The sequence below is a fragment of the Henckelia pumila genome, chromosome 4 (genome assembly GCF_033568475.1).
Source record: "Henckelia pumila isolate YLH828 chromosome 4, ASM3356847v2, whole genome shotgun sequence".
Lineage (NCBI taxonomy): Eukaryota > Viridiplantae > Streptophyta > Magnoliopsida > Lamiales > Gesneriaceae > Henckelia > Henckelia pumila.
In genome coordinates, this window is record NC_133123.1 from 40,193,825 (window position 1) to 40,265,913 (window position 72,089).

Here is a 72,089-nt window from a genome sequence, read left to right on the forward strand (position 1 = left end):
TTCCCTTTTACATTATCAAAAATTATTTTTTAAAAAAGTTTATATAACCAATATTATAGTATAGTACTTTTTAAAATACAAATAGAAAAGTTCTTTTTGCCAAACAAATATATATAGATATGTTATGGAGTAACATATGTACACTTTTACTAATGAGTAATTTCTTGTGAGACGGTTTCATAGATCTTTATTCGTGAGATGGGTCAACGTATCTATATTTACAATAACAAGTAATATTTTGACATAAAAACTAATATTTTTTTTATAGAGCAGATCTCTGGTGAGACAAATTAATTTTATCCATATTTATAATAAAAATAATATTTTTGGTATAAAAAATAATATTTTTTAACGGATGATCCAAATAGGAGACTCGTCTCATAAAATTGACTCATAAGATCGTCTCATATGAATTTTTGCCTTTTTCATAAGTGACTCAAATAGAAGAGCCGTCTCAATGTGTGTGACTGAAAGTTTATTAACAAAAGCAATTTCTCTAATAATATTGCAATTTTTTACCGTAAAAAAATAAATTTACTCTAATACCCATTTTTTTAAACTGAAAGACATTTGATACTAATTTGTAATTTCTTGTTCTTATCCATAATTTAAAATATATTTTTCTATTTTTATAAAATATCATTCTTTTTTTAATCATCAATATTATCTCTATCTATGTTATCTATGTTTTTTTAAAAAATTCAATCGTTTGTTTATTTATATTTTAAACATTTTAAATTAGATTCTGAAATATTATGAAAATTAATTAATAAAAAAAATTATGCATTCAAAAAAATTTATATATGTACACACATTGCGTGCCAGGAAAATTAGTAATATTAATGCCGTTTAAATTTAGTAAGTACAAGTCACTGAGCACACGCATTGCGCGTATAAATCATAATATATAAATATAATATATTGTATATTTAATGTTTTTTTTAATTTTAAAGTACTTGCTTTATCCTTATTTTTTGTGTTGTGGATTTTTTTTCCCAAATTTATTAAAAATTTAGTTGTTGTAGAAATTTAGTTTCAAAAGAAATTGATGAGAAGCGAGATGATAAAATAAGTTAAAAGAGAAAAATATGGGAGAAGTGGGTAAGAGATGGAGTTGAAAAAAGAGTATAAGAGCATAAAAGGAACAAATAGGGAGAAAATCACCTTGACACCAAAAAACAGTTTATACTTTGTATAACCGTCTCACACTTAATAAAATAGTAAAGATATATCGTATTCTTTATTTATATTTGTTTTGAATCAATATATGGTACATTAAGTATTACTCAAATGAAGTATCTACAATTCTTGTTCTTGTTAGAAATCAAATATATAACGACCACAAATTATTCCCATTTTTAAAACATTTTAGATCGATGATGATTGATATAAACCTCCTCTTGCAAATAAGGTGGGAAGAAAGCCTCTGAATTTCTTTGAAGTTCGAGGAAAAGGCCTCTGAATTTCTTTGAAGTTCGAGGAAAAGGCTCAAAATTTAATGAACTTAAAAAATTCCAGCAAGATAAATTTAGAATCAGTAAAAATTTGGCAAACAAAATCATCAATTTCCACCAAATCAAAACCCCGGAGCAGCACAATATATCCACCATATTCACCAGGAAAAAGAAAAACAGGCACAATGACTCTTCTTACATGCAAAACTTCTTCCATGGTATCCAGAGCATTGACAATCTTGTACTTAGATTGACGCCTTTGCTCTAAATCTGAGATAACTCAGAAGCTTCATAGAGAATCGGACTAGAGTAAAAAACGTTTGAACTGCTGCACGACCTTTAACAATCCCCTCCCTTGCGCCACGTGCACTCCTAGCTAAACTCGGTTCATGTATCCTGATTTCTTTTGGGGGCACCACCTGCACCGGTGCTATTGAAGCCAAGTTTAAGCGAATTTCATTACGCAGGAGTCATTTTGGATGAACACTGAAATTAACAGAGGTTACTAACTTGTTGGAGTCATGTCGTTCAGCTGCCGTAATCTTTCTTCTGCCACACGAACGGCTCGAGTCGAGTTCCTAATGCCTTGTGTAATTTCTTGGCTACAATAGGAAATTAATGAATGTTAAATTTATTAATTATGAGATATTCAGAAGAGAGAGAAGCTAGAGGTTAAAACATCTAACCCCAGATCATTGAGCTCTGTTGTCAAGTCGCTGATCTCCATCCCAGACAATCGAACGGCAGCCATCGTATCAGGGAGCTCCTCTCTCGTGGCGTCCATCAACTTCTCTAGTGACTCAGCTGCTCTTCTAAACGCCTTCAATCGAACATACGAAAATCGAGCACAATAAACGAGGGGAACCAAACAAAGTACACTACCGATGACATATTTCATCAACATTTTCTGATCCCCGTGGATGTATTATATAACAATATGCATTATTGCCTTTTCCATGCTTATTTTCAGCTAATGATCAGCAACTTCTATTGCAGGTGGCACATTTACATTTAACAGAATATTTTATCAGTAAAGACTAAAGAGAAAACATGTAGCAAAAAGGATTATAAAAACAAACCAGAAGAGTCGGGATTGCAGAACAAAAGAGCCATGTTGCAGATATCGCCACCTGATAATATGAAAATGAGTATCATCATTAAAACCATCCAGACAAAACAACTTGATGGAAGCAAATAGTACATAAGATGTATCCAAGATAGGAATGCCACGCCAAAAAATCAAATATCAAATAAACTGTATATGTTCAACCATTCAGCTCAACTGTAAGTCTTATGGTGTATAAGTAGATTTTCACAATTATGTTACATCCCAAATCCAAATCGTGCCATCGTTGACATTCTATAAAACCAAAAAGTAACTTTAAGAGATATCAATCCTCAAAAGCACATAAAATGGCTGAAAACCAGTCCATTTCATAATTGAATGCTGAATTTCCTACTTCATAAATAAAATACAATGAAATTTGCGTCTATTGATCATTGGAAGGCAGCAGCAAAGAAGCTAATAGCTAGCTAACAACAGAGGGAATAACAAACAGCAGTGAGCGGCAACAAAACTTTTTGCCCGGAAAATAATAAACCCCAAAACTTGTATTGCTCTTTACACTCAGTTTCAGTTTCATCCAGAGAGACTGTAGGGGTGAGACATAAATCACTCAACGAGTTGGGTACGAACAAGTTCTAAACAATAACATTATACATTTATACCAAAGGTAATATTCTAAACAGAAAATAGAAAGCAGCAGAGACAAACATCTGATAAAGACAAATGCAAATTAAGCTCTTCAACACTAAATGCAGGCTGCCAACTCATTTAATATTGTGAAAGAGATTAGGCCTTGTACACAATACACACTACAAAATACAAATGTGCATGCCTATAAATACAAGTACTTAATTATCATTTGTATAGAGCAAAATATGAAAAATAAAATACAGAAACCTAAGTGCTTTAAAGATTTAAATTGATTTTGGTACCAAATATATAGAGTTGTAATGCCAGAACACTATTAAACATAATTAAATATTTTATTTTAAATTATATTAGACTCCATTTTGTCAATCACTATTCCAACTATTTACGTTACACCAATGTAAAATGGAAACTATATATATAATTTTCGTCCCCGAACCCTAGGGTGCATGGTTTCTGTGGGCGACTACAAAACCGGTACCTGTTTTAGACCAGGTGTTAAAAAATGAACACATGGCCTAAACAACGGTACCGGGTTTCTGTAGTCGCCCACAGGGGGTGCGGCGATCGAGACTATGAATATATATATCCACGCGTCCTAGTGTGCAAGATTTTTGTGAACGATCACCATAACATACCGTTTTAGTGGTTTAAAAAAACACACTAAAACATCACTCACGAAAATCCTGTACACTCGGGTGCATGGGCAACCACCATGGGTAAGTACGTGAGCAACAGCTGACGCGACAATCACTCATTGGATGTACAAGGTGTCACATCAGCTGTTGCTCACGTAGCACAGTTCACTTTCTTGTAAGTTAGAAGAAAGTAAAATAAAAATGTAGTATCTTATCTCAGCCAAGGCGTAGTAGGACACAAAAGCATGTTCTCTTGCAGTAACCATGATACCTTGTAATGCAGCAAATGTTTCTTTTCTAATCCGGCTTACAGAATTAAGATAGTTCACTACTATTTCCCCTAACTATTATCCAACAGACAAGATTTCATCAATTAACAATGGGTTCTTGATGCAGTGGAAGATTGATCTTTATCTTATTTGTTCTATCTTCATCTTTATAAGTTTTTCAAATTTTTCGTGATAGCTTTCGCGTGAATTGCAGTTGGTTAGGATTCGATCATTCTTTAGTCCTTTTTATACTTGAACTACTAGCCTAGGTGAATTTTTTGCTATTTATAGGCCTCTTTATTTCTTCCATTTTGTTTTTCAATAACTAATAAAAACAGTATTTAGCTCTAGCAAGTATTATTTTCTAAATTCGCTTCTTGCTCTGTGCCTGCATCAATTCTTCGCGGATATCAATAAGCACCAGCAGCTGATTTATCAATTACATGAGGATGGATAGCCAAGCAAGGAGCAACCTTTTTTCTTATCTATCTCCGGGAAATGATCGTTGAATCCAATGCTGTTTGCCGATGCACTGAAGCCCGAATATTTTCTAAATTGATACTGAACACTTTAAAATCGTTCTAGCTCCATAAGTTGTACAACATTTCATAGAAACATGTGACACTGTACGTGGCAAAATGACTAATTTTGTCGGGATTTCATGTAATTTAGGCTCAATTTTGAATAATTTCTCATTTGAGACCAAAAAGTATAATGATGATTTTACATTAAATCTAGGCCTGCACAAATAAATTCAGCAGAAACACATCTGAATAGAAAAAGAAGAGCGCTTTAAAACAAAATCAAGTTGAATTTAGCAAAGAGTGAGTAAGGGAGTACCCCGCAGGCGATGAAACTGAGAACGTGGATGTGGCGGTGAGTGAAAGTGTACTGATATGACCGAAGCTCAGGGGAGGATCCAACGGCGGAGGAGAGGCCCACAGATTGAACAGTGGAAGAAGCGAATCGAGGCCGATTGTGTAGCTTGAGACTCAGACGCCAGCGAGAATTAGAGACGGCACCACTTCCACCACGGAAACTACAAGGGATCCCTGGGTTCGGGACCGGCAAGGCTAACGCCGCCGCCTTCAACATCTTCAGAAACTCCGATGCATCATATATCGATACATGCTTGAATGTGCATAAGCGGGGAGCAGGCGGAGGGGAGTTGGGTTCGCTGAATCTCGGAATCTCCGAAACAGCGTCAGCGTTTCGAGGGCTAATCGCATAACAGCCCTGTAAAAAGTCTTAAAAAAACATAAAACACCCTAAAATTAATAGCATGTTAAAAACCCTATATTTTAAAAAAATTAGCATAAAAACCCCTATAAAATGACATAAATGTGCCCGAATTTGTATAATATAAGGATGAAATGCGCTACATTTTAGAAAACTGAGGAATGCATTAGCCAATTAATATTTCTTAAGGAATTTTATGAATTTTAGACTTTTTACAGGAGATATTAATGCAATTAACCCACACACCAGAAGAAGCCCATATTTTGATTTTTAATAATAAATTTTGCAAAAATGTTATCTCCAAAACAAAACCAAACCAACCCAAACCAAACCAAACCAAACCAAAACCTTTCGTAAAAAAAAACACGCATTGCATCATGCGGATAAAGTCAGATAAAAGGTTTAGTTTCTTTGCCTTAAAAAAAAATTACTAGTGAAATGACCAAAATATAATTTTCTCCAATTAATTCAACATTGTATCATGCGGATATTTGTTTATGATGTTACTCAAAGCTTCGAAAACTTCCAAGTTATCGTGTGTTTTGGATGGAGAAATTTTAGATTGATATTGTCAAACATCAACATAAATTGAAAACTATCATGTGTTTTGGACGATAAGTTTAAGACAAAATTATTTTCAATCATTGACATAATTTATTTTAACTTATGAAGATAATATTCAAATTCGTGGATATCATTTAGAAATTACTTTTTCCCAAAAAAATTATTGAATAATTTGAAATTATTTCTTCAAGTTCATTACTCAATTCAAGTCATGGAATAAACATAATAACCAAACTCTTCAGGAAATTATTCTCGTGAACTAGAAATTGGTTGTACCGTCAAACAAGTCTAAATTCACTTATCGTTGAGACACATAAGTTGCATTTTCATCTATCCCCCGTCAAAATCTCGGTTCAGTCTTAAATGTTTGGACACATTTTCGGTTCACTTTTAAATGTTTTTACGTTCCCGGTTTCATCCCAAATGTTTTTCAAAAGTTTTCGGTTCAGTCCTAAATGTTTTTACGTTTCCGGTTTCATCCCAAATATTTTTCAAAAGTTTTTGGTTTTGTCATTTCGTCTACTAGTGGATTGAAACTAACAAAATACATCACGTGTCATTCACACGTTGTAAAAGTCTTAAAATCCCTGATTGAAATCCCTGAATTTCGTATCACTTGTTGTATAGTTTCGTTTCTTTCTCAAAGAAGTCGAAAAATCCATGATTACAGATGACCTCTGGTCTTTCGTCAAACGCCATGTTGGTTATTGGTGGTCTCTCAAAGACAACATACTGCGAGATTAAATCCGTTATTTAGAGAGGAAAAGCACGATATGGATCAAAGGCTTGAAGAGGCTTGATTTCATGCGGAGAGAGTTACGAATATTGTCGTGGATCGGTCAAATGAATGAACAATAAAGCTCGAGGAGGCCACGGGGATCCTGCGAGGGTACGATGATCTTAAGATTTAGAGTATAATCGTGCGATACTCGGTGGGCAAGAATGCAAAAAGGACTACACAAGGCATTAAAAAACTTCGAAAAAATGGAAATTCCATCGTTTATTCTTGTCCCGCCCCTCCACCATCCATGGTGTGAGACCTCGATTCTAATCGGCTAATATCAAATAATCCATAATTAAACATCATTATCTAGGGATAAACAATAATTGAGCATAAAAGAACCAAGATTAAAAGCAAAGGAATTTTTTTTTTTGGGTGAATAGTATCGCGCTCGATCGCACGGACTCGTGCGATCGAGCGCACCCAAAAAATCCACTTCTCTGTGAATAGTGCCGCGCTCGATCGCACACGCACCCAAAAACGCAAGGTTTCTGCCCAAAAAACAACAGAACATAAATTAAGGCTAACCAACTCCATTCAATCCCTTCAATACTTCAAAATATAAATATTCACTACAAATCCATATGCATATACAATACAATACAAGTCGAATACAATCTAAGTTCGTTGATAGGGTCATTCGACAATTCAAATAAATTCGAGTTTCCTAAACATGATTCAAGACATAAAATTTCATCAACCCTATAAAGCAAAATTGCTAAAAGAACAAACTTCTAGACGGTGTCTCACTCTATCACTTCCAACTTGATTTAGTCATGCAGCTTCTGACTCGATTCCTGCCCCACCTGCCGTCAAGTACACATATAAACAAAACGACAGCCGGATAATCCGGTGAGAATATAATTCCCAGTAAAAGAGACAATTCAAGCAATTCCAAATAATAAATCAATTCCTGTTATTTAAAACAACGAGTCAATCAATTCATAAGTCATATCAGCACTCAACTCGAAATGTATTAAAATGCAATGCATGTCTTTAAAACCAGGATTATCAAGTTTGGATAATCACAAAGTAAAGGTTCTCTTCTTTCATTTGGGATCCCGAGGATAAAATATCACCAACTCACCGACTCTCCCGATCGAGGTGGACGGTGCATATTTTACTCCTCTAGACTCTAGGCACCTATAGAGAGTATTTCTTGACAATTGGTAAAAATCTGCTAACCAATGTCACTCAACTATGGTCCACAGAACATCTAACTCTTCTGCGTCTCTCTTGCCCGCAGAACAAAGATAATTGGCTCAATATGAATGCGATGCAAATCAAAATAAATCAATCAAGTTCACACCAACAAATAAACATGCAGTATATGATTTTTGGGACTCGAGAATAAGTCGAACTCGAGTATTCAACCCCATTCAATTCAATGTCGTCTTTTACCTTTCAAGTTCGTCGAGGATTCCAATCTGAAAATAACAACGAACTCAAATAAATAATCAATCGAATCACAACAAATCGAAACAAAGAAACTAAATCAATATACCGTCTTCAACTCTCGAATCGATTCAACTTCAAAGTTTATTCCAAACCTGAATCGTCAAACCAAGTCTAAAAATGAAGAATATACGGATTCGATATCAATCTACCAAATCAATCAAACTCGGAAATCAAACCGAAACAAAACAACCGATAGTCCAAACTCGATTTTGCCGGCATAACGGCTATAAACGGTCAAACCAAAAATCAACAACATCATCAAAACATTCCAAACAACTCATATCATCTTCCAAACCATCAAAACACAATAAATCCAACCAAAATCATAAGACCCATTTTTGAAATTAACCTCCAAAAATCATATAAAATCCAAACTTTGCTCTTTTTACGAACCGACTTCGAATACACGATCTATGCTAGCTCAAGAACAACATACTCCAAGATTATCAAATTCTGACAACCCAACAAAAATCAAAGTTCGTGGATCGTAGCAAAACTTACGTTAAAACGATGCCCTCGTTGCGGTGATCGCAAATCTCAACTCGAATCTGAAATCTAACGGTCGGATCGAGCGAATCAAACGAAGCAAAAGCTTGAGATATCGTTCATGGCTTTCTCTCAGTTTGTGCGTGAGGGAGAGGGGAGGAAAAAGTGATGGGTGATGGAGGGAGGTAGGGTAGAATAAAAGAGATAAGTCAAGGCTTTGACTTGGTCCAAACCTATCAATTGCAACTCGGTCCCTGAAACTCCAAATTAAATTGATTCAATCCCGGCTCAAATAATTCCTTTCAATTCAATTCTAGTAATCTAATAAATTCCACTAATCCCAAAATAATTAATTTCAGGGTCTTACAATTCTCTCCCTCTAAGAAACGATTTCGTCCTCGAAATCAAAGCAGTTCCATCTCAGACAACAAGATAAAGTTCGAAGACTGCTATAATAATTCTTCTCTCAAACAACTCTGAAATCGCGGTTCTAATCAAACTCCGCTTCTTGCACCGTTTCTTCAAATCCATATCGGCTTAATTGCCCAAACTCATCTGAAACGGTTCCGCTAAGAAGCTGCAACTATATTCGGTCAACTCTGAATCGGTTGTCTCAACCAAAACTGGTGACACATCAATTTCCGTCTCAAAGTCAAGAATACCCGAAGAATATGGAAAAACAATGTAGTGGAAAACAAGGAGAACTGAAGGAGTAAAAGTCGGCAGGCGAAATCGCCTATCTCCTTTAGAATCTCAAAGGAACTCGTGAGTTCAATGAAGCAGCTCTCTCTCTTATCAAAACTACCACAACCTCTAAAAGGAGGAATCTTCTGAATTACTCAGCCTCACTGAACAAAAGTACAGAGATCTGTGTCGGAATCCAACTACTTCGTTCATCCTTCTTCTCAATCTTCTTTATCCTAAACAGGAGTTCTCCATCCGTCTATCGAACTTCGAATCAAAACTGATCCCAAGTCAGGGAACTTAGAAAATCATCCCAATTCGATTGGGATTCTCATTTCTTCTCGTACAACTCATTTACAAAAGATGATATCAAATACTCTTCTGATAGCTGTTGTACAGAAACCTCGCAAAGATGAGAAATCCATCCAGCTAGTGCCAAAATCAAGCACTACTGCCCAGCAAATCATCTTAAAGTCTATATCTCTTATTCTTGGCTGCCCGTCGTTCTGAGGGTAATAAACTAAACCCAATTATAATCCAATAACAAAAGTCTCTCAAAGACTGAGTTCAAGGTGAGAGTTAACTCAAAATCTCATTCTGAAAGGACACACTTTGACAATTCAACTATCTGAAAATTCTCATGACAATAATCCCAATCATAATGTCGCGACTGAAATTCATTCTGTATGGAAACAGAAGCAGACTACAGCAATATCTCTATTATAATCAGATAGCATCTCCAAATCAGACAGTTCTATACCTCCGTGACCACGTGCCTAACACTCCCAATTCGATTCTGCACGGATAAAACTGCGACAGAGCAAAACAATCTGAAACTCTTTCTGACCAACTTATCAACATTGGGTCGAGTCTGGATTTCATTCCATACGGAAAACAGTAGCAGATTTTGCAATCGGTCTAACAGTTCAGATGACTACTAATTTCCAGACTGATCAATAGCTTCGAAAAGGTATTCGTCGAAAAGTAATCTTCTTTACAATCTGACAATTAACTGTACCACAGACAGTCGGTTCTTTAATCCTCTGAAAATCTTTCGGTCGTCTGAAAGAATAATGAATAAGTGCAAAGTATCAATCTCAAGGTACTTTGTCTCAATCAAAATCTCTGGCACGACAAAACAATTACTCAAAATTGAGGTATCATCACTGTCCTGAAACTCAGATTGTGCCCAGTTCTGACTCTTCTTCAATAAATTCTCCAATTCGAATCTGTTTTCTGCGCTATCTCCATCTTCTAAATCAATTCTGGTTCAGTTCGGATAAAAGAATTCTGATAGACTTCCTATCTGTTCCAGACTCTAAATCAGGAGTGCAACATGCATCGGTCGGCGAAGTCAAGGATAGTAGATAAAATAAGAATAGATCCATCGGCTCAAAGAATAACGGTAGTAGATAAAATAATAATAGATCGTTTTGTTCAAACCTCAGTTGCTGCACTGTACTACTTCGGATCATACTGGAATTCACCATCAGATTCTTCATCATATCCAATCTTCTCCTCAATCTCAAAATCAGTTTGGTTGCGAAACTCATACTCTGACTTCTCAGTTCAGAAAAGACTTCGAAAATTTCACTGGAGATAATGATGCCCGATCTATCAAGCAATAAGATCACTGTCAATTCAATATCACGAATCGAATTTTGAGTCTCGAACTGCTCCAGCTGCTACTATGACTGAGCTATCACAGATTTCTTCTGAATAAGAATACCTCCAGAATCTGAATAAGAAGATGCAATGCACTGAAGATTATCAGTACAGAGGAAATAAGAATTACTGGAGCTCGGGTCGATCTCTTATTCATGCCAAAAAAACTGATCTCATAAGATTCGGTTTAGATACAAGTGCATTCTCTAGAGTTAAATGACAAATCTGCACCACGATGATAAGAATCTCTCGAAAATCTGATATAGAACTCAAAATCTTCAACTCTCAGGTACAGATATCGGTTCGGCTTCAATCAAACAGCTTCTGTCTTGCAATGATCACAGAAATTCCAGCTCTAGAATTAATGTGATCGAGGAAAGGACATTCTCCAATACTCTGTATGATCAGTACTATTCTTCGAACAGAACCGAAAAAATCGATAAGAATTTCTAATTTCATCTAAAATACTTCTGATAGATTCAGTTCAAAAGATCTACAATACTGTAGACGAGTTTCTCTTCAAACGGTACAACTATACTCCAAAAAAGTCATACCTCGATCCAAGTCCAGTCTTCAATATTACTTTCCATCAAACTCTCAGATGATGATGTCTGATCTCAAGTCATTGCTGAATCTAACCTCATGACTCAGAGGTAATCCAGAAATCTCATCTGGATGATAACAACAACTCTCTAACCACTGGTTTATCAACCAATTCAGGCTAGATTCTAGGACATCAGCGGAGGATTTCCGTTCGTCTATTGACTCGGATCTAAATCTGTCAACTTTTTGAAACAATCCACAGTAGTCCTGTACTGGATAAAGCAGCTAACAGACAATCAAATCAAAATCTGATAACTGAAGTACAATACTGTTCGGTTCCAACTTATCCCATCAATTCAAAGAATTGCAACTACTGCTAATCAAAATTCAACAAACCGAGATGCATCAATAAATATCAATAAGAAGAAAGATAAGGTGCGTAACCGATCATATCAGAATAAGAATAGAAACCATACTCTACTGTTTCCTGCAGTCATCATCGGTGAAATCTAAGTATGATCCTCGATAAGAGTACGGCTAGAATCTGGTCGAAGTTAAAGACACAAGGCAATTCCCTTCGGAGATCTTCGATAATATCATGATGACAAACTCTGGCATAGTGTTCGGGCTGATGACAGATCTGACAGCATCTTCTGATCTCAAGGCACTGCTCACTGATTTCATAAATTGCTTTCTCTTCGATTAAAGATGATCTCTAAGTCCCTCTAACTCTGATCAAACGGTGAAAAGGAATCTGTCGAAGAAATTCGGATGAAAGCGGGTTCTAAAAAAAGTGATCGAACCTTGATTCCCTAATGCTCTCTTCTTCAAATTCTACCAACTTTTATCAATTCTCTAAGTTGGTACCACACTAACCGAATTATTTGGTCATCTGTGTAGTTCAGAGAGTCACCCAACTGATCGATCTCTTTTATTCAACTTCTGCATCCAACAGCATTCTCGGTACTCTTCAAAATTGATAATCTAAACGATTAAAACCTCCTCGGTATTACTCCCATCAGTGTCAGAGTGACATCTATCAGTGCAGTAGTGGTACAATCAAGATCAGTAGAAGGAGTTACTGCTGGTTGTCGTCTGCTAAAATTCTTCATGAGACAATTCTGATATTCGATGTGAAAGGATATCAAATCTCCATCTCAAAATTCAGTGTTCCACATCTCTGTCCTAAAAGTTCGTTCTATTACAAATCACTGAATTTCGGATCTCAATTCGAATTCTAATTCTCATCGCAAACAATCTCTGATCTGCTAGCTCAAGCAGATGGTGGAACTCGGATCCGAAATTAAAATACAGTTCATATTTCAAGTAATTCATGCTTTAAAATTTTAAATCACATAGCCATATAATTCAAATAATTCTCAATCAATAAAGCATGCTCGCATGTATTTTAAATAAATCAATCACATGCGAGAATTCAATTCACGCGGACTCGATCTACCCCTCTCACTCTAGTTCAAATCCAAGAATCTTATCTCTCTGATACCACTTAATGTGAGACCTCGATTCTAATTGGCTAATATCAAATAATCCATAATTAAACATCATTATCTAGGGATAAACAATAATTGAGCATAAAAGAACCAAGATTAAAAGCAAAGGAATTTTTTTTTCGGGTGAATAGTGCCACGCTCGATCGCACGAACTCGTGCGATCGAGCGCACCCAAAAAATCCACTTCTCTGTGAATAGTGCCCCGCTCGATCGCACGAACTCGTGCGATCGAGCGCACCCAAAAACGCAAGGTTTCTGCCCAGAAAACAACAGAACATAAATTAAGGCTAACCAACTTCATTCAATCCCTTCAATACTTCAAAATATAAATATGCACTACAACTCCACATGCATATACAATACAATACAAGTCGAATACAATCTAAGTTCGTTGATAGGGTCATTCGACAAGTCAAATAAATTCGAGTTTCCTAAACATGATTCAAGACATGAAATTTCATCAACCCTATAAAGCAAAATTGCTAAAAGAACAAACTTCTAGACGGTGTCTCACTCTATCACTTCCAACTCGATCTAGTCATGCAGCTTCTGACTCGATTCCTACCCCACCTGCCGTCAAGTACACATACAAACAAAACGACAGCCGGATAATCCGGTGAGAATATAATTCCCAGTAAAAGAGACAATTCAAGCAATTCCAAATAATAAATCAATTCCTGTTATTTAAAACAATAAGTCAATCAATTCATAAGTCATATCAGCACTCAACTCGAAATGTATTAAAATGCAATGCATGTCTTTAAAACCAGGATTATCAAGTCTGGATAATCACAAAGTAAAGATTCTCTTCTTTCATTTGGGATCCCGAGGATAAAATATCACCAACTCACCGACTCTCCCGATCGAGGTGGATGGTGCATATTTTACTCCTCTAGACTCTAGGCACCTATAGAGAGTATTTCTTGACAATTGATAAAAATCTGCTAACCAATGTCACTCAACTATGGTCCACAAAACATCTAACTCTTTTGGTCCTCTCTTGCCCGCAAAACAAAGATAATTGGCTCAATATGAATGCGATGCAAATCAAAATAAATCAATCAAGTTCACACCAATAAATAAACATGCAGTATGTGATTTTTGGGACTCGAGAATAAGTCGAACTCGAGTATTCAACCCCATTCAATTCAATGTCGTCTTTTACCTTTCAAGTTCGTCGAGGATTCCAATCTGAAAATAATAACGAACTCAAATAAATAATCAATCGAATCACAACAAATCAAAACAAAGAAAATCAATCAATATATCATCTTCAACTCTCGAATCGATTCAACTTCAAAGTTTATTCCAAACCCGAATCGTCAAACCAAGTCTGAAAATGAAGAATATACGGATTCGATATCAATCTACCAAATCAATCAAACTCGGAAATCAAACCGAAACAAAACAACCGATAATCCAAACTCGATTTCGCCGGCATAACGGCTATAAACGGTCAAACCAAAAATCATCAACATCATCAAACCATTCCAAACAACTCATATCATCTTCCAAACCATCAAAACACAATAAATCCAACCAAAATCATAAGACCCATTTTCGAAATTAACCTCCAAAAATAATATAAAATCCAAACTTCGCTCTTTTTCCGAACCGACTTCGAATAGACGATCTATGCTAGCTCAAGAACAACATACTCCAAGATTATCAAATTCTGACAACCCAACAAAAATCAAAGTTCGTGGATCGTAGCAAAACTTACGTTAAAACGATTCCCTCGTTGCGGTGATCGTGAATCTCAACTCGAATCTGAAATCTGACGGTCGGATCGAGCGAATCGAACGAAGCAAAAGCTTGAGAAATCGTCCATGGCTTTCTCTCGGTTTGTGCATGGGGGAGAGGGGAGGAAGAAGTGATGGGTGATGGAGGGAGGTAGGGTAGAATAAAAGAGATAAGTCAAGGCTTTGACTTGGTCCAAACCCATCAATTGCAACTCGGTCCCTGAAACTCCAAATTAAATCGATTCAATCCCGGCTCAAATAATTCCTTTCAATTCAATTCTAGTAATCTAATAAATTCCACTAATCCCAAAATAATTAATTTCAGGGCCTTACACATCGTGTCCATCTATGACAAACCATCTATGGAGTTTGAATCCAGAAGACAGGTAGAGGAAGAAATCATGAAGTATTTGAATGATGACCATGTTTATGTGATAGCCATTTGCGGTGTAGGAGGAGCCAAAAGACAATCATGACACGGAAAATTGTGAACAGAGTGAGAAACAAAACTATGGAATAAATGAAACGAAAGTCAGGGATTTTGAGTTTTTACAATGTGTGAATGACAAGTGATGTATTCTGTTAGTTTTAACTCATGATTAGACGGATGACCAAACCGAGAACTTTTATGAAACATTTGGGACGAAACCTAGAACGTAAAAATATTTAGTACTGAACCGGGAATTTTTGGGAAACATTTGGGACGAAATCGGGAACGTAAAAACATATAGGACTGAACCGAGAACGTGTCCTAACATTTAGAACTAAACCAAAAATATGTCTAAACATTTAGGACTGAACCGGGATTTTTCCAGACATGTTATATCGATACACAAATCTATATCTATCTATATATAAAAGCAAACAAGTTTTCCAAAAAAGAATCTTCAATTTTCTCGCTCAAAATAATTTAATTTAAATAATATTATCAATAAAGAAAAGATATATATATATATATATATATATACATCATTATTTTTTTTCTATAACATTCTTTGGATAATTTAAAAATATCTCATGATTGTCTCTTCGATTTTTGTGCAACTACCCTAATAAAATCTTATAAATTATGAGATGTCTATTGGAAAAAATTATCAATAAACATTAAAAATAACTCAATAATAAATAACTTAATCATTTTTATTATATATATTAAATATTATTAATAACAAAACTTTATAATATCAATGGTTAATTGGAAATAATTTATCAAATGCTTGCGTCTTCGATTTTTGTGGAGTCTACTAAAAAACGTAATTTCAATATAATATTTATTAGTGCACATTTAAAAAAACTTCAAAACATAACTCTATTTTTTTTTACATTATTTATTTATATATATATACATATGCAGAAAGTTAAAAAAGAAAGCTGGATTTTTTTCCGCCTAAAACTCATTACTAAAAGTGAAAAACCGTAATTATATAAAAAACGAATAATCTATGTGTGAAAAATATATTTAGTCATTAATAAAAAAAATATTATGAGATAACAATAAATTCAAATGTTGGCTTTTAAAAAGATGAAAAGCAATTCCGAGATAACAATAAATTCAAATTTTGGCTTTAAAAATATGAAAATAATAAATTCATTTATTAAATTTTAATTTGTACGATGATACACAATGGCACAAAAAATATTCAATAACAGATTTAAAAAATTGTTACACAAAAAAAAGCCAAAAATATATAAAATCGTATTTTAAAAACACAGAATCCCTTTTACGAGATAATAATAAATTTAAATTTTATACTCATTTTTTAGATTATATATTCAACGACATATTTAATAATATTACGTAAAGATAATGTTAAATTTAAATTTTATAAACGATATAATTTCTTTTGGGATGATATATCTAACAATATATTTTAAAAAAATTTATACAAATAAGACCGAAAAATATTTATCATAATTAAAAAAACAGCAGAATTCAATCTCTTTTTAGATGTACATATAATTTTTTTTTACGTAATACGACCCAAAAAATATAACAAAATACTTAAAAAGCAGCAAAATCCTTTTACGAAATAATGTTGAATTAATTTTTTTTTTAACAATATAAGTCATTTTTAGATTATATATTCAACATCAGATTTAAAACAATGTCACGCAATAAGACAAAAAAATATTAGCATATTTAAAAAATAGCATAATTCTTTTACGAGATAGTATTAAGTTCACATTTTTCAAACATCATAATTTATTTTTAGATAATATTATGAGATTTTTTTATTGTAAAAATTACCAAAAAATATATAATACTATTAAGTTAATATATGTAATTGTATATATCTTTGGTTTTGCCCTCCTCTCTTGTACTTTCTTTTTATTCTAATAAACAGGTAGGGGTCTGCCAAACCCCCCGTCATAACAGACGGTTTTTTGGAAAAAAAAAACAAATAAAAATATGTAATTGTATATATACAAAATAGTTTTAAAAATTTATAATAAATTTTTATATAAAAAATAATTTTTTTTGTAATCTTAGGTTAATGAAAAAAACAAATGGCTATTAATTTTTTAGTTTAATGTGAAAATTGGGCGAAAGGCATAATAAAATATACAAATATAACATTAGAAAATAAAATATTAAAATAAGACAAATCTAAAATAAATTGGTGTGTAACGGCTTTTTTAAAAAAAATATTATAAAATGTCAAATAACTTATTTCGACATCCTAAAACTGTTTTAAAAAAAATTTGTCAAAAAAATTTAAAGAGCATATAATTTCCGCCAAACACTCTTTAGTCCCAATGAATTTCAATTGATTCCAATATTTTAAAATTTTGAAATCTATTGTGATTAGTTTAATTGTAGTGTATGAATTTGATTTTTAAAAAAAATTTATGTACAATGAAGATACATTTAAATTCATAGATTTCAAGTCATTTAATCAAAACTCAACCTTAATTTATTTGTATTTTAATTATTTATTCAAGCATTCATATTTACTAATTTTTATCAATTTATTTGTATTTTAATTATTTATTCAAACATTCATATTTACTATTTTTTATCAATAATTACGTAAAAATAACAATCTATGTATCGCATATTTGAAATACTAGTATTATACTATTATATCATAATATATATTGGCTTGTGGAAGAAAATTATAATACTAGCCTAACTTTATTTAGCATAGTTGAGATATTTATGCATCCCGGGAGACTTGAAGTTGCACAAGTTCGGCCAAGATCTTGTTACAAATGCAAGCAGGAAACATTAATTAATTTCAAAAACATCAAATCCCACAAATCTCCACTGGAATGAACATCTGTGCTCTTGGATCATTCATCATTGTTCCATCAAACTTTCAACCGAAACGTAGGAACCGCCATCAAGTGCTCGGCTCTAGCCACGACAAGTCCGAATTCCTCGGTCATGTCTAGTTCTTCGGGCAGCATACCATTAGGCAGCTTCAGATCAAAGCAGTGAACTAGTTGTGCAACGATTAGTCGAACTTGGATGAGTCCGAGTTGCAATCCAGGGCATCCCCTCCTGCCTGCCCCGAAGGGAATAAGCTCAAAATGTTGCCCCCTAACATCTACATCCTTCCCCACAAATCTCTCCGGAATGAACTTCTCTGGATCACTCCAGGAACTCGGATCACGTCCGATTGCACGTACGTTGATGATTATCCGCGAGTCTTTCGGTATATGGTACCCGCCAACCTCACAATCTTCCATAGAGTAGTGAGGTAACAACAAAGGCGCGACCGGGTGTAGGCGAAAGGTTTCTTTTACAACCATATCTAGGTACTTCAGTTTCTCCAAGTCCGATTCCTCTACCATCCTTTCCAATCCCACCACTTCTTCCAACTCTTGCTGAACTTTTTTCATTGCTTGGGGATTTTGTAGGAGCCTCGAAAGTAGCCACTCGATTGTTGAGGCCGCGGTGTCCATTGAAGCTGCAAGCATGTCCTGCATAGGAAATTTAGTACTGACAATGATTATTTCCCTCAATATGCATGGAACACCACTTGTGCCAAAAGTTCGAGCTGCCTTTTAAGGCCATCTCACATTAGTTTTTTTTTTCTAGAAATTTTAATTCTAAACCAGAGGAAATGGGGTAATAAAGTATAGTACCAGCATCATGGCCTTAACATGGCCGCGATCGAACTGAAACTCTGTGTCTCCAGATTCCATAATGGACATCATGGTATCAACAATGTCTTTAACCTGCCCGCGATCGCCGGCCTTCACATGATCATCGATTACCCTCTCGAAAAAATCGTCGAACACTTTCGCCACCGCCCTCATTCTTTTCGTCAATCCTTGAAGATCAAGAATCCCAAGCAGAGGGAAGTAATCCCCAAGATTTGGAAGTGCTGCCAATTTCATCCCTTCTTGTATCACAACTTTGAACCCTCTCTCGTCGATGTCTTTATCCTCGTACTTCTTGCCGAACACCATCCGACAACTCATCTCCGCGGTGAGGGACGAAACCATAGCACTGAGATCAACAGCAACAGCTCCTGATCTCCGAGATTCTTCTTTCACTGCCTCGATAAAAAGGCCAAGCTCTTCCCTCCTCATGGGTTGGAATGAGTTGATTTTAAGATTACTGAGGAGCTCTAGAGTGCAGAGCTTACGCATGTTTCGCCAGTATGCGCCGTATTTCCCGAAAGACAAGTTCTTTTGATCCCAAGACATGTATTTAGCAGCCTCGTGTGGAGGTCTGCTGGCGAACACGAGATCATATGTCTTGAGGAAAAGCTCGGCGGCTTTCGCGGACGAAACCACGATGTTCGACACGAATCCGAACTGCAAGTACATGATCGGACCATGTTGTTTGGCTATTGTTTCCAAATCTTGATGCGGGTTCTTGCCTATCATATGAAGATGTCCCAAGATAGGAAGTCCTTTGGGACCCGGAGGCAGCTTCTTCTTTTTCTTTGTGTACATATGAAGCAAAGGTGCAGATATGCATGCTACAATTGTCATGATCCATATCCAAGAAACACCCATTGCAAAGTTTAGCAAACAAATTAAGAGTACTTTGGAAAATATTGTAGCAATCTTTTGAGTGTGTTTCTGTATATTTAAAGCCATAATTTGATCACCAAGATACTCGGTGTCGCTTTCGAGTTGCGAATGGAATATCTATTATAAAATTTGGGAGATAAAATCAATATCTCTCTTAGTTTCTTGTTTCGGCGATAACTTATTTTTAGATATTACGATTTCGTTTAAATATGTACTTTAAAAACGTTTTTAGTGTTTTATAAATAAAAAAACTTAAAGTATGTGTTTGAATATAAAAGTTTTGTAAAATATTTTTGAAAACTATTTTTTAAAAAGTGTTTTCCAATTTAAAGAACACTTGAAGATGTTTTTAGATGTCAAAAATGAACAACATGACTTATGAAGTGTTAAAATGTTTTTATAGAATAGTTGTCCAAACACATATTTATTCTTTAAATAAATTTAAATTTGTTTTATAAAAAAATTTAAAATTTTTTTTTTATAAAAACGTTTTATGAAGCCAACATTGTTACTGATTTAATGGAACAAATATAGGAGGCAGATTTTTTTTGTGGCTTGGAGTTATCAATCTAAAGTAAACAATTGGACCAATGTAAAGTTAAATGCTTTTATAATCAACAGAGATTGATTGAGACGTGAATGATAGGGAAATATTCTAGAGAGGACAAATATGTCAACCGAACACATAAAACAGTGATGAGTGATATATATATTTTTTTCCAGTTTCTTTTGAAGTTAAAATCAACTCTATCCCGGTCTGATAAATTAATATCGTAAAGTAGCTAAGAAACCAAACTATATTGACAAATAAACATTAAAATCCAGTTGATTTTTAGGTGTTCGAACAATGATCTAACAAATCAAAAACCTGGAAAACAAGATGAAAAACCAGCCCAACGATAGCATAATCCACCTCTAAAATCCAGGATCTTTGGTCACTATGTATGAACGAGTGAAAAGGTTCATATTTTGTACAAATATATTTAGTTTGTTACCTATTTAAAAAATGGTGTCCCTCTATACGCAAATTTAAATATTTCCGATTTTTAAAAGTTTTTTTTTTTCAAAAAAACATTTTTTCCGAAAGATAAATATGATGATTCAACAATGATAATGTGATTGAGGTGATCTATTGAACAAAGAAATGAGTGTTGGGGTATATTAAAAACGCATAAGAATAAGGGTATATTAGGGATTTTAAAAAACAAACAATGACACTATTATATGATCTCTATTATGATTTATGACCAACTTTAATATAAAGTAGTACGTATAAGTATAAGATAAGAAAGTCGAAATTTGAATCCTAACTTTCAGTGCATGTATCCTCTCATTTTCTTTTTATTTTTTTTATTTTTTAAATCATATCCTCTCATTTTATTGTAATTTTATGTAGGAAAAATAAGTTTTTTGGTCCATTAACTTTTTCATGTTTTGATTTTGATCCATTAACTTTTTCGATGTGGGTTTTGGTACACTAACTTTGCATTTTCAGTGTTTTTTGGTCCAACTGCATGCGTGTCAACTTTTGATTGGTCCAAAATGATGACGCGGACCAATGAGAAGCTGACACGTATGCAGTTGGACCAAAAAACAATAAAAATGCAAAGTTAATGTACCAAAACCCACATCGGAAAAGTTAATGGACCAAAATCCAAAGAGTGTAAAGTTAATGGACTAAAAAACTTATTTTCTCTTTTATGTATTGCAAATTTCAACCATGTGAGCTGATTCCGTGTCAACCATGCCAAATCAAAATTTCTCACTTGAACAAGTTTTCCGCGTCATAAATGGCTAAGAACAAATCTATTGGATTAAATTATTGAGTGTGATCGGTTAGAATCCCAATTTTATTAAATATTAACTTGAGCCCAAGATACAAGGGCCCAAGCCCATTAAGCACTTCTAAACTCTATAAATAGATGAGCGTCTCCATATTCAAGGTACATTCTCATTATTCTCTCCAACTTGAGTTTTCTTATTTTGAGAGGTTATCTTTGTGCTCTTGGCTGACTTGAGCGTCGGAGTGCCTACGCTGGGGAACCGCCCGGCGCCTCTGACATTTGTTTGTGACGCAGATGACGATCCACGAAGTTTCAGTTTACTCTACAGAGTTCACTTTACGCTATGTGTTTACCTTACGTTGCAAGGTTCACCTTACGCTACATGTTTACCTGACGCTGCAAGGTTCACCTTACGCTACGTAACTGCTCTACGTTGCAAGGTTTAGCCTAAAGACCTTACGTACCAGTATTTGTAATTTTTGGCTACATCAAAGTGCAACTCCAACAAAAACAAAAAAAAAAAAACAACAACAACAACAACCACCACCACCATTGAGGAGTGAATGAAGAGAGAGACTGAATTCGAAAACAATAAACAGTTAAAGCAGGGATGATTTAAAGAGTGTTTACAAAAGATTATAATTTGTATAAACATCAAATTTATAAATTATAAAAAAGTTAAGAAAAATTAAAAGTTGGTAGTGTTTGGAAACAAATATGAAAATCTAAAAATCAAAGTTGGGTAGTGTTTGATAAATAAGTGGTTAGAGTGATTTTAACATTGACTTTTTTATTAGAATCACTTTTGGAAAATCATAACCACTATATGACTAGTTTTTAGATTTCAATTAAATTAAGCATAAGTAACACATAATTTGGGTTTAAGAAACACACAAAAGTGATTTTTTAAAGTCAAAATGACAAAATCTAACAATTATTTTTTTTTAATGATTGCAAAACTCCATATAGAAAATAGTTTTTTTTTTCCACTAATTTATTCGATTTTTAATTTTAATTGTCTAAGTTTTCAAATTTTGATTTTGATATATTGAATTTTAATTTGGCGTTATTTTGATACTCATATTTTGTGAAAGTTTTATTTTTGTCAAAGTTCTCATGCATGTTTTGTCAAAATATTGACCTATATAATATGTTTTGCCCTCAAATTCAACAAGAAACGTATTTAGATTTGCTACGCTATCATTATTCAATATTTAATTGTTAAATTGAGATTTATTAATTTATTTACTATAAATAAACAATTTAGTGGTCTAACTGAGTAGCTGCAAGCCTGCAACTAGAGCGGAATGGGTCGGTTGAACTCACAAAAATTAAAAATTAAAAACAATAATAAAGAAAAATAAATAATCATTATAATTAATTAAAATTTTCATTTCATAAATTAATATTCATAAAAATATCAATATAATTTCTATTTATTGATTTCACATTGTGTACATTTTATACAAATTAATTAATACAAGAAATTCATAAATTTCATTAAAAAATCTATATCATCAACATAAGTACACAATGTAAAAAAATTTATTTTTCTTCCAGACCCGTGGGCCAACTCAAGCCCGTATTCGGTTGGTTCACGACCTGCACGGGTTGCCCTGTCTAGACATACCTTTAATTTTAAGTTGAAAAATTTTAAACTCAACCTATTAAGATTATGAGATGAAGTGAGTCGATCAGACGGACTTAAACTAAATTAACGGCTGTAAAAGTAGCTAATATGTGGTAGATTGAGTTTTATTATGATGACATGCAACTTAATGGATTAGCAAAATATACTATTTGCTTGATTGAGCTCAAATGATTACTATTAAAAACTTAGCGGGCTTTAAGCCCAATGTATATATGGGTTTCAGAAAATATATATATATATTCTATGCATTATCTTATATATATATAAAAAAATAAAACACCCCTTAATAACTATCTTGGTGTGATCACTATGAATCATTCAAAAGTACTTGTCATTCAGGAAAAAAAAAAGATTATTTTTAAAATTTAATTGTTCCCAAAAAAAACTTCTAAAATTTTTGAAATAAATGATGATTTTTTCTTTTAAAAAAATAATGAGTCTGACTTTTTTTGCATATATTATATTGCAGACATAACAGGTTTAAAAAAAATAATGAGTCTGATTTTTTTTGCATATATTATATTGCAGACATAACAGGTGCTACCATTCCCACTAGTATGTTTTAAGGCACCACTTCTGTTGTGATGTGATAATGAAATATCGGATAGTAATGTAGAGATATAGATAAGACACTGCTTAACCAGTTGTTCTTAATTCGAATGGTTCAATGAATGTATATATAGAAAATCAACTTTGATCGACATCTAAATACAATAAAAAAATTTAATTTGAGAGTTGAGCAATATTTATTGTCGGGTGCAATAATTGGAGAACTAGGGATCGTTTTGGGTTTGTGTAGTGATAGAGACACGAGTATTTTTATTAGGGCTGACATACCGTACCGAAATACCGGAATTTTGGTGTATCGTATCGAAATTTTTTCGATATATAGACATTTTTTCGGTATCTATACGGTATCAATATAGATTTTCTTCGAACCAAAGTTTCAAAATTTTATTATCGGTATCGGTATGATTTTTTTTCATACCATTTGGTGATATCCTAGTAAGATACCCCGGGTGGCTATACCCCCGGGTGATACCCTACAACCCGGGTGGTCGGGACAGCGGAGCAGGTCCTAACCCGACTATCTTTAGAGAGTGTGGTGATATCCTAGTAGGATACCTCGGGTGGCTATACCCCCGGGTATCAGGAGTATCTCGGATGATGATATAACCCAGGGAGTCTAAGCAATTGGGAGACCCCGGGAGGTCTGGGGAGAACTCGGGTAAGAGCAAAAGAAAGCAAAGCTAGGGGGCCCAAGTTTTCTTTATTCTCAAGGCCAGGAAGCAGCCACGTCTGCTTAGAATGTGTCAGGATCAAATCCCCGACCAAATCATTATGGACCACGCTCCAACGAAGTGAGCTCTTTCCTTAAACTACGGAATGTCTAAATCACACGTGATGGCCGTCCCATCACCTTAAAAGCCGTCAGTTAGCCCATACCCAGTAATCATTGAAGGCCCAAGCGGGCCATTATAAAAGCTAAGGGAGGGTTGGATAATTGAGAAGGGACTCACTCTCTCAAATATATTACTCGCCCCGGGTAGTCATTTTATGATAATCGCATCACCAATATTTGTAGTATTTGGAATAGTGTTTGTCATATGAGAATTTATATAGGGGAAAATATAAGCAATGTGATTGAAAGATTTTGATTAAAGAAAAGTGGCAACTGGCTTTTAGTATTTTGAATGGAAGGGTTATATTGCTTGCTATTGAAGAGAAGTTTACAGTTACCATCTTTTAGATAGAATCAATGGAATGATTGAGGAATTGTACGAGCATGAATTTGATAGTTTATTTTCTTGTCAGGTGAGTCACATCCGAAAGCATGAATATTAAATGAATAATATTCTATGAATTTAGGGGGTTAGGACAAAAAATGCTGAAACAATATATATGTATATACGTGTGCACATGCGTGTGTGTTATTACTATCTTATTAAAGAAGAATATAACTTGGTAATCAAACTAAAATTAATTTGATGAAGCCAAAGATAAAACATCTAAATTACCCTTCAAAATGTTAAACAAAAAACAAATATATATTTATAAATATATAAACAACAACAATAAATATTTGATTTTAACAACACGTGCAATATATATATATATATATATATATATATATATATATATATATATATATATATATATTTTAACCTTCATGTGCACATGCTCTTCTCCATTTTTCGTGCCTCTATTTTAATTTTAAATTTAAATATGTTAGAAATAAAAATATAATTACAACAACAATAAATATTTGATTTTAACAACACATGCAATGATGTAACTAGTATATATTTGTGTGTGTATATATACATATACAAGTTACTTATAGATGAAAACCAATATTTTACAAGTTACATAATTAAAATAAAAAAAACAGACACCAACTTAAGAGACTAAATTACTATATCGCAGATTGGTCACAGATATCGCAACTAATTACTCGTTCAATTATAGTTTTGGTCCAATAAATTTTCAAATTTTGTTATTGATATATTAACTTTTAATATTCGGCTATTTTGATTCAATTGTTAATGTGGCATTGAAAAATAAGAATCTAACATTGAAAAATGCTCATGTGACATTAATCCAATAAAATAATTAGTGTACAAAACAAAACTTTGAATACTTTAATAGAAAAAAAAAAACCAATATTATACAAAGTTTTGGTCCATCGTATTTATTTTGTTACATATGTTATCAAATACACATTTTTTAAATTGGATAATGCTATATGTACATATAGAGTCTTATATAGAGGGTTACATACACTTAAAAAATTATCTAAAAATTCTTTTAAAATTTTTTTCTTTTCAACCTATAATTATTTGTCTTGCCCAAAAAAACCTTTCACTAAAATATTATTTTTATTTTATTCCTTACTTATCGAATTAATTTTATCGAGTTCAACAAAAGTCATTATTTTATAAAATTTTAAAAAATAATTATGAAAAATATATATTTTTTACGGAGTTCAAAAAAATAATAATTGATTGTTTTTTATAGTAAATATATTTTAAAATTTTTAAAATTTAAATTTCAAATTTAAATCATATATAAACTAGATTTTATCATTATTTATTTAAATTAAAATATATTAATTATTATTATGTGTAATAATTAATATTTTGTTGAAAAAACAAAATAAAAAATCAAATCATGTAGTTTTGGGTTGATCGGATTATTCGAGTTTGGACCGATCGCTATTGATTTATTCGGGTTTAGTTTGAAAAAAATTTAAAAAAATTTGTACTTATTTATAGAATTAAGAAATATTTAATATATTTTTATATATTGGATGTTTGGAAAAAAATTATTGTATATTGTATCATAGATTTTCAACATATAATAATTATTTTGTAAAACATTGAATTATAAAAATAATTTCTATTTTGTGTAATAAGTATATTTTAAATTTCGTACAATTAAACTTTCAAATTTAAATTACATAGAACTATATAAGTGAGATTTTGTTATTATGTATTTAAATCAAAGATTATTATTATGTGTATTTAATTATTTTGTTAAAAATAAAATATTTTGGGTTCAACCCGAACCCTAAAACATCAATCTTAGTCCGATAATTTTTCAGTCAACTTGAGCCGGGTTCAATTTTAACACTCCTAAAACTGCATAATAAATAATAATATTAATAATAATAATAATATTTTTGTTAAGAGTTTTTTTTAGCAAGACAAACAATTAAAAATAAATTATTTTTTAAAAAAATTGATATACTTTCCTGCCTAATTTATAAGAGGTGTAATCGTAGGACTTTATATACACATGGCATAATCCTTTTAAAAAACAAAAAACACCAAAAACAAAAAACACCTGTTATTCTTCTTCTCTCCTCCGACCGTTGTGTGTTCTCCGCGCCGCCTTACGCTTCGCGCCTGCCCATCGTTTTCTCCGCCGTTAATCAGTCGTCCGACCATCGCTCCAAAAGTTTTGGTCGTTTGGCTTCTATTTGGAAACTTCATCTGCGTGTCTTCTGCCTTCTATCCGGGACTCGGAAACTTCGTACGGATCTGGTGTTGTTCGCGGTGGGTTTTTCTTTTTTTTGCGTTAACAGGCGTCGGTCTCCTTTGCGCCGAGTAGATATGGTGTTTTTTGTGGCGGTGATGGTCACCTGATTTCCATCTGGTGGTGTTAGTGGTGGGTTCTTCTTTTTTTGCGTCAACACGCGGTCTCCTACGCGCCGTGTAGTGTAGATCTAGTGTTGCTCGTGGCATGCTTTCCGTCTCCGAATCCGTATCAGTTTCTCGTCGCAAGAGCAGGATGCGACGCCACCAACATGGAGACTCGGATAAGAGGAAGATATCAGAGGAAGAAATTGCCGAATACCTAGCGAAAATGGCGCAGAAAAAGGCTGCGAGAGTTTCTAAAAAATTGAAGTCCCAGACCATCTCTGGATATTGCAACGATTCAAATCCTTTTGGTGATTCTAATCTTAACGAAAAATTTGTATGGCGAAAAAAGATTGTGCGCGACGTTAATCAAGGAATGCTGCCATTAGACGAGTTCTCCTCCATCAAAGCGGAGAGGAAAAAGCAGAGAGAAAGAATGGCCGAGATTGAAAAGGTCAAAAAAAGGAGGGAGGAAAGGGCTGTTGAGAAAGCACGACATGAGGAAGAGATGGCACTGTTGGCAAGAGAGCGTGCTCGAGCTGAGTTTCAAGACTGGGAGAAGAAAGAAGAATAGTTTCTTTTCGAGCAAAGTAAATTCCGGTCCGAGATTCGGATACGTGAAGGTCGCAATAAACCAATTGATATTCTCACCAAACATCTTGAGCCTTCACTAGATGATTTTGAGATATTAGAGCTAAATGAACCATACATGGTTTTCAAGGGTTTGACTGTAAAAGAAATGGAAGAGCTTCACGAAGACATTAAGATGCACCTTGATTTAGACCGAGCAACTCCTACCCATATTCAATATTGGGAGGCACTTGTGGTTGTTTGTGAATGGGAACTAGGTGAAACTAATAAAAGGGATGCCAGAGTGCGAGCAGAGCAACTACCAACAGAGATTACAGGGGAAGAAGAAAGGGGTTTGCATGCGAGCATTGAAGCAGATGTTAAGGATCTTTTGCAAGGAAAAACCTATGGTGAACTAGAGGCCCTTCTATCCCAGATTGAGTCCCAAATGCGATCTGGGACTGCCAAGGTGGTGGAGTATTGGGAAGCCATTATTAAACGTCTTCATATTTACAAAGCAAAGGCTTGTTTGAAAGAAATTCATGTCAAAATGCATTTGGAGCGACTTCATGAAGCACCAACACCAAAGCAAAGGCTTGTTTGAAAGAAATTCATGTCAAAATGCATTTGGAGCGACTTCATGAAGCACCAACACCGCAATGTAAACGATTCTGAAATTCTTGATGAGATCCAAGATGAAGAAGCAGAAGGAGCTTATTCCCCACAGTTGATATTGCATGGTGTTGAGACTACTGAATATGCGATTGAGCCTGAGGAGGACAGAATGATTCTGGAGAAGAAACGTATTGCTGCAGTAAAGGAAGAGAGGCGTATCCATGAGAACAATGCCTTGAAAGCCATGGGAGCCACCGAGGAAGCTGGCGATGCTGTATTTGGCTCAAATAATGAAATTAACCTGCAGCTTGATTCCCAGGTGGTGTACTGGTGGCATGATAAATACCGTCCAAGAAAGCCAAAATATTTTAATCGCGTCCACACTGGGTACGAGTGGAACAAATACAACCAAACTCATTATGATCATGACATTAATCGGCCTCCCCCCCAATATAGTGCAGGGATACAAGTTCAATATTTTTTACCCAGATCTTGTTGACAAAATAAAAGCTCCAACTTACACCATCGAGAAAGCTGACGGAGATAGCTGTATGATTAGGTTTCATGCTGGGACCCCCTTATGAAGATGTTGCATTCCGTATTGTCAATGAAGAATGGGAGTACTCGCACAAGAAGGGCCGGGGTTCAAGTGTACATTTGAGCGGGGAATCTTACATGTCTACTTCAACTTCAAACGCTACCGCTATCGTCGGTGATGAAACTTCTTACTTGATATTCTTGATCTGTTCATGTGCTCTTATAAATGTAAAAAAAAAGTTGAGTTTCACGAAAGATTGTCATCCTTCTTAGTAATTTAAATTTAGATTTTTAGATTTAGATGTTAAAAAAAAGAAACACATTTTTTAATATTAACAAAGAGTACTCCATGTGACGAGTCTAGGGGTGGAATAGGATCGGGATCCGTCCCGTAAATCCCGAATTTTTTTTTCATGTTTAAGATTTCGTTCAAAAAATAAAAAAATTTGATAATTTTATTAAATATACTATTTAGAAACATATATTTATAAATAAAAATAAATATTCCACTTAAAACATATAATATTAAAATATTTCGGATTATATTTCAAAGTTTTGTTAAAAGAAAAAATGTATTGTATAATTATTAATAAAATGTTCGGATATAAATCATACAATTACTAAATAAATTTTATTAAATAGATTGTCAAATTAATCTCTTGAGTCTTGTTCTACATATTTTTTCTAATTAGATAATTATAAATATTAATTAATTAAATTATTAATTTATTTTTTAAAAAAATATACAAAAATAAAATGGCATTTCGTGATTTTACAATTTGACCGTCCCAACAATAAAAATTATGCGAATTAAGCCACAATTAAGTGTTATATGAGTTGAAACCTAATAATATTTAGCTTATTATATTAATAAATTTATTAATAAAATATATTATTATATTATTTCGGGACGGATCGGGAATCCCGTCGGGATAAGGTTTTATTCCCGATCCCGCTCCCGATATTATTCGGGATGAGAAAAATCCCGAAAGTTCGGGTCGGGAAAATTTCGGGTATGGATTTTTTCGAGACGGGAATGAGATGAGATTCGGGAAGGATCGGAATTTCGGGAATTTTTGCCACCCCTAGTGACGACCTACATCGAGAAAGGTGAAGCACCATGTTAATTATTTTAAATAAATAATAATATAACAAGAAATAGTATATCTAGATGAATAGTTATGGGTTAGGTTTTACACTCCACTTGAAATTACATAACTATTTTTGATGTATTTTTTGAAAGAGTTTTTCTAAATAAAGTGGAGGTCGGATAATTTGATGATTTCAAGTGTAATATATAAAATATTATTTAATCATCGGTATACATATAACATCATCCATAACATAAAATACGCGGACAGATAGATAGATTATGGGTTTAATGCATACGGCCCCCTTGTAAATGTTCTAATTGGCTCATAACCCATCGTATTATTTTAAGTGGCTCCACGGTCCTCGCGTATTTGAAATATTAGCTCACGTGTCCTCGATCCATCATTTTTGTTTTGCACGCGCGTAAGATGCAGGTGGTGCTTGTATGTTACCCATATTTTTATATTCAATTCCTAAAATGCCCCTCCCCTCATTTATTTTATTCAATTATTCGGTTTTATTCTTATCTCCCTTCGTTGTCTTCTTCATTCTCACTTTACCAGTCAAAGCCATGGAATCCAAAGCTCCATTTAATTCAACCAAATTCACTACAAGAAAAATGCACAAACACAACACTTAAAAGACAACGCTTTTAGTGAAAAGTGTTGTTGTTTTTAAAAAGACAACGCTTTTAGTGAAAAGCGTTGTGGTTATATGTTTTTTATTAATCAAAGACAACGCTTTTTTTAAAAAGCGTTGTTATTCAGCGTTTTTTTGGGGTCAAAGACAACGCTTTTAAAAAGTGTTGTCTTTGAGCGTTTATTTCTCCATGTAGCACAACACTTTTTAAAAAGTGTTGTAGAAAATATATTATTTTTATTTAAAATAAAACATAAAAAAATAATATTCCCAAATCCCCAAATCAGACTTCTCCCCCTTCTCGATTACTTCTCCCCCTTCTCGATTACGATCCCTTTCTCTCCTTCTTTCAACGCCGACGCTCCTCAACATCGACACTCCCCAACACTGCCGATCCGGCAGCTCCATCCGATCCCTTTCTCTCCTTCTTCTCTCTTTCAGTAATTTTTCTCATGTAGCTCCGTACTGATTTCATCTTTAAAATATAACGTACGGCTATTCTCTTTCGATTCTTGCTGTAGCTTCATAGATAAATTTTTGCTTCACAAATTTCCCATATGCTCTATGCTCAAATTGCTGCTTCACGGATTTCCCATATGTCGTGAGTTGTTATGTTTAGCTTGGAGTAGTGCGGCTGTTGTGAATCATTTCCAAGTGGTTGGGCTTTGTTCTTGGTGCATCTATTTCGTGATTTTGAGTCATTTTGATGTTGGATTCGGGCTAGAACAGTTGTTGGTGGTCGGATTTTAGCACATTTAAATCTGCTCTGCCGTCTGCTGTAGCTTTCCTCTCAAAATCCACCGCCGAAGCTTCTCTCGTTCATCGCTTTAGAACGTTTTCGGCCTCCTCTTTGTCGCTTATATCTATCTGGTCGACTCTTGTGAGCTTCGTTTGGGTTAGTTTTTTTTCCTTTTGGTTTCGTTTTCACTCTGTTTTCGGTGTTCTTGCTTCACTTTCACTCTAAAACTAAACTCGTTTTTTGTGTTATTGTTGCTTCTATTTCACCGTGAGTTTGGCAATTTTAGGTATTCAACTGAGATTCTTTTACTATTTTGTGCATAGGTTGAAACCTTTGATTAGAAATTGATATCTTCTCGATAGTTATGGTACACCAATGCTCTGGCTGGTAGTTATGATTCTTTCTGACATTGGGTGGTTGATGAATTTGATTTCAGAATAAGAGCGAGGCTTGTCTCTCTTTTGATAGTGATTATTTTTTACAACCTTTTTTATATATATATATATATATATTGGAAATAGTCGTTCTTTTTCTCGATGCTAATTGGTTCAAGAACTCTTTTCTTCTTAATGTTTCTCTACTGTTTTCAAACAATTACAATTCAGTGTTTATTAGTCTTGTTCTGCTGGAATAATTTTGTCGGTCTGTTGATTTCAAACTGTGCTTTCGATTACGGGTTAGGGATTAAGAATGGTTTCTGGTTATTCATGTTAAATATACTTAAAAATGGTTTTTTATTTGATTTTCAAGATTTTGTTTCTTTGTCTCCGATCCGAGGTGTAGATCTCTCATCTCATTTCTCACTCGTCATTTAATCTCCGTCTGTGTCCTAAAAGTCAATGATTCGTTGATTTATAAAATTTTGTGTCTCACTGTTTATGAACAATCATGTTTCGCCTTTTTGATTTCCTTTGTTGTTGTAGAGTAGGTGTTTGTGGGTTGCAGGAAAAATAATTTATTTCCTTGATCTTTTTTAGATAAATTCTCTCGATTGTTTCATTATTTAGTGAATGCTTGTTGCAATTGATTACTCGAGTTTCTTGGCCAACCTCGGATGAAATATTGTTGCTTCACACTTTGTTTTGGACGTTTTGGAGATTGTATGAGCATCTGTCCCTCTTAAGTAGATAGATAGATTTTGTTATCTTGACAAACTAAATCCCCCATTGGTTGTCAATGGAAGTTTATTCTTACAATCACTACATGTATGAATTTATTCACTATAAATATAATCCCAAGTCCACGTTTTCATCTGCCTTTTCTTGCTGTGATAGTGTGATGTGGTTGCTGCCAATTTTTTTTTTATATATTTTCTCGTCAAAGTTTATGTATTTACCAAAACTTTAGCAATTTTTCGAGGTGCTTTGATATTCCAATCATTCATGATAACCAACCTGTATAATATTTGGGAAGACAGGGCAGTGATTACAGCAAATAAACTACATAAATTTTTGTTCTTCAGAGAAATAATACAATTACTTTAAGTTGCATTGACCTCTATTTGACATTATAAGATTGTGTTTGAGATTGTTTCTAGGAAGCATTTTTGAAATTTTTCTTCACAGAATTTCAAAATTCTATAATGGAAAAACAGAAAGCAGTTCCTAGAAGCAATCCCAGACACTACTTTAATCCAGGGAAACATGGCTGTGATTACATCAAAAATTTATTAATATAGAAACTGAGATTATGATTTTGTATTGGTATATTCTGTTGGTTTTCTTGAATCCATATGATTATAGAATCAATTTTTGTAAAGAAAAAAAATTAATGAAAAACTGTTGTTAACACTTGGCTTCCCAAAATTGTAGAGCCAAAGGGGCGTCCACTAGCTTTGTTAAGACCGAGTGCTCCACTTAGTATAGCATTGAATTTATTAATTCAAGGTAGTCAGTAAACTTTAGAATTGCGAGTTCTATGGAAAAATGGAGATCCCCTTAAATGGGTCCATGTCCTTCAATCATTGCATTTATTCAATTTTTTATTAGAAGCATGTGAGACTTGATTTTGTTCCATGGTAGTAGCTTGAATATCCAGTCAATTATTTACTGATTTGTGATGAATTTATCTTTTTATGAACCTGGACCATTCAAAGTGAATTCTCTTAAACTGAGTTTTCCAAATGGCTGAGAAGGAATGAGTAAACATAAATGTGACTTCTTTTTGGAATTTTTCAATCTGACTTATCACTTTAACTGTTGATTCTTTTTCTTTATGATGTCCACTCATTTATATCCATGATTTTCTGTATGAATTCTTGTCTCAAAACCATATTCTTTTTCTGCAGAAAAATCATATTTATACATCAGGAGCTTCATGTACTAATATTGCCGTAATCATAGGAGCTCTTCGTGCTAAAAAACCAGAGCTGCTCACTGTCATATTGCCGCAGAATTTGAAAAAGCAACCCCCAGAAAGTCAAGAGTTACTGAATCTGCATTTTCTTTGGTAAGAATTGAGGATTGGTTGTCATTGGAATTATCAAAACCACAAGGTTTGCTGTAGCTAAAGTTTCATATAAATTTTTGTTTAAAATATATGTTCCCACTATGCAAAATATCAATCTACTGCTCTAAAATGCCTTCATATGTTTCAGATTCTTCACCCTTTCATGAGTTTATGTGCCTAGAAAGATGGTCTAGGAAAACTTGTACAACAGATGATAATGATGCAATGATTTATGGATTTCGAGGTACAAAATATGATAGAAAAACCACACAATGATCATCTTCCATTGATAGAGGCCAGCAGGTATGCTTGTTTTGCTTTTGAGGAAGCACGCTTAATTTCCCATTGTCCTGTTTCTTATTTCCATATGGAGATTAAAATTTAAAGGAGCATCATTAGAAATCAATTTTGATGATTAACTTAATGTCGTGGGTTTGATTCAAGTTGGTTTAAATTATGATTTCTTTTCCATTAACATATAATTTTTTTTTGTTTGCATGGGTTGACATTAACTTTTCCATTAACTTTTGTGTTTAAGAGATCTTTCTGTTGATTTAAAATATGAAATTCAAGAAGGTACCCTTCTGTTTAGACATTATATTTCTTCCAATATTTGGCGATTCTGTAGCCAACTCTATGAACTGTTTTATCTTGTTGCTGACCATTAAGCTGACTATTAAAATTATTTTTTAATTCTTTATTTTGTAGTTTAAATGTGGATGCTTATTTATTTTCTGGTTCATGCTGACATGATAAAAACCGTAGAATATATTATGCCTGAACATGCAAGGCAACTGTTTTAAATTGGCATAACAGCCTTTTTGTTTTTTTTTTGGTGATGATCTTTGAGTTATACCTCATTTTTCTCACCAAATTACTACCAACTCCAGCTGATGGCTATTCTAGTTAATGTTTGGCTAACCTATGTAATTATTTGTTTTCTATTTAAATGAATATGCTGCTCAATTGGTGAAACAGAAGATGGATTATTTGTTTTGCATTCCCTGAAATTGCCAATGATATGTATAAAAATCAGAATCAGAAAATACTAAAGCTCTTTAAGAAGTTCCCTGAAATTGCCAATGATGTGCTTTGCGTCCCCTGAAATTGACAAAGAATGGATGCCAAAGTCTTGGTTATCATCAGCTTGAAAATATACATATTAACATTATATATTTTATTCTCTATAGTGTTACTTACTAAAATAATGGACAAAGAATGGATGTCAAAGTCTCGGTTATCAAGTGAATATGAGCATGGAGTAGAGTCTTTCTTGAAATTTGCAATAAAAAATGCCGAGGATCGGGAAGCAATATCTTGTCCATGTACAAAATGTGGTAATCTGAAGAAGAAAAAGGTAGAGACTATAAGGGCACACATGTATTCTAATGGTATAGATTTGACATATCATACTTGGATATGGCATGGTGAAAGGTCTGCGATGAAGAACTCAAATAATGATCGTGATGAAGAAAGGGAAGATGTACCAAAGTTTGACGCCGAGGAACCAATAGATATGGTACATGCTGCATTTGATAGTTATGCTGAGAATCCAACCACATTCAAAAATCTACTTGAAGATGCTGAGAAACCTTTATATCCTGGATGCAGTAAATTTACAAGGTTATCTGCAGTTGTAAAATTATTCAACTTGAAAGCCAAATATAGTTGGAGTGACAAAAGTTGCACCGACCTACTCAATTTGTTAGGAGAAATGCTTCCAGATGACAACGAATTGCCTTTATCTTTCTACGATGCAAAGAAAAGCTTGTTTGCATTAGGGATTACTTATGAGAAAATCCATGCTTGCCCTAATGATTGCATCTTATATCGGAAGGAGTATGAGGATATGAACAGTTGTCCTACTTGTGGGATGTCAAGGTGGAAGATGGGCCAAAAAGATACGATAAAGGAAGGAGTTCCTGCAAAGGTTCTATGGTACTTCCCTCCAATTCTGAGATTTGTACGAATGTTTCGGAATAAGGAGTTTTCCAAGGAGCTGACTTGGCATGCCGATAAAAGACTTAATGACGAATACTTACGCTATCCAGCTGATGCACCTTCTTGGAAATTAGTAGATCACAAGTGGCCAAATTTTGCTGCTGATTCAAGAAATCTTAGATTGGCCATTTCAGCTGACGGGATCAATCCCCATGGTATGATGAGTTCTACATATAGTTGTTGGCCAGTTTTAATGATCACTTACAATCTTCCCCCGTGGTTGTGTATGAAAAGAAAATTTATGATACTCACAATGTTGATTTCTGGTCCCAAACAACCAGGAAATGATATCGATGTTTACTTAGCACCTCTAATCGATGACTTGAAATTCCTATGGGATACAGGTGTTGAAGCATATGATGCATATAGACAAGAAACCTTCTCGCTCAGAGCTGTCTTGCTGTGGACCATCAATGACTTTCCTGCATATGAAAACATGTCAGGATGTATTGTGAAAGGATATCACGCATGTCCGATTTGTGGTGAAGAAACATATTCAACAAGGTTGAAACATAGCAGGAAAATGTCGTACACAGGCCATAGAAGGTTTCTACCTGCAAATCATCCTTATCGAAGGCAAAGAATGGCATTTAATGGGTACCAAGAGTTCAACCATGCACCCAAACCATTGAGTGGCGATGAAGTGTTAAAAAAAGTCGATGGAATTCATTGTCATTGGGGAAAAATGAGAAAGAAGATTCAGTCCACGAAGGATGATGTAAAACCATCCTTCAAAAAGAAATCAATTTTCTTTGAACTTGAGTATTGGAAACATCTATATGTTAGACATGTTCTTGATGTGATGCATATAGAAAAGAACGTCTGTGAAAGTCTTCTCGGTACGTTGCTTGACATTCCGAGAAAAACAAAGGATGGAATTGCAGCTAGATTAGACCTTGCTGAAATGAATTTGAGGACAGATTTGGCTCCAGTGATGGGGGAGAAGAAATCTTTTCTGCCAGCAGCATGTTATACACTTACAAAAGATGAGAAAAGAAAGATTTTGAATTCTTTGTGTGGAATGCAATTAACTACATGTTACTCATCCAACGTTAAAAACTTTGTTTCGATGAAGGACTTGAAACTTGTTGGCCTTAAGTCATACGACTACCACACTTTAATGCAGCAATTACTTCCAGTGGCCATACGTGGTGTCTTGCCCAAACATGTCAGAGACTCTATCACTCGTTTGTGCTTCTTCTTCAATGAGCTATGTAATAAAGTGATGGATCCCTCAAAGTTGGATGAGCTGCAGAGAGAGATTGTGATCATATTGTGTTTACTTGAAAAGTATTTTCCACCTTCGTTTTTTGACATAATGATTCATTTAGCAGTTCATCTTGTGCGAGAGGTGAAATTATGTGGCCCAGTTTGGTATAGGTACATGTATCCCTTTGAAAGATACATGAAGATTTTGAAAGGTTATGTGCAAAATCGCAATAGACCGGAAGGTTGTATGGCTGAATGTTATATTGCTGAAGAGGCGGTTGAATTTTGCTCAGACTATCTTGGTAGTTTGCACACAATTGGGATCCCTACAAGTCATCGACAAATAGAACTTACTAAACCTTTGTCGGCTGCAATTGTGCAATCCATTGCTGAGGATGAGTTGCAACAAGCACATCGTTATGTATTGGAAAATGATGTTGACACTGATCGCTATATTGAGTAATTTTTTCCACTTACTAATATGTTCATTAAGTTTTCTTAAATCTACATGTTTGCTTACTCGTAATAATAATTTGAATAGGGAACACATGGCATATTTGAATGCAAGATTTCCACAAAGGGCTTCCAAGAGGTGGTTACAGGATGAGCATAACCGAACGTTTAGTACCTGGTTGCTTGATCGTGTGAGTTCATTTATTATCACAATTGGCGTACATTTATTATCATGACTGTGCATAAATAATAAGTTATCACACAAATAATATAGGTTGCACGTGTTGATGATCATTCCACTTATCAAGTATCCGAAAGATTAAAGTGGATGGCGCGTGGACCTTCCAAGCAAGTCTTAAAGTACTCTAGTTATTTGATTGATGGGGTTACTTATGCTACAAGAGAGCGTGATGATATGCGAGTTGTTCAAAACTCCTGAGTCAGCTTAGTTGCAAAGACAATGCAAGTTTCTAGTGCAAAGGATAAACATCCTATCGTGTCAGATATGGTTTTTTATGGAGTAATACAAGAAATATGGGTGGTTGATTACCACAAATTTCAAATTCCGATGTTTAAATGTAATTGGGTGGAGAATAGTAATGGTATCAAGGTATATGATCTTGGATTCACGTTGGTCAACCTCCATAGAATTGGATACAAATCTGATTCATTTATTTTAGCGAGCCAAGCGAAGCAAGTTTTTTACATTGAAGCTCCTGAAGATCCTTTATGGAGTGTTGTACTTGCGACTCCAAGTAGGGAGTACTTTGAATACACAAAGGGTGAAGAGTTGGAAGAAACTGCAATGCATTATCAGTCTTCTAGCAGAGGGTTAGCACCAATGGATGTTGATGTTGCAGATGACAATGAACCATGCATTCGTGAAGACTGTGATGGGATTTGGGTTGAAAATAATTAAGTACTTAAGTTTCACATTTGAGATGAGTTTGTAAAAAATTTACATTGAGGTGTTATTTACGCTTTGAAGATGCTTGTTTGACATTGTTAGTTATGATCAGATATTTTTTGACATTCAGTAATCAAACAATGGCAAATTAGTAGTTCTTGGATATTGAGAGTACTTCTATCTTACATGAATTGTTCTTATTTTTTGTTGTTGCCTATATTTCTTTCTTATTTCTAGACAATGCATTTATTTGTGATTACATAATGCATCTAAAAGTTTACAGGAAAGAGTTCGACAACTAGCGAATACTTATCAGTGCTTGTATTTGCTGTAGGTTTTGGCTTCTGAAAAGCTGTTGGAGAACAAATATAAAGCTGTCCAACGAAGCAAAGCAGTTCCTGATTAGCGTCTGCTGTTTCAAAGTTTTTTCTGCTTTTTTGGGGCTAAATCTGGTTTGAACTGTAGAATAGCAAGCACTTATTTTCTATATATTTGAATTGATTTAACGGTTTAATTCATCTTTTAATTTCTGTCCACTGTCTTTGATTTGAAAACAGGCCATCGACAAAGTTCCTTTACTCCCAGGTTTTCTTGATCTCGTAGGGATAGTGTATTCATCTGTGAGTATCTTTATTTTTGTGAATGACTTATCTCTGTAGTTTATACCAGTAATGTTGCATACTCGTTGGTTTTCCCTAAATTAATGTAATTTTGGTTTTTTTCTTTTAATGTGGATATCCATATATCCTTCGGGACAAGCCCTTAGATGATTGGCAAGGCCCCACAGTAATACTTTGTATATTGCATGGATCGATGTCAGCTGAGTGGAGATAAGTTGAGCAGAGAAATGTCCCAGCTCAGTTTGACCCTTTAATTCCAGTTGAGCTGAAAAACTCAACCCAGATGATACCTTGAACTTAGTTGAGGAACTCCTTATCTCAGCTCTTTCTTTTATCCCTACGAATTTGTGATGACTAGAAAGGTGGCTTGCAATACAAAGAGTTGCACCCCCCATCAGCCAACAATTAGTATAAAAATTAGGTCTGCTTATGTTTTGTGCTGAACTTTTTCATCTTATATTGATGTTAAATCTATCTGTTATGTGTCATTCGTCTCATAGATTCTATTAACTTCAGTCTTGTTAAAACTTTTTGTTAGAATCACTCACTTTGCTAATGGCAAATTAAATTTTTTGCAGAATCAGATTAGTGAAGTTGGTTCTGCCCTCTACAATTGCAAAAAATAAATATTAGTGAAAGAAGCAAAAATGGGAAAGGGTAAAGAGAAATTAGAATATGCTGCCACTATAGAAGACGCAAAGTTGGGCAAGGGTAAAGAAAAAGTAGAATATGCTACCACTAGAGAGAGTTGGTGTGGTAACACTGGGTTGGATTCTGCTGACACCGACACCACTAGAACTCCTAGAGGTCGCACAAAAATGGATAGTCTTGCAATACAAAGAGTTAAAGGAATTAAAAAGGATGTTGCATTCAACAAACTGGGACAGCCAGTTGGAGAAGCTGCTATTGGAATGCAGAGTTACATTGGCGTGGTTGCACGGGAAAAGGTCAAGATTTCTTACAAGACATGGAAGCAAGTTCCAATAGATGTTAAAGAATTGATATGGGATTCGGTTAATGTAAGTAATTTATCATGTATTAAAATATAGTATATATTTAATATTATTATGTTATTAATTTCTAATGTATTCTCGCTTTTGTTATTTGTAGTTGTCATATAATGTTGACGCAAAGTGGAAGAAGGGTTGTTTGAGATCAGCAAACAGTAAGTGGCGTCAATACAAAGCCCATCTTACGCAGACGTTTATTTTAGGCAAGCTTGATAAACCTGAAGAGTTGTATGAGCCACCTGCTGGTCATGGTATACCAAAAGATGATTGGAGTGCGTTTGTCATCAGTCGTATGTCTGGAGACTTCATTGTAAGATTCTTTATTATTTTATAATTTGTACATAATCAACCAAAAGTCATTCTTTAACTATTATTCAAATTTGACTTGTCGCATATTTGAAATGACTAGAAACTAAGTGATCAACAAAAAGATAGAAGAAAACAAAACGTATATCCTCATCGGCTTTCACGCAAGGGATATGCACGATTTGCGTCTGAAATAGTAAGTATTTCTTTACAAACCATCCAAATTATTCACATACAATTTATTCACATTTGTTATTGTATTTTTCTTCCTTGTAGGCGGCTGAATTAGGTGACGATAATGACATTAACAGGGCTATTATGTGGAAGAAAGGACGAGCCAACAAAGCAGGAGACTTTGAAGGGGAGGATTTGACGCAAAGAGTACAAAAGATTGTAAGTGAATTCACATTTTAGAAAATCAGCATGTTTTTTAAAATGACAATTGTTTTAGTAATTATTCTTTTAATTTGCATGACAGGATGATTATATCAAACAAAAAAGAGATGGTGTGCTGAGAATTGAAGGGACAAAAGAGGATATCCTTACAAAAGCACTTGAGACCAAAGAATATGATGGGCGTGTGAGGGGGATTGGAGGTCATGTCACTCCAACCTTATATTTCAATGCTGGCAGAACATTGAAGAGCAGTGGAGTTCCCACAGATGTACTCGTGGAGCATGAAAGGAAGTTGATGGAAGCAAATAGAATAATTTCAGAACAAGGTGCATGCTTACAAAGACTTGAGGAAATGATGCATAACATGGGTGCATGCGACATTTTAATGGATGACAAAGGCAGTTGCTCAGTGAAAAATCAAGTTAACCAAGCCAAGATGGAAGACAATGATTATGAAGACGTGCTGATTTTGAGCAAAGCCGATGCTTTACAGGTATGACAATAGTTTGAGTCATATTAAATAGATGTAATAAAACTTATTGACATGTCTATTTGTCTTTTTTAGGGTAAATCAGCTGCATTAACTTTGGAATCTAGCACAAATATTGTTGCTTATGGTACAATTATTTGTGTTGATCCTCAAAAGTTGCTTCATGGGGTTCCATTATCAAAGAATTGCTACCGAGTCTCTATTGATGTAGTAGTTGATAAATCAGCGCCTTTGCCATTTCCTATTGCAAATGAATGTGAAGTAGTGGGCGATGCTCTTGGAACCCATGTGGCTTGGCCACAACACTTGATAGTGGAGAAAGATAAGGTATATGTGATATTGCAACTTTATTCATTATTCAACCTATCTAACTTGTATGTATTTACAATTAATAGAAGCCTCGAAAGAAGGATTTGGCACCACCCAAAGAGAAACATGTTGTGTCACCTTCTGTCCCACTGTCACTACATATGATGTATTGTTATAGCAAGCATGCTTTGGGTGAAGGAAGATTTATATCACTGCGTTTAGATCGTGAGGTGTTCGATGATGATTGTGTAATTCTTTTGCACTGTGAGGACATTGATGGTTTGTATCATGTTGGGCCAATATCAGGAAATTGTGTAATTGCCTATATATGGTAAGTTTTTTAGATTTTAAGCTAAGTAATACATCAACTTCATATTTTTGCTTACATTCATTTTTATTTTATTATATTTACAATGAAAGGTATCTTTACAAAAAAATGTTGGAAGATAACAAGGAAGGAAAATTCAGATTTGTGAATCCACACAGAATCTCGGATATGGGAGAAACTACACACGACAAAAAGAGTAAGCTTGAAAGGTTGAACCAAAGGGCGAGTGCTTTAGCAGATAGACTGAGTGGTGCATCGGTTGATCAAATAGTTTTGGCGCCATGTAATATCGGGTAAGTAAAAATTTAAATATCAATTTGGTTGCTTTATTTCGATTATTTATTGAATTAGAATCACTAATTATGTTTTTTTTGCGTAGCTATCATTGGATTCTCAATGTTATTCAACCATACAAGGATGTTATTTATGTGTTGGATTCCTTAAGTCACCGCATTCGTGATGATGATTGGAAATATGTAGTGGATATGTGAGTTTATATTTATTTATTTTTATCAAATATTTATTTCACTCATACAAAAACTCATATATCAAGTATATTGAAGGGCCTTGCGATTGTTTAACTCAAACAAAGGAAGGAAGGGTAGAAAGAATGCTATGTGGGTAGTAGTACAGGTATGCATAATTTATGTTTAATATATTATGTTTAAATATCTAAATTTGTCACCAAAAATTTTTCTCTACTACCATAGGATCCTCGGCAGCCAGATGCAAAACAATGTAGTCTTTATGTGATGAGATATATGAGACAAATTATTCAAGAAGTTGAGAATATCGAGAACGTTTCACTACGATCAATAGTAATCTTTCTTAACTCAAATAATTACAACTAAATTGTTTTAAATTTGCAAAGTTATTGTTATATGATTTTTTATTAACATAATATATGTGACAGTTCTCAAAAGGTGAGTACTCGTTAGAAGAAATTAAAGAGGTGCTTTCAGAGTTGACAGAATGTATACAAGAACACGTTTATGAATAGGTATGCACATGTATTTTGTGTCTTAAATAATGCAACAACTATCATAATGCATGGATGCATTGAATTAATTAAAGCCTCGAGTGCATGGAGTACATGCGTGAATTTGGTGGTTTGGGCACATGCAACTACTGTCCATATTTTTTTTTCGAGCAGACAGTAGGCGAGGCCTTCTGAAACTGGTTTGAATGTGTGTTGTTTACGTTATTTTCATGCTTCTTTTTCCTTTGCGTCTGTGATTCCCTTAGCGGTTCCTAGTGCGATATTATACCTATACTCCCAATTCAAATGCTTCCCAGATTGCTCCTCAGAGGTGAATAGAAACTTGTCTAAAGAACTGTTTCTCATAAACTCATGTACTAATAGCCTATGCCTCCCTTCTGATCAGAATCCTATCAATCTCATCAGATTCAACTGGTGGGTGCTACTGATCGTCGCCACCTCCATTCTGAACTGTTTCTCGCCTTGCTCGATCCCCTCCAACTGCTTGATTGCCATAACAGTTCTATTAGCAAGAACCCCTGCTATCCATTTGATCGATTAAGTAAAAATTCTGTGAAGGGCAACCACATACAGGGGATGAATCATTGTAACTGCATATGTACAAGAATTTGGTATCCTAGGAATTTGTTTGTTTGCAAAGGAAGTTAACATCATTAACAGCATGAAAAAATTCATGTGATTTTGCTATAATTAATGTTCCAGCACCAGTTTTATATGTATATTTATATAATTAGTTGCTGCGCATGCATGATATAATTAATGTTCCAGACAGTAGGCGAGGCCTGCAGCAGGCTTATCTTATCTTTTGAATCATCATTGATTTTCTTCTTGTTCTTGGTCATGATTGACTAAAGGGTCCAATAATATTCCCAATAATAAAATGTAAAAATCTTATTAATGTGTGATGAACTGTAAATTTACATAAAAATGAAAGCAACCCATGTTATGAGGTTTACATTTGTTAGTCTATTTTCTGTTTCATGATGTTTGATATGCTTCCACTGTGTTGTCATTTATAAATTTATGGTTAGATTTATATGGTTTGATATGATGTTATATTTAACATGTGTTATCTAATGTTGTATTTCAGAAGTCTGGTTCTTACTGGTGGCGGAGATCGTCTGGTTCTTACTGGTGGCGGAGATCGTCGCTAACTGTGGTCGCATTCAGAAAAATTGCATTGTTAGGAACAATTTTCTTTCAATATTGCAGCACCATATTTGTGGAGATAGCTAGCGTTAAATGCTTGTTGATACCTTGCAATTTCAATATATTGCAGCACAATGACTCTATACTTTTTTATGAGAATATTTTGCCACAGATTTGCAATTTCATGTATTTTAATAGTGTTATTTATATAGAAATTTAAATTTAAAAAAAAAATCGAAAACAACGTTCTTAACGACAACGTTTTTTATTGGTAGCACAATGATTTTTTAAGCAACCTCTGCCAAGCACAATGTTTTTTTACACGGAGAAAGCGTTGTCGTAGCTTCAATCCACAACGATTTATATGCGTTGTGATTTCTACAAACAACAACGCTTTTGCAGCGTTGTCTTTTATACAATCTACAACGCTTTTTAAGCGTTGTAGATTGTATAAAAGACAACGCTGCAAAAGCGTTGTTGTTTGTAGAAATCACAACGCATATAAAGCGTTGTGGATTGAAGCTACGACAACGCTTCCTCAGTGTACTAAAGCGTTGTAATTTCAAAATACCACAACGCTTTTAATAGATACGACAACACTTTTTAAGCGTTGTCGTATCCAAATACCACAACGCTTTTTAAGCGTTGTGTTTTCCGAAAACCACAACGCTTTTTCCGCGTTGTCTTTGAGCGTGGTCTTTTACAACACTGGCTACGACAACGCTTTTTTGGGGTCATTAACAACGTGAAAAAAGCGTTGTCGTAGGCCATTTTTCTTGTAGTGAAAAAGCCCATGTTGGACTTAAGGTACCCGATTCCTCCACTGTGTGCTTGCAACAAGAGAGCAGAAATTAAGGTTGTGATGTCCGAGAGAAAAAAATCAAAAGGTATGTTGTATTATAGTTGTACATTGAACAATTGTGGGTTCTTTGGATGGTACAAGCCCGAGACACACACGTTGGTACCAAATGGTGGCGAAGAAGAATCAAAGGAGACTAATTGCAGCAGTTTCAGTTGTCCTGAAACTAGAGTCAAGGCTCCTGAAGATGGCGAAGCTAACTCCAAGGAGCCAGCATTGATGCAAGATCCATCGGTCACTGGTTATGTGCATGTTTCCTGGGTTGCCTGTGCCTTGCTTTTCCTTGTGCTCATCGGCCTTCTTTCTAAGTGATAGTGTGTTCATGTAATTGGTAGTTATCACGTGCTTTGATGTATTAAGTCATGGAGTTTTAGTTATGGTAGAATTTTGGTGTAGTATGGGAGAATTCCAGTATCGTATGCATTTGGTCATGGATTGTTAGCTCCTGTATTTGGTTATGAATGAGATCAAAATTATGTTTATTGTGTTGATAAGTTTTTGTTTACTGCATTAGTATTATCAATATAAAATAAAGGACTGAAGCTCAATACAATCTCAATACAATTCAGAAACCAAAAGCTCAATTACACTTAACAAAACCAAAAGACATCATATTCAAGTTTTTATCATTAGAGTCAAAGTTCTCAACAATTTCCATTAAACCAAAATACAAAACATTAAATTAGAGGACATTTTCTCTAAATTTCCTGATAAACACCAAACTAAAGGCCCTATTTTTCTGCAGAATGTGCACTGGAACTTGTCCTAACATGTGCATCAACATTTGCACTTGTTGCTTGAGTTCCTGCATTGGCAGCTGCACCTGCACCTGAAATTGAACTAGCACCTGTCCTTGCACTTGCACTTGAACTTGCCACTCCCAAAGCACTTGCACTTGTCCTGATCCTTGCACTTGCACTTGCACTTGCATTTGCACTTGCACTTGCATTGGCCATTGCTCTGCTGTAGTGACTCATTTGCACTCTTCTATTCAAATTCTGCATTTTCTAATGTACAAAAAGTGATTTAGAAGATAGAACATGAGAAGATAAGAATCCAAAATGGAAATCGAATTTTGAGCTTATGTGAATACACCTTCACAGAAGCAGTTGATCCATTTGCAGAAGTATTTGATGGTGCATTGTCTGCTTGTGGCTCAGAATTTGATTGTGTATCCATCTGTTGAAGGTTATCCTGTGAAGAATTGTTCGACATTAGTAAATTGAAGCATTATAATTCCAAATTATTTTGTTTCTACCTTTGGATGTCTTGAGTGATGAGATGCTTGAGCTGATGAAGGCTGTGAACCTCTACTTTTCTCCCTTGTTGGTGGTCTCCTAGACGATGGATGTTGCTTTGATGGCCTAGAAGAGGCAGTCTGAGATTGCCATGGGTTTCCGTGCACCTAACACACAAAACACTGTCAATATCAATGTGAAAAGAACTTAACAATTACATTTTTATTACCTTAAATAACTTTGATTTTGGATGAACTTCATTGGTACATGTTGCTACATTATGACCAAGTTCCAAGCATCTTGAGCAAGCATGCTTCAGTCATTTCATTGTTGAATTCTCCAACTACATTCATTTTTGCACACAACAGTTATTCTTTTGGACTCATTTTTCTTAAAATCCAATAGAAATCCATGTCTCACCATGTAGTCCCTCAAAACCTCTCTGAATTCACTTGCATTCTTGAACTTCATACCAACCACAAGCTGAAATCTCTCCATATCTTGACCCTCCCTGTATGTAGGATGCCTAGGGCCCTCATCTCCTGATCCATCATGTAGTGACCCTGCATGGTATCACCTACTAACTGGAAACTAATAGCATGTATTAAACTTAATACAGCAAAATAACTTAACAGAGTAAAACATGCGGAAATAAAACCATAATATATATATCAGCTTAGTAATAAAATCCAGGCTTAAATACTGTAGTGATACAACCAAATCGAAAACTTAAACAGTAAACATTATACAGCTATATCGAATCCTGCTGTATAATAAAATCCTCAAGGCTTCTGATCCCTAGTCCTGCCTTGAACTACCAGCTCCGTCCATCCTGCGACCTGCCCCATGGAATAGGGTGTCCAAGATAATAACTAGGACGTGAGCGCTAACGCCCAGTACATAGACATGAGTAAACATATGTATATAATGCATGCAACATGATGACTGGTACAGGGTCATCTGAAAAATCATGCTCAGAACCGGCGCCACATGTGTAACACCCGGTATTTTAAATACGTAAATCCGCATGCATAATTAGGGTATTTAATTATTTAAATTTGTGATTTATGGGTTAAATAATTATGTGAATTATTTGTGCATGATTTAATTTATTTTTAAGCATTTAACCCATAATTAGTGATTTTTAGGATTTTTAGTATTTTAATTATTTTATCGCGTAGACGGGACCGTGGACGGACGAGATGACAATTTTCTATCCAATTTATTTCATGAGCCTTTTAAGAGCCCAAAAATATTATTTTGAGTTTTATTACCTCAAAAATTTTAGTATTTAATTTTATATAATTTTAGGAGTCCATTTTTATCCAAATTTAGCCATTTTAATGACTTTTAATTATTTTTAAAATTCCCTTAAATTGTAATTTCGGGATTTTTATATTTTTAATTTAAGTTATCAGATTTTAACTTTTATTTGGAGTTTTAAAATTTTATATTTTATATTTAAAACTTTTAATTATTCTTAATTACCTAAAACCTATTTTTATTAATTAAAAATCAAAACCTAATCTACCCAAACCCACCCCTCACCCGATCACTCACACACACAGCCACCACCCTACTGTTCATCCTCCTCCTCAACCGAGCAGCTCCAAGGAAGAACACCATAGCCACGTTTTTGAAGGTCCAAAGCTTGTCGTCGTCGCCCCGTCGTCCCGGAATCGTTCCACGCGCCTGTTTCTCTTCAAACTTCGGTGCTAGGCATGTTTTTCTTCTAAATTTTCGTACCTATCAGTTATTATGGTGTGTGTATGATGTATGCATCTAAATCTTTAAAGATTTTTCAGAACACATCGGCTTTCATGGAGTCGAGCATTGTAGTGTGGTTTGAATGATTCATGTTCACGTTTTGATGTCATGGGTGCGTTCTAGATGCTGGCCAGGGTCCTTAGGGTGTCCTAGGTGTGTCTGGACTCGAATGGCTCGAATGGCTTGAGCCAAACGAGCCCAGGGAACCAACTGCTGCAGATCGGCCAAGAGGAGTCGCAGAATAGGGTTCTGTGGGAAGGGGATCGGGTTCGGTCCTGTGGGGTGCATGGGCCGGGGTCAGGGGCTAGGTTCGAACCGCCCAGACGTGGGCTATGTTTGGGCGGCGGGGCTCCGGCCAGGAGTGGCCGGAGCAGGGCGGCAACAGCCCTAGAAGGGCTGCTGCTCGCGGCGGGCCGAGAGGAACGAGGGAGGGGCAGATTGGGTTCGGGCTAGGGTCAGTTGGGTTCGGGTCGGGTTTGGTGGTTTGGGTCAAGTCAGCGGGTCATGGGTTAAGTTAGTTGGGTCCGGGTTAAGTTAGTTGGACTCGGGTATTTTTATTTTTAAGTTTTTAGTTTAATTAAGGGTTTAATGGGCCTAATTAAATCTCAAAATTTAATTGGGCTCCATTTAATTATTTTGGGTTGAACTTAATTATTTGGGCTTAATTAATTTAATTAAGTGAGCCCACTAATTTTTATGGGCTTTAGGGCCCATGAAAGTTATTGGGCCAGTCTTTGGGCTTTTGGGCCCATTGGGCCAGAATTGGTTGTTAATGGGCTTGAATTATTTAATTGGGCTTGGAATAATTTTATTGGGCTTAAGTATATTAATGGGCCATTCTCAGTGTTAATGGGCCAGATTTAAGTAATTGGGCTTGAGTGTTAGGGCCAGCAGTCCAGTACAATCCATGAGAAATTGCATGTGTCCTGATTATATATTTAATTATTTTTATGCATTGAAGTTATTTTAATATGTATATGTTAGTATGAAATTAAATTAAATATATATGAAGGACACACATTTTATTTAAGTACATGCATTCATGAAATAATTTTATGTACGATTAAATGTTTAAGGTTGAGCAATAAGAAAATATTTTATGTTGGAAGTTGAAGTAGTGTGACAATTTGAGATTTGAGGGGGATTCGTCCCCATATGTGAACTATTGAAGGGAAGTTTACTGCCAATTTATGAGGTGATTCGTCACCGCCACGTACGTTGGTTTCCACGCTGATCAGTATTTAATGTATGATTTAAGGTTACACTACGGATACAACCATGCGATGTTAGAAAATAATTTGTTCAACAATATTTATGTATTATGTTATTTAAGTTAATTTAAGTTATGATATGTTATGATATTTTTTAAGCATGCTCATTCATCTATATGTTATGTATTAGTAGTAAATTGATTTAAATTATTTTAAACCCTTGTTATGTTAGCATGTTGGGCCTCTAGGCTCACTACACGGGTATGGTGCAGGTGAGTACGTAGAGGAGGATGTAGCTCCTACCGGCGGCGAGGACATATGAGCGGACATGCAGTGACCCCGTGACCGTGATAGATGTCTAAGTCACATTGCATGTTTTGAATATTTCAGCACGTTAAATATTTTTATTATTTTTCAGGGATTGTGGGTTGAAATATTTTATTTAAATATTTTCAGTGCATGCAAACTTTAATCATTTTATTTATGCAGTATTTTAATTCAATATTTGACTCAGATATTTATTTTATTAAAGAATGCATTTTTATTTAAGTTATTTATTTATTTATTTTAAATCTTTTTATTCTGTGCGTATATGTATGGGCATATATGTACATATTTTATTTAGTAAGTATAAAAAAAAAAATTCCGCATATTTATTTAATAATTAGAGAGTTAGGGTCGTTTCAGTTGGTATCAAAGCACGGTCCTTGGAGGGGTCCTTACTGCTATGCGAGCTCAGAAATCCACGCTACCGGTCTGTAAGTTTTAAGTATTTATAGCATGTTTTATTTTAAGAATTTAAGTTAGCATTAATTTTAAACCCCTTAGTTATGCATGACGATTTACGTAAAGAAATATGTGGTGGTGCAGAATGCCTCCCAGACCGATGAACAGACGTGGGGGATCTCCACCTACACCTCCACCTCCACCTCCGCAGAACCCTCTAGCAGCATTGGAGCAGGCCAATGCGAATATGATGGCGGGTATTACTGCTCTGTTAGAGCAGCAGGCTACACGTCCTAGGTTGTCCCATGAGGAGGACGTTGCTGAGAGGTTCCAGAAGAAGGGACCCAAGGAGTTTTCTGGTACCACCGATCCTTTGGTGGCTGAGGGGTGGATTCGCTCTCTGGAGTCCATCTTTGCTTATATGGGGATCACAGACGCCGACAGGGTGAACTGTGCGACATATATGCTGAGGGGAGACGCAGCTCTTTGGTGGGAGGGTGCTGCCAGGGGAGTTCACCTTCCTACACTGTCTTGGGCAGAGTTCAGGCGTATCTTCTATGCCAAGTATTTCACTGAGGATGTGCGCAGTCGCATGATTCGGGATTTTATGAGTCTACGTCAGGGGGACAAGTCAGTGGTTGAGTATGTGAGACAGTTCGAGAGGGGCTGTCGCTTTGTGCCTCTGATTTCAGACAGTCCACCGGAGAAGTTGAGGCAGTTTGTGGAGGGATTGAAGGCGGATATCAAGCATGATGTTCGCATGGCAGACGTCCTTATTTATGAGTCTGCAGTCAGTAGAGCCTTGCGTTTCGAGGAGGGTCGGAGAGAGATCCAGAGGGAGCAGCAGGGTAAGAGACAGTTTTAGGCTGGGTATCAGCGACCACCTTCGCAGCCTCCTGCGAAGAAGCAGTTTACTGGGCCGGCTAAGGGCCCGAATCCACAGCAGAGGCCGCAGCAGCAGAGGCCCCAGCAGCAGAGGGGCGGGGCCCCTAATGCCATAGGTTTTCCTACTTGCCCGAAATGTCAGAAGATGCATTCGGGACCTTGTCTATTGGGGGCAGGAGTTTGCTACCACTGTAGGGAGCCAGGGCATCAGATAGCTAACTGCCCGAGGAAGAAGAACACTGCTGGTAGAGTGTTCGTCATGCAGGCCGAGGAGGTAGATCCAGACACCTCCTTGATCACCGGTATAACTTACCCCTAGCATTTTAATAATTTTCCTTTGGTTAAAATTTTCGTCTTTCTTTTGAAATTGTTGTTGTTTGGGTTATTTAACTGCATGTTAGAATAAGAAGCATGTATCTACTTGTGATTAGAATTAAGGGTTGTTAGTGACTCGTTGGGGGAAATTTTAGTAGTGGTATGAAAATTGTTGGAAATTTTCTGCGTGCAGGGAGAATTCTAGTTGGAGGCAACTCCACGTTTGCGTTTCTAGATTCTGGGGCTACGCATTCGTTTATCTCCTTGGAGTTTATCAGATGGATAGGCATCAAACCTGAGAGTATTGACAGTGGGTATGATGTTACTATGCCGTCAGCAGATTATTTCTACCTCGAAGGTCATTCGAGAGTTGGAGTTGGAGCTTCAGGGACACTCCATTCGAGCAGATGTGGTGGTTTTGCCTTTGAGTGGTTTTGATCTGATTTTGGGTATGGACTGGTTGACAGTCAATGGAGCTTCGATTGATTTTCGTCGGAGATCAGTGTCAGTGAGACCTACAGTAGGCGACCCGTTCACTTTTCATGCATCTCAGAGCAGTGATATTCCTCAGGTGATATCTCTCATCCAGGCGAGGAAGTTGTTGAGATGGGGTTGCCAGGGGTTTCTAGCCAGTATTGTCACGGTCTCAGAACCATCTAGCAGATCTTTGTCAGAGATAGAGGTGGTTCGTGACTTTCCAGATGTCTTTTCGGAGGATGTTGCAGGAATTCCACCAGTGAGAGATGTGGAGTTCAGTATTGAGTTAGTGCCAGACACCGTGCCTATCTTTAAGGCACCGTACAGACTTGCTCCTACCGAGATGAAAGAGTTGAAAGAGCAGATTCAGGAGTTGTTAGAGAAAGGCTTTGTTCGTCCTAGCTTTTCTCCGTGGGGAGATCCGGTGTTATTTGTGAAGAAGAAGGATGGCAGTATGAGACTGTGCATCGATTACCGAGAGCTCAACAGGGTCACAGTGAAGAACAAGTATCCACTGCCGAGGATAGAGGATTTATTTGACCAGTTGCAGGGAGCTTCAGTGTTCTCCAAGATCGATCTGCGATCTGGTTATCATCAGTTGCGTGTTAGAGATGCAGATGTGTCCAAGACTGCTTTCAGGACACGATATGGGCATTACGAGTTCTTAGTGATGCCATTTGGGATGACCAATGCTCCAGCGGTTTTCATGGATCTCATGAACCGAGTATTTTAGCCATATCTAGATCAGTTCATCATAGTCTTCATTGATGATATATTGATCTACTCTAGGAACATTGAGGAGCATAGACAGCATCTGCAGACAGCCTTGCAGACTTTGAGGGAGCATCGTTTGTATGCCAAGTTCAGCAAGTGCGAGTTTTAGCTTGAGCAGGTGGCATTTTTGGCCACATTATTTCGAGAGATGGGATTGCAGTGGATCAGTCGAAGGTTGAGGCAGTGCAGAATTGGGGTATTCCGAAGAATGCTTCGGAGATTCGCAGTTTCTTGGGTTTGGCAGGATACTATAGGAAGTTCATCAAGGGTTTTTCCTCCATTGCAGTACCCTTGACTTCCTTAACCAAGAAGAATGCGAAGTTTATCTGGAGTTCAGACTGTCAGAGGAGCTTCGATCAGTTGAAGGAAGCACTCACTACTGCACCAGTGTTAGCGGTGACAGTACCACATGAGGAGTTAGTGGTGTACACCGACGCATCTAAACTGGGTTTAGGCGCAGTGCTTATGCAGTGTGGTAAGGTTATTGCTTATGCGTCAAGGCAGTTGAAGATTCATGAGCAGAACTATCCGACGCATGACTTGGAGTTGGCAGCAGTGGTTTTCGCTTTGAAAATCTGAGGCACTATCTGTATGGCGAGAAGTGCAAGATTTTCACAGACCACAAGAGTCTCAAGTACTTCTTCACACAGAAGGAGTTGAACATGAGACAGCGCCGATGGTTGGAGTTGGTGAAAGATTATGACTGTGACATTAGCTACCATCTGGGTAAAGCTAATGTAGTAGCCGATGTTTTGAGTCGGAAGTCGTCAGTGGTATCGTGTTTGTCAGTACAGCTACCACTGCAGAGTGAGATTCAGAGGTTTGGGTTGGAGTTTTATCCGAGTGTTCATGCACCGAGTCTGTCAGTGTTGACGATGCAGCCAGTTTTGCGAGATCGGATCAGGGATGGACAGTCTATTGATGAGGAGTTACAGCGTTGGAGACAGAGAGATGAGGCCAAGGGTAATCTTCTGTATACAGTTGTGGATGGCATTGTTCAGTACCGAGGTAGGATGTGGGTACCGAACGTCGATCAGTTGAGAGCTGAGATCTTAGCAGAGGCTCATACATCTCCGTACTCCATTCATCCCGAAAGTACGAAGATGTATCGAGATTTGCAGATATTGTATTGGTGGCCCGGGATGAAGAGAGACATCGGGAGAGTGGTGTCAGAGTGTTTGACTTGTCAGCAGGTCAAGGTTGAGCATCAGCGTCCAGCAGGACTTCTTAGACCTCTTCCTATTCCGGAATGGAAATGGGAGAATATTACGATGGACTTTGTGGTTGGCTTACCGAGGAGTGCCAGAGGTTGCACAGCGATTTGGGTGATTGTGGATAGACTCACCAAGTCAGCTCATTTCTTGTCGGTGAGGACTACTTATTCATTGACACAGTATGCAGAGCTTTACATCAAGGATATTGTTAGACTGCATGGCATATCAGTGTCGATTGTGTCAGACCGAGATCCGAGATTCACATCTGCGTTTTGGAAGAGTCTGCACACAGCTTTGGGGACTAGACTTTTTGTTCAGCACAGCATTCCATCCCCAGACAGATGGTCAGTCCGAGAGAGTGATCCAGATTCTCGAGGATCTACTGAGAGCTTGTGTCATTGATTTTCAGGGCTCTTGGGAGACTAGACTGCCATTAGTGGAGTTTACCTATAACAACAGTTTTCAATCGTCTATAGGTATGGCTCCTTATGCAGCATTGTACGGGAGGAGATGCAGATCTCCTGTGCATGGGGATGAGGTTGGCGAGAGGATGTTACTGGGTCCGGAGATTGTGCAGCAGACAGCTGACATTGTGACTCAGATTCGGGATCGGATGAGAACTGCTCAGAATCGTCAGAAGAGTTATGCAGATACCAGACGATGAGATTTGGAGTTCGCTGTAGGTGATCACGTGTTTCTGAGAGTGTCACCTATGAAGGGAGTGGTACGATTTGGCCGGAGAGGAAAGCTTAATCCGAGGTATATAGGGCCATTCGAGATCCTAGAGAGAGTTGGCACGTTGGCCTACCGTTTAGCTTTGCCGCCAGGGCTTGCAGCGGTGCACAACGTTTTCCATGTATCCATGCTTCGGAGGTATGTCTCCAACCCGTCGCATGTGTTGGATTTTGAGCCTCTTCAGTTGACACCGGAGTTAGCATTTGAGGAGAGGCCTATACGGATCTTGGCTAGGGAGGAGCGGAGACTTAGGACGCGAGTCATTCCGATGGTCAGAGTCCAGTGGCTGAATCACTCAGAGGAGGAAGCTACTTGGAAGACCGAGGCAGAGATGAGGACTCGTTTCCCGGAGTTGTTCGGGTAAGTACTTTAAATTTCGAGGACGAAATTCAATTTAAGGGGGGGAGAATTGTAACACCCGGTATTTTAAATACGTAAATCCGCATGCATAATTAGGGTATTTAATTATTTAAATTTGTGATTTATGGGTTAAATAATTATGTGAATTATTTGTGCATGATTTAATTTATTTTTAAGCATTTAACCCATAATTAGTGATTTTTAGGATTTTTAGTATTTTAATTATTTTATCGCGTAGACGGGACCGTGGACGGACGAGATGACAATTTTCTATCCAATTTATTTCATGAGCCTTTTAAGAGCCCAAAAATATTATTTTAAGTTTTATTACCTCAAAAATTTTAGTATTTAATTTTATATAATTTTAGGAGTCCATTTTTATCCAAATTTAGCCATTTTAATGACTTTTAATTATTTTTAAAATTCCCTTAAATTTTAATTTCGGGATTTTTATATTTTTAATTTAAGTTATCAGATTTTAACTTTTATTTGGAGTTTTAAAATTTTATATTTTATATTTAAAACTTTTAATTATTCTTAATTACCTAAAACCTATTTTTATTAATTAAAAATCAAAACCTAATCTACCCAAACCCACCCCTCACCCGATCACTCACACACACAGCCGCCACCCTACTGTTCATCCTCCTCCTCAACCAAGCAGCCCCAAGGAAGAACACCATAGCCACGTTTTTGAAGGTCCAAAGCTTGTCGTCGTCGCCCCGTCGTCCCGGAATCGTTCCACGCGCCTGTTTCTCTTCAAACTTCGGTGCTAGGCATGTTTTTCTTCTAAATTTTCGTACCTATCAGTTATTATGGTGTGTGTATGATGTATGCATCTAAATCTTTAAAGATTTTTCAGAACACATCGGCTTTCATGGAGTCGAGCATTGTAGTGTGGTTTGAATGATTCATGTTCACGTTTTGATGTCATGGGTGCGTTCTAGCTACTGGCCAGGGTCCTTAGGGTGTCCTAGGTGTGTCTGGACTCGAATGGCTCGAATGGCTTGAGCCAAACGAGCCCAGGGAACCAACTGCTGCAGATCGGCCAAGAGGAGTCGCAGAATAGGGTTCTGTGGGAAGGGGATCGGGTTCGGTCCTGTGGGGTGCATGGGCCGGGGTCAGGGGCTAGGTTCGAACCGCCCAGACGTGGGCTACGTCTGGGCGGCGGGGCTCCGGCCAGGAGTGGCCGGAGCAGGGCGGCAACAGCCCTAGAAGGGCTGCTGCTCGCGGCGGGCCGAGAGGAATGAGGAAGGGGCAGATTGGGTTCGGGCTAGGGTTTTCAGTTGGGTCCGGGTCGGGTTTGGTGGTCCGGGTCAATTCAGCGGGTCATGGGTTAAGTTAGTTGGGTCCGGGTCCGGGTCCGGGTTAAGTTAGTTAAACTCGGGTATTTTTATTTTTAAGTTTTTAGTTTAATTAAGGGTTTAATGGGCCTAATTAAATCTCAAAATTTAATTGGGCTCCATTTAATTATTTTGGGTTGAACTTAATTGTTTGGGCTTAATTAATTTAATTAAGTGAGCCCACTAATTTTTATAGGCTTTAGGGCCCATGAAAGTTATTGGGCCAGTCTTTGGGCTTTTGGGCCCATTGGGCCAGAATTGGTTGTTAATGGGCTTGAATTATTTAATTGGGCTTGGAATAATTTTATTGGGCTTAAGTATGTTAATGGGCCAGTCTCAGTGTTAATGGGCCAGATTTAAGTAATTGGGCTTGAGTGTTAGGGCCAGCAGTCCAGTACAATCCATGAGAAATTGCATGTGTCCTGATTATATATTTAATTATTTTTATGCATTGAAGTTATTTTAATATGTATATGTTAGTATGAAATTAAATTAAATATATATGAAGGACACACATTTTATTTAAGTACATGCATTCATGAAATAATTTTATGTACGATTAAATGTTTAAGGTTGAGCAATAAGAAAATATTTTATGTTGGAAGTTGAAGTAGTGTGATAATTTGAGATTTGAGGGGGATTCGTCCCCATATGTGAACTATTGAAGGGCAGTTTACTGCCAATTTAAGAGGTGATTCGTCACCGCCACGTACGTTGGTTTCCACGCTGATCAGTATTTAATGTATGATTTAAGGTTACACTACGGATACAACCATGCGATGTTAGAAAATAATTTGCTCAACAATATTTATGTATTATGTTATTTAAGTTAATTTAAGTTATGATATGTTATGATATTTTTTTAAGCATGCTCATTCATGTATATGTTATGTATTAGTAGTAAATTGATTTAAATTATTTTAAACCCTTGTTATGTTAGCATGTTGGGCCTCTAGGCTCACTACACGGGTATGGTACAGGTGAGTATGTAGAGGAGGATGTAGCTCCTACCGGCGGCGAGGACATATGAGCGGACATGCAGTGACCCCGTGACCGTGATAGATGTCTGAGTCACATTGCATGTTTTGAATATTTCAGCACGTTAAATATTTTTATTATTTTTCAGGGATTGTGGGTTGGAATATTTTATTTAAATATTTTCAGTGCATGCAAACTTTAATCATTTTATTTATGCAGTATTTTAATTCAATATTTGACTCAGATATTTATTTTATTAAAGAATGCATTTTTATTTAAGTTATTTATTTATTTATTTTAAATCTTTTTATTCTGTGCGTATATGTATGGGCATATATGTACATATTTTATTTAGTAAGTATAAAAAAAAAATTTCCGCATATTTATTTAATAATTAGAGAGTTAGGGTCGTTTCAACATGAGTGCTGCCACCGCACGGATCAACCTCTGGGTGCAACCACACTCGTCTAGTACACCAGAGTAGACAGACATAAATGCCCCCGCCGTCGCGGTACTCTCAGTGACAGACTATCGAGTATAGAGCTAAGCGGCTCTATAGTCAGGTATAACAAGGTATAGGCTCAACGTGTATATGCACATGACATATGAATATAGAAAGCGGTAAAATCATATCTCATGCCATATAATAATGCCAAATAAATGCAACATATAAACATGTATACTCGCTGGCAATCTCAGTCAATGTGTACGTACCTCTAGGCTAGTTCAAGTAAAGTAGGATCCTAGGTTCCAAGCCTATATTCAAAAGTTCACCGTATCACTACATAAATTCTATAAGCCTTAACTAAGCTAATAAGTACTCCCAAAACTTAAATAGATTCCCGGACCATACCTTCGTTCGTAGTTAGCCCTTTGCAGTCGCTAGTCCCGGATGACTATAACCACACCTTGGTTATTCCAGAACCTCTATTGTAACCGATAGGGCCCTCAAGTGTATATCTCACACTATATAACTGAAGAAAGAAACTCGGGAATTCATAATTCAGAAATGAATCTGTGAAGCCCTATTTATAGGCAAAATTCCCGGCCAGGATCGGAACTTCCGATTTCGGGATCGGAGCTTCCGATCCAGCTCATTACGTGCATGTAGGACACGCCAGGATCGGAACTTCCGATTGCCCGATCGGAGTTTTCGATCTTCTCTACGTCCAACACTTGTCAAAACTCGCGGCTGAGTCATCGAGAAAAGCTGGCAGCCAGAGATCGGAACGTCCGTTCCTGGATCGGAGCTTCCGATCTCGGTGCTTCCGATGAGCTTCCGAAGTGGCTAGGATCGGAACTTTCGATCTGGGTTCGGAGCTTCCGATCCGGCCCAAAGTCAAAAGCCCAAATTCTCTTCCGAAGTCCAATAACACTCCGAAAATGATTAATTACTAACCCTTAATCATGTTTATCATATTATTATCTTAAAATGGAATCTGGGTTACTACACATCAAGACTTACTAACTCATCATCCTCACCATCATCACTATCCCAATCATCATGATACTCACCCACCTTCCTTTTTTCCCCTACCTTACTCTTGCCTTTATCATTTGTTTTTTCACAAACCTTACTCTTACCTTTGTCATTACTTTTTTCCTTAGTCCCTCCCTCTCTTACATCATTAATTTTAACTCCAATGTTATTAATTTCTACATCAGATTCAAAAGAGTAAGAAGATTCAGAATATTCAGTTGACATAGAGTAATTTCCATCTGATGAGTCATCAAACTCACTTCTCTCACTAATACCTTCATCAATGTCACTAAATCCATTTTTATGGGATACATCTGTATGATCTTCTTGATCACATGAATCAAATTCATGTTCTACATGGCTAGAGTTATGAGGTGAAAGAGCAGGACCAGAGCATGTATTCACCTCGGGTATTTCATGAGCATTTAAATCAAAAGCATGAGAGTTTGGTTGAGGTTGTGATAAAACAGGGGAGTTTGGTTGAGGTTCTGGTGACACATGACAAGACCTAGAATGATTTTCATCAGGAGAATGGAATGAATGACCACTAGAAGACTCTTTTTTATATTCAATGTAGCCTACTGGACCTGAATGAATGAATTCACTAGTAGGAACAACATTCCCATCAGGATCCATGACCATTTCTGGAACTGGCATGGTCTCCTCAACCCAAATTGGAACTGTTTCTAAGTTCTTGTAAAAATCATACATTTCAGTAACTTCCTTGTCTCCAGATATCTCTGTAAGCCCATATTCTATTACATACCCAGGAATTCTAAAAAAAAACGCACATTCAACTTGTTGCCACCACACAAACGGTACATATCATATAAATTGTTGTAGTTAAACCTATCAAAGTCAACCTTTTTAAATTCATGCTTAAGCCCCCCAACATAAACTATTTTTGGCTTTCCGGGCTCGCTTTGGATCTTAAACAAACCACCAACCCACATCTCAAAATTAACTGATGACTCCATAATGTACTGTTTGTAAGAATAAGAAATGGAAGATTACCTAGTCCACCACACTTCCAACTTCAAATTCAGAATCCCATCAACGAATATCTTTGTTCCAATATCTGGTTCGAGTTTAGGGTTTCTGCGTGAGAATTTGTTGGGTGAAATTGGGGAAGAGATTGAATAAGGGTAATCAATGCCTGAATATTAAAGCATATACACATTAAATTATCGGGGTATATTTGTCAATTCATAATTAAGATATATTAAAAACATATTATAATTGAGCATGGGGCACGTGAGCTAATATTTCAAATACGCGAGGACCGTGGAGCCACTTAAAATAATACGAGGGGTTATGAGCCAATTAGAACATTTACAAGGGGGCCGTATGCATTAAACCCGATAGATATATGTCATTGGATGAATATTTGGCATTATCTGAGCAGCACATCTCAAAGTCCTCGCGTAAGCATAAAAGATCAAGAGGTGTATTCAATCTATAATTTTAATGACTTTTTAAAATGACAAACTTATGTGGAGTTGATGAATTTTATTGACTTTTATAGAATCTCACGGATTTATAATCAGATTTTCATTGATTCTTTTTAGACTTTTCGCAGGACTTTTATAGAAATTTATAAATTTTTCATATAATTACATGAATTTGTATCTTTAATATATCTTACAATTACATGAATTTGTATCTTTAATATATCTTATCATTTTTCGTTTATTTCTTTGAAATAATAATTATTTGACATAACTAATAACTTTAATTTGAAATATTTTTTTAATTTATTGATGGAAATGAATATCATTTGCTTTAAATTTAAATTAATATATATATATATATATATATATATATTAATGTAACAAAATTAAAACATTTTGTGGTTGTGTAAATTTAATTCTTTTCAAAAAAAAATATGATAACTTATAAATTATTTTATCAATTATATTATAAAAAATTATCTGTTAATTTTTGTTTTTTATCATATATGTTATGCGACTATTCAAATATTTGAATTAAGTCGTGTTATAATTTTTTGAATCATATATTATTGTTATTATTATTATTATTAAATATTACAATTATTGGTATAAATCAAAACTAAAAAGCACAAAATAATTTAAAATTTCCTGTTATGCGACTATTCAAATATTTGAATTAATTCGTGTTATAATTTTTTGAAAAAATTGTTTTTTTAGTCTTGTATGTTTGTCACTTTGTGATTTTGGTCTTCTATATTTTCAGAATTCAGTTTTAGTCCGCTCTTTTTTTTTGGCAATTTTAGTCTTTTTTTTATATGGCGTTGATGTGACATCAATACGGTGCTGATGTGGAACTGACGTGTATAGTGTCACGTAATCGTTTTCACCTTAGGGTGCAGGTGATCATTACTATATATATGCATTTTGAATATGGGAGAGAAGAGATGTAAGAAAGACCGAGAAATTAAGTGGGTTATAAATTTTAGAAATTCATCCAAATCTTTGGGTTAGGCCAAATACATTTTTTTACAAATTATAGTTGTACCTTAAGAATTAATGCTTGTATGTCAATAAATTTTATTTTTTTTTTTGAAAGGGTATGTCAATAAATTTCATGAAGTTATTAAAAGTTTTTTTGACATTTTGAATAACACTAGACTTTTGCAGAAATTTTTAAAAGTCAAATTTGAATATCACTTGACTTTTAAAACTCTAAAAAAATCTATTTTGAGTACCATTGGATTTCTATATACTATTATACTTTTAGAGCCCATTTGGTACTGAATATTAGCTAGGATTGTGGTAAATTATAGTGTTAGTCTTTTGTTTGGTTGAATTTTTATTAAACCTACTTAATGTTGTCTAGATAGGACTTTGGTGAATAAAGAAGGGTTAAATAAACCACTTGCAACCCCTATTATTATTTATCATTCTTTCTATCCTACCCCACTTTTCATTAATACCCCCATCATTCTTGACCTTACACCACCTCCGATCTCTATATATACTGCAGACAAAGATTTGCGTTGGCTCTCCAAAGTGATCTCTTCCGATCCGATGTAAAACTTTTTCTCACGATAAGATCCAAGCATCGGGTTTCAGAGGGATGAAATCTCTGCAGTTTTTTTTTTTATTATCTCGTTTGAGAAATTTCCAGAAAAGTGGAGAAAGCTCATTGCGCAGGCTTTTCTTTCTACACAACATTAATTTGAACATTTAACATGGAAGGTTGGAATTTCGTGTTGGCTATCCACATATGCAGACAAAATGCGTAATGCCCTTGAAATTTTTGAATGTTGTTTGTGAAGATGATGCGTTTCGGAGAAATTATAATTTTGAGAGAGTTCTTAAACATCCATGATTCGTTTCTATCCCAAATTTTTTTGCTTTCTGTAAAATGCTCTTCAGCGAGAATGGTGGCTAGGTGTTTCTGTAATATCGCGGAGGAAATGTTTGAGAAGAAACAAAAAAGTAGGTTTTAATTTAATTATTCAGTAAAGGGTATTTTTGGGGAAAAAAATTTAAATCATTACTTAATCTTATTCCTAAAAATCAAACCAAACACGATATTATTTTCAAACATAGCCTCAAATTAATCAATGAAAGTAATTAAATGTCAGCAATTCTCCTCCATTGAATACACCCTAAACGAAACATGTGAAGAACTCGAGATGGACTCGAAACCCTTTTGTCTTTTCCTGAAAAAGAATCTCGGAGATTTCGATGCTTTCAATGGATTAATTAATACCACATATCCTTATTAATTTGACGACTCGAGAACCTTGTCTGTACTGAACTTTACTTCACATTAACCATGTTTGTCCCATTTCCTATTATGCTCAGTTTACTCATTGGAATTATAAGTTTGGCAGTACTATTAGTTCTCACATGGTTAAGTTCAACGAGGAGAAAAGGTGAGATTCCTGGGAAACTCGGCATCCCTTTTCTTGGCCAGACCTTCGCTTTTCTTGCGGCCACGAATAGCACGAAAGGCTGCTATGATTTCGTTCGACTCCAACGATCCAGGTAATTATATATATATATATATATATGTTAATTATGTTGTTGCTTGTTCGCAGGCCGGGGGCACAGGGACCCCCCTCAATTTTTCATAATTTTTTTATTATATATTTATATTATTTATTTAATAAAATAAACTATAATACATATCAATTTTAATTCATATTTGTGGTATATATTGAAAAATAAAATTATTTAAGAACTTATCAAATAATATAATAAATTATTACGTATTGATGACACTATTTTAAATTTCATGTTTGTTATTTAATGTTATAAATTATGCATTCGTGATTATTTTATAAATTGTATCGTTTAACTTAGTTAGATTTTTATTTTTGCCTAAATTGCATTTTTTTGATATCTCAATTTTTTTAATGTGTTTAGCTTGTATCTTTTTATTTTTAAAATTGTTAACACACAAAATGAACTAAATTTAATGTATACAAAATAGAGAAAACAAAGTGGTTACCTAAGCTACCACCCTGCTTGTTCGATCCCTTTGTTGAGGTAAATATCAAGTGTAAAGCAAGGGCGTACCGCCTATAGGGGTTTTACTGGGCTTAAGCCCAGCAAGCCCCAAGAAAAAAAATAGTATAGGTATACATATATTACCCAATTATTAACTAATTATATTAAAAAAAAATCAAATGGGCGGAAGAAAAAAAAACAGAAACCTAAACCAGCGTGTTCAATTGCTACAATCAAACTTTTCTGATTTCTTCGTAAATCATCAAACCAAATCAGTAATCACCACACCAAATAAACTTAAACATCAGGTAAAGAATTATTTACGATTTGTTTACTCGTTTTTGTCATCTTCAATTTTCTTTTTTATATTTTATTTTGTTTAATATTATTCTATCAAATTTAGGATTTCTTAAATCTTCCTATGTTAATGGCCGTGAATGATGACTAATGTATTTATACAAATCTCGGTTATAATTTGTAATGTTAATTTATGCCTTAATTTTGGGATAATTTTAGTAGCCTATTATTTGCTTGAATTTGAGTTCTGCTATTTTGGACTTCAATTTTTATGTTTGTCATTATGTCCTAGTTTGTTTATTGAGTTTGACAGATTCTATCATATTTAATTTTATAAGATTTTTAGTGTTAGTTGTTCTCATTTTTAATATTAGGCAATAAGTCATTGTTTGATTTTTATTTTTATAGGAAAAAATATTATGTTGCTAAATGATTTTTTTTTATGTTTGCAATGATAGACAAATTGAAAGATATGTAAAAAAGGAGTACTACTTTTTATGTTTGTTTTGCTTATATTATTTTGAATTGAAGATTTTAGATTTTCCAAATTTTTAGTTTTTTTTTATAATTTATATGTGAAGCCCCTTAAAGAAAAAAATTCTGGATATGCCCCTAGTGAAAAGCTAGTATATAGTTCATGATAGCTGATCATGTCTTATAGCCCATGACAATTATGCGACGAAATTTCGGGTTGGAGACTTGATTATAACAAAACCCCATGCAACTCAAAAAAAAAAAAATTTGACAAGTATGTTGTTGGATAAAATTAAACCAGGTATGGAGAGTGGTTCAAAACGAGATTATTTGGTAATGTCCACGTATATGTTCCGACCGTCGAGGGTGCAAAGGCAGTATTTGCCAATGATTTTGTGATGTTCAACAAAGGGTACTTAAAATCCATGGGAGACATGGTTGGAAACAAAAGTTTACTCCGTGTTCCGCATGAAATACATGGACGCATGAGGCGACTGCTCTCAGATCCTTTCTCCATGAAGTCCGTATCCAAGTTCGTCCAGAAATTTGATCGCGAATTGTGTGCGAGATTAGAAAGATTAGAAAGAGCTGGAAAAAGCTTCAGGGTACTTGAATTCACTATGAAGGTACGTAACCATTTATATCATTGATATATGGAAATTGAAGAATCATGTGTCAAATTGTATATATATAGGAGTACTTTTGTTGGTTACCAACAATTGATTCCATGCATTTTTTAGTTCAAGACTTGCGTAAATATATCTCAAACATCTTTTTTCAAGTCTCTTAAAAATTACACAAACAGCTTCAATAGATCTAGGCCACCATGTTCACAACTATTATCTTTGCTCAAATTACACACTACTTCAATAGGGACGATGTTCCGAAAATAGGGGCATCTCCTTATCGAATGCCAAGTGAGATATGCGGCGAACCCACGAACCAGTCGGAGCCTTTAATTTTGCGATCAGGACTCTAATCGTGCTAGTGAATATATATACACGTACGTACAGGTTGCATTTGACGGTATCTGTGATATGCTGATGAGTATCACGGATGCATCCACGCTCGAACGACTCGAGAGGGATGTCACAGTTGTTGCCGATGCAATGCTATCGTTTCCCATTATGTTACCCGGCACGAGATACTACAGTGGCATGAAGGTAAGTCAACAGATTAATTTATAAGGATGGAAATTCAAACAACTAAAAGTAAGGTACGTTGTACAAAAGCTAAGTATATATGCTGCAGGCTCGCAAAAGGATACTGGAAACCCTGAAAGCAAAGATTACCAGGAGGCGGAATGGACAGGAAACTGGGGACGATTTTCTGCAATCCATGCTGCAAAGAGATTCGTATCCTCGGAACGAAAGGCTCGACGATGAAGAGATAATGGATAATCTACTGACCATGATAATAGCGGGGCAGAGCACCACCGCAGCTGCCATAATGTGGTGTGTCAAGTTTTTGGATGAAAATAAACAAGTTCAGGACAGGCTAAGGGTAGTACTTTAATTTTGCTGATTGAAAATTTGCTCACATGCATTAACATGAATGGAAATGTTACGTTTTAGCATTGATGAAGGTTAATTTGTGATCATGGTGCAGGAGGAACAATTGTCGATACTTGGGAGAAAACCAGTTGGAGCTTTACTTAAATATGAAGATCTGATGAGCATGTCTTACGGTTCAAAAGTTAGAAACGTAACACTTTTTTTAAAAAACCAGCTGCATGTTTTGCTAAAAAAAAAAAATTTTACAGGAAAAAAAATTATTGAAAAGGTCATATAAGTTGTCATGTTTTCTATTTTCGTTATCTAACTTGTCAAAATTGGATATTAATATACTTTAGCCTTATTTGATTTCATTGGAGTACTGCTTACGCGATATCAAAAAATGCTGATATGACATCGAAATATTGCTAATGTCTCCGAAGTTATGTCAGTACTCTGGTAATTAAATAGGACTAAAAACCAACAAAAAGCAAAGATGGAGTACTAAAACTCAACTTTGAAAAGTTAGAAAAGAACAGAAAATATGATAACTTAGAAAACCAAAATGATCATTTTCCCAAAATTTGCTATTTATGTATTTCTGTTCAACATGAAATATATCATGAAAACATGTGTATATATGTATATGATATGGCGTTCTTGTTTAGGTTGTCAAAGAGACTTTGAGGATGGCTAATGTATTGTTGTGGTATCCTCGTGTTGCACTTCATGACTGCACTATTGAAGGTAAGGTTGGTACAAAAATTTCAGGGCAAGTTATGATGGGGGTTATGCTAAACATATTGATTATAATACGTTACAAATAAACTTCTATATGTATAAGATGATTTAGGAGTGTATAAAATAAGATAATCGATGGTAGATTTCAACCTAACATATATGTAATACCCCAATGATAGATCTAATGTCCCATGATTTGCCACGTCAACAATATATAATTAATTACGCATATGTGTAAAAATACGAACCGTTGGATGTATGGTTTGAGTATTACTCATATGCTAGAATCTCATCTACCATAATCGAGTTTAAATTGTTGAGATCGTTTTACAGTCATAATCATACATGGGTAATGCTACATGTTCAGAGTTTTACACATTATGATTATCCTACATGTATTTTTGAAAGATTTTTTTCAAATAAAGTGTATCGATAATCATGTAATTTTAAGTGTATAATGTGTAACCCAACGTGTAATATTCCGTGTATATGTAGCATTACCCGTCATAAAAGGGGCGTGATAATTTGAAAACCATACAATTTTATTCGTGCACATCTAACTACTATTTTGTTTATGGATAATGAGTGTGTGTGTGTGTGTGTGTTGGTATATATATAAATTTGTGAGGATATTTTAGTATTTCAGATCATGATAATCATATATATATTTTTAAAAAAACAATTTAGGATGACTCAACATATTTATAATTTGGTTAAAAACTGTCAAACAATTTATTTTTCAAACATAAATAAATATTTTTTTTGATCTCTCAAAATTTAAATTTTAAATAAATTTTTATGAGACAATTGGTAAAATAAGATTAAAATAGAGGGGAAGAAATTGAAAATGAAATGAGGAGAAATGGTTTTCCTTTTTAATTCTATGTTTGAAAAATATTGAACATATATATAATCCACTGATTATGTTTAATTCTGATCCTCCAATTCACAGGTTTTGAGATAAAGAAAGGCTGGAAAGTGAACATTGATGCAACTCATATACATTACGACCCTGCGATATACACGCAACCCATGTGTTTCAATCCCTCAAGATTCGATGTAATACTATATATACGTACTCGTGTGATATGATTAACTTGAGATCTCTCATTTAATTTGTTTTAGCGATTTAAGAGCTTATATTAATTGTTTGTTTCTTGTTATTCTCAGGACATGCAGAAGCCATACAGCTACATACCATTCGGGTCCGGACCCCGGACATGTTTGGGTATAAATATGGCAAAGGTGACCATGTTAGTGTTCTTGCACCGACTCGCCGGCGGATACACGTAAGTCCACGCATTGTAAACACATGCATTTCATTAACAATGAAAATGACTTCACGTTATTTGGTGGCCTAATTATGTTACATGTATAGATTAAGAAATGCTATAATTAATTTTTAGAAATTATTTTCCATATATAATGAATATTCTTGCGCTTGTGTGTGCGTACGTAGGTGGAATGTTGATGATGATGATACTAGCTTGGAAAGGAATGCACATATTCCTAGATTACAAAGCGGATGTCCTATAACGCTAACACGATTGGATTCCAAACCTTAATCTATATTATAAATATATATAATGTGTGTGTCACACAGGTGTGTGTGTGTGTGTGATAAAGTTCAATTTTGTTACAAGTCTTCAAATATGAAGCGTGTATATTCTATTTGGGTGTGTTGAATTTTTCATTAATCATGTATTTGAGAGTTTTTGTGAGAGTAACCGGTCAAAATGTTGTTTTTTAATTATAAAGAATTTGAATGGGTGCTTCGATGTAGCTATTTTGAAAACTGATCGATGGTTTGATTAATTGTCTCACGCTTGCTCCAAATATTTTTGAGATAGAGATTCATTTTTAGGCACGGGAAAAATCTTATGTGTTTAATTGATGTTCGTCAATATTCAATTTCTGTATAAGCTGATACGATGTTATACTTATACCAATTTTGTGACGGGGGATATTTTCCCATCAAAATGACAATGTACAAGTCATTAAAAAGTTAATAATAATCAACATTGGGCCTCCGTTAACATTCAATCTTTTGCAGATGGCAGGCCCGATATACGATTAATAAAATATTATTTTTTATAGTAGAAGTATTAGAGTAATAATTTAAAATAATTGAAATGAAAAAGAGAGAATGAAAACACAAAATTTTACAAACACCGATCTCCAAGTTCTAACGCTTTAGGTGTTCATCCGCTGGGTTGGTTTTATGTTATTCAACTCTGGTTCGGCTTTTCGGTTTTTGGAGTTTAGAAATCTCTAATCCAAAATTCAAATCACTATAATTTGTTCATGTTGGATCAGTTTTCTTGTATAGGAATTACACGATTTGGTTTTTTACATGCCACTAAAAAACCAAAGAAGCCTATTTAGATATATATATATATATACCCAGTAAAAAAAAAAAGATATATATATATATACCACAATTTAAATCAAATCAAATAATTTTAGACAAACCACAAACACATGACACAAATTTCAAATACAATATATATAATTATAAATTTTAGAAACAATAAAACAAAAGGTAAATAATTTTCAAAACAAAAAAAAAAACAAAACAAAACAAAAGGTAAATATTAATTATAGCATGACCTTTAAAATAGACCTGGCCAAGGGCCGGGTTGGGCCCGGAACCGGTCCGTGGTCAACGGGTCGGTTAACCGGGTCAACGGGCCCGACCCGGAACCGGGACCGGACCGGCCACTAGGCGGTTCGGTTCCGGTTTTCCCAAGGGAAAACCGGCAACCCGGCGGGTCAAACCGTCGGGTTGAACGGGTCCAACCCGGCGGGTTGGACACGTGGCGCCCATCAGGGCGCCCAAATCCAACGGCCACTAGCAAGTGGTCGTTGGATCATTCAACGGCCATGATCTTGTGGCCGTTGTCAACCCACCCGACCCGGCGGGTCGACCCGCTCGACCCGCCGGGTCAACCGGCTATTTTTTTTTTTAAAAAAAAAAAAACCTACTTTTTATCTATAAATACCCCCAACCTCCTTTTATTTTGTTTACACAATTCTCTCTTCATTCTCTCTATTCTCAATTCCTTTTAATTTCTTGAATTATCAAAAATATCAAGTTTCGATTATTGGTTTATTGTCAATTGTTGATTTATTTTCATATTTATACAATTACAAATATCCGGAGAGGGATCAAGTCGTAGGGGTGAAAAAGGAAAAGGAAAAAAAAAGAGCATCATACCACCCGAGGTCGAGTATCCTCAATTCAATGTCGATGGATTTGATCTTGAATATTCCGATGATGAAATTCGACAAGAGGCGCAACAAAGACAACAAGTTGAACAACCACCACCACCACCACGTCATCATGCAAGTCAAGAAAGTATGAATGATCCGGCGGCCTCTCAAAGACAAACTCGAGTGGTGCCTCGCCCAACATCCGATATCTTCACCAAACACTTCGACAAGGTGACGCTTCCCTCCGGTGATTTGCAAGCCAAATGCAAATATTGTTCAAAATGTTACAAATTTAAACAAGGAAGTGGTTATGGAACTTTGACGCGGCATATCGAGAAAAATCATCCGGTGAAAATTGGTATTGATCGTGGTCAAACTCAAATTCCGGCATTCTCTTCTCAATCGGGTAATGAATCTCAACTATTTAAATATAACGAAGCTAGATTTAGAGAAGAAATGGCTAAATTTTGTGCGGTTGAACAACTTTGTTTTAGTTTTAGCGATAAATTATCTTTTGAAAATTGGCTTTCTACAAGTGCAAATCCTTCTATTAGACGTATTCCAAGAAATAGTCTCAAACGCACAATTAAAAAGTTAGTCGTTGATCAAAAGAAAGAATTAATTAAGGAATTTTATAGTTTGAATAATAAAGTTTCTTTGTGTTCCGATATTTGGAGTGATCATTGGCAAAGTTGTTCATATATGGGTATTACATGTCATTGGATTGATAATAATTGGAACATTCAAAAAATGTTGCTTGCATATAGATGTTTCAACGAATCACACACGGCACAAAATATTTCGCAACTTATATTTGTTATTTTAGAAGAATATGGTCTAACTACCAAAGTTTTTTCAATGTCTTTTGATAATGCTAGTGCAAATACTTCAAGTATTAGTGAGCTTATTGAATATGTAAACCATCACTAGGTGGCAAATTTTTTTCATATTAGATGCACATGTCATATTTTAAATTTGTGTGTTCAAGATGGACTAAAAAGTTTAGGCATACATATTCAACCAATTAGGAACGCTATTCATTATTTATGGACGCATCCTCAAGTTATGAAGCAATGGGGAAAATTTTATAGAGTAAATGGTATGAAGCCTAAGCGGTTTGCACGAGATATTCCAACTCGTTGGAATTCAACATATAAATTGTTATTATCCTCTTTTGAATATAAAGATTTATTATGTACATTTTTTCATCAATTTGTTCAAGCTTGTGATATTTATTTGTTTTCAAATTAATGGAACATATGCACTAGTATTTGTGAAATTTTAAAAGTTTTTAATGATGCTAGTGACCAATTATCCGGTGTTTATTACCCTACTTCACATTTAGTTTTAACACATTGTTGCAACATTGCTTGTATTTTTCATGAACATGTTAATTCTAATGATAGTGATTTATCTCAATGTATTCTCGTCATGAAAGCAAAATGGGAAAAATATTTTTTGTTCATTCCTGAAATTTTTTTATGTGCTTTTGTTTTAGATCCTAGACTTAAATTAGATGGCTTAAGCGACATGTTAACATTATATTATGAATCTTTGGAGCCTATTGCGGAAACGATTCCTTCTATCTCATTGATTTTGTTTAATATTAAAACTCATTTACTTGATATTTATAATGAATATAACATCAAATATGATGGACAAATTGTTTCACATGAAACACAATCCACTGCAACTAGTATTGTTACTTCTAAACTTACTAAAGCACAACTTTTATTAAGGAAACGGACGAAACGTCCACGAGGATCCTCAAGTTCCAGTCAGGAACTTGAGAATTATTTTACCACTACTTTTGATTTTAGTGATACAGATGAGGAAAACTTCGACATTTTGAGATGGTGGTGGCAAAAAACACAAATATATCCAATTTTGGCTATAATGGCAAAAGAAATTCTAGCTTGTCCGGTTTCAACAGTTGCAGTGGAGCAAGCATTTAGTATTAGAGGAAATACATTGGACGAGAGACGTTCTAGCTTAAGGCCGGAAAACTTGGAAGCCCAATGTTTGCTCAATGATTGGTCAAAAGCCGCTACTCGAACACAACATATTCAAAGTGATGAAGAAGACCAAGATGATACCGAAGGAACATCCGAAACTACGACGGGAGAAAATGCGAGTGAAGTAGAATAAAATGTAATAGATTTGTAATATTAAGTCATAAGATATTAAGATGTTGAAATTCTAATATATTTTTTATTTAATAAATGTAATAGATTTTTATTATGGAGATATGAAATATTTGATTGAGATTATTTAAAGAATATGTCTTATTAAAAATTTGTTTAAAAATTTAAAAAAAATTAAAATTCTAATGTGCAGCGCCCCAGCACTGGCGCTGCCCTTCGAATATAATTCGAAGGTTTAGCGCCCCAGCGCTGCCAAATAAGCGCTGGGGCGCTGCACCTTCGAATTAAATTCGAAGGTTCAGCGCAGCGCTGGGGCGCTTCCCCTTCGAATTTAATTCGAAGGTGCAGCGCCCCAGCTCTGCCAATGCAGCGCTAGGGCGCTGCAATTTTATTTTATTTTTTTAAATGACACGATTTAGCCCGGACCCTGAACCGGCGGTTAACCGGACCCGGATCCAAACCGAAACCGCCGGTTCACCGACCCAAATCGGAACCGGCCATTGGCGGGCCGGTTAAGGGTTGGCTAAATGCCAACCCAGACCGTGGCCAGGTCTACTTTAAAAAAGCAACCAAGCTTTTAATCATTTCACCAAATATTAGATCACAATTCAAATATTGAGCAAAACACGTGGAATCAATTTAAAAAACCTAAGGATTAAATTGTAATTTACTCAATAACTGATTTTGTTGGGATATATTTGTTTTTTTCATTTACAAAAACCCAGAATTTTTTTAAAAAGAAAAACACAACCCAAAATCAAAAGAAAACCAAAAAACATAATTTTGTA

General features: G+C 35.3%; 5 protein-coding genes, 1 long non-coding RNA gene and 2 pseudogenes across 6 annotated transcripts; 6 read left to right on the forward strand and 2 right to left on the reverse strand.

Moving 5' to 3' along the window:
* Nucleotides 1–1,523: 1,523 nt before the first annotated feature.
* LOC140860910 (uncharacterized) lies at nt 1,524–6,577 on the reverse strand. Its single transcript, XM_073263909.1, has 6 exons — nt 6,554–6,577; nt 4,916–5,311; nt 2,534–2,584; nt 2,141–2,274; nt 1,965–2,056; nt 1,524–1,884 (listed from the first exon to the last, which is right to left on the reverse strand). The coding sequence occupies exons 1-6, from the start codon at nt 6,575–6,577 to the stop codon at nt 1,700–1,702; spliced, it is 882 nt and encodes a 293-aa protein (XP_073120010.1). The 3' UTR covers nt 1,524–1,699.
* Nucleotides 6,578–17,873: 11,296 nt separating this feature from the next.
* LOC140865338 (cytochrome P450 71AU50-like) lies at nt 17,874–19,722 on the reverse strand. Its single transcript, XM_073269944.1, has 2 exons — nt 18,841–19,722; nt 17,874–18,675 (listed from the first exon to the last, which is right to left on the reverse strand). Exons 1-2 carry the CDS (start codon nt 19,720–19,722, stop codon nt 18,061–18,063), a joined length of 1,497 nt encoding a protein of 498 aa, XP_073126045.1. The 3' UTR covers nt 17,874–18,060.
* A 7,063-nt stretch (nt 19,723–26,785) lies between these two features.
* Nucleotides 26,786–28,656, forward strand: LOC140865983 (splicing factor Cactin-like; annotated as a pseudogene).
* Nucleotides 28,501–29,218, forward strand: LOC140865984 (splicing factor Cactin-like; annotated as a pseudogene).
* Nucleotides 29,219–35,164: 5,946 nt separating this feature from the next.
* Nucleotides 35,165–37,630, forward strand: LOC140860911 (uncharacterized). The gene has a single exon (XM_073263910.1). The coding sequence runs from the start codon at nt 35,165–35,167 to the stop codon at nt 37,628–37,630; it is 2,466 nt and encodes an 821-aa protein (XP_073120011.1).
* Nucleotides 37,631–39,794: 2,164 nt separating this feature from the next.
* On the forward strand, nt 39,795–41,854 carry LOC140860912 (uncharacterized). Its single transcript, XM_073263911.1, has 7 exons — nt 39,795–40,166; nt 40,258–40,467; nt 40,567–40,659; nt 40,740–40,856; nt 40,942–41,352; nt 41,425–41,676; nt 41,837–41,854. Exons 1-7 carry the CDS (start codon nt 39,795–39,797, stop codon nt 41,852–41,854), a joined length of 1,473 nt encoding a protein of 490 aa, XP_073120012.1.
* Nucleotides 41,855–42,746: 892 nt separating this feature from the next.
* On the forward strand, nt 42,747–44,203 carry LOC140859869 (uncharacterized). The gene is made up of 3 exons (XR_012143552.1): nt 42,747–42,804; nt 42,900–42,986; nt 44,077–44,203. It is a non-coding gene; the product is annotated as an uncharacterized lncRNA (long non-coding RNA).
* An 18,043-nt stretch (nt 44,204–62,246) lies between these two features.
* LOC140867351 (abscisic acid 8'-hydroxylase 4-like) lies at nt 62,247–67,721 on the forward strand. The gene is made up of 9 exons (XM_073272424.1): nt 62,247–62,474; nt 64,012–64,336; nt 64,724–64,873; nt 64,962–65,213; nt 65,319–65,405; nt 65,872–65,950; nt 66,897–67,003; nt 67,115–67,233; nt 67,404–67,721. The coding sequence occupies exons 1-9, from the start codon at nt 62,263–62,265 to the stop codon at nt 67,507–67,509; spliced, it is 1,437 nt and encodes a 478-aa protein (XP_073128525.1). The 5' UTR covers nt 62,247–62,262; the 3' UTR covers nt 67,510–67,721.
* The last annotated feature ends 4,368 nt before the right edge of the window (nt 67,722–72,089 follow it).

Excerpts from the sequence above, each read along its gene's own strand:
- LOC140860910 (XM_073263909.1), bottom strand. The coding sequence starts at position 6,577 with ATGGCGTTTGACGAAAGACCAGAG. Across the intron at positions 5,312-6,553 it reads CGTTTGACGAAAGACCAGAG|GGCTGTTATGCGATTAGCCC; the intron begins GTCATCTGTAAT and ends GACTTTTTACAG. Across the intron at positions 2,585-4,915 it reads TCAGTTTCATCGCCTGCGGG|GTGGCGATATCTGCAACATG; the intron begins GTACTCCCTTAC and ends TCATATTATCAG.
- LOC140865338 (XM_073269944.1), bottom strand. The coding sequence starts at position 19,722 with ATGGGTGTTTCTTGGATATGGATCATGACAATTGTAGCATGCATATCT. Across the intron at positions 18,676-18,840 it reads ATGTTAAGGCCATGATGCTG|GACATGCTTGCAGCTTCAAT; the intron begins GTACTATACTTT and ends TTTCCTATGCAG.
- LOC140860911 (XM_073263910.1), top strand. The coding sequence starts at position 35,165 with ATGGACAAAGAATGGATGTCAAAGTCTCGGTTATCAAGTGAATATGAG.
- LOC140860912 (XM_073263911.1), top strand. The coding sequence starts at position 39,795 with ATGGGAAAGGGTAAAGAGAAATTAGAATATGCTGCCACTATAGAAGAC. Across the intron at positions 40,167-40,257 it reads TGATATGGGATTCGGTTAAT|TTGTCATATAATGTTGACGC; the intron begins GTAAGTAATTTA and ends TGTTATTTGTAG. Across the intron at positions 40,660-40,739 it reads CACGATTTGCGTCTGAAATA|GCGGCTGAATTAGGTGACGA; the intron begins GTAAGTATTTCT and ends TCTTCCTTGTAG.
- LOC140867351 (XM_073272424.1), top strand. The coding sequence starts at position 62,263 with ATGTTTGTCCCATTTCCTATTATGCTCAGTTTACTCATTGGAATTATA. Across the intron at positions 64,337-64,723 it reads TACTTGAATTCACTATGAAG|GTTGCATTTGACGGTATCTG; the intron begins GTACGTAACCAT and ends ACGTACGTACAG. Across the intron at positions 65,406-65,871 it reads GCATGTCTTACGGTTCAAAA|GTTGTCAAAGAGACTTTGAG; the intron begins GTTAGAAACGTA and ends GTTCTTGTTTAG.